The following is a 72,089-nucleotide window of genomic DNA, read 5'->3' on the forward strand; positions in this document are numbered from 1 at the left end:
TAGCTCATTTTGATTTATTTATGCTGTTGAAAGATACAAGCATCTTTATATGTACTTTTAGTGTCTTTTCAATTTGTGACTGTGCGGGATTGACTATTTTCATTCCTCATAGTACGATCCAAATTTCCCCTTGTACCATAGTTCGATGCTTGGCATGTGCTGATTCAACACTCGAAAATATCCCTTATTTTTATTACTGTCATTTTGCTGATATGTAAGTTTGATTGGAGCAAAAAGGAGGACAAGAAACCAAATTAGTACTAATCTTATGAGCTATACTTTTAGTACTGTTAATTTTGAGTTAATGAAGCAGAAGTTTTGATGCCATATTGGCCATTGGACAGAATTGTGCTCCACTGAATAGTGATATACTTCGTGTACGAATGACCAATCAATGGTTGAAATGTTGCAGGCCACGTTAGAGCCGCAGAAGGATGGTTCTTTAACAAGAGCAAGGTCGATTCTTCAATGTACAGTGGGGAGTAAACCTCCTGTTTCCATATGTTCATTGTCAAAGGAGTTTACCTTCACTCAGTTGGATCTTGAGCTTGAGGAGTCTGAGCAAGTCATCTTCGCAGTCAAAGGTCCTCAAATAATTCATCTTTCTGGTTATTATGTTCCTTCACAAGCTGTTTCTAAGAGGGAAGCCAGTACTAGCACCGATGATCTCATAATGTATCCTTAGGCAAACCTATACTGTTTTTCCTTATTTTCTTTTAAAGAAATTAACAGTATGCAATTTGATGGATTTCAATTATCATTGTTGTTGTGCTAGCTTATTGAAACTGCTGCAACACAAGTAGATTCTACTATTTCAGTCTAGGATGGATGTGAGCACCCAAAATCTTGCTTTAGTTATGCTCAAAGTGAAGGTTCTTTTTTGTTAACCTTATTCCGTCCTATTGGATATTTTTGCATCAAGTCTCCTTTCTATGCTTAATGTTTTTCCCTTGATAGGCTCTTCAACAATCTTCCTGGAACAATGATTTGTTTCTAATGAGCATTTTCTCCGTGCTTTTAAATGTTAATGGGCATGGACAGGTGATTTAAAAGAGACTAAATGGTGAAAAGGAACATAAGTTTCTGAAGCAAATTATTAATGTCTGAATTTACTGAAAAAATTAGTTGCGATGAAGCTTATATCTGTCATCAACTTGAGTATTCAACCAAGTTTCTGGACTTCCTTAGGCTTCTCGGGACAAGTCTTCTACTGTGGGCTTCTTGCAACAAAATACCTTTAGTGATTATTTTATGTCTCTAGAAAAACTTGAACTGTTTTGGATTGTGTGCAGTTGATCTTCCTTTACTTTTTGCAATCAGAGATTGCAATGGTGAAGCAGATAAAGTTATGGCAGAAAATTGTGAAGAGAGAAAGCTGACTGCAGTGGAGAGAGATATTGCTAACACTTGTAGCATGCTTGACTGTCGTCGATATGACACCCCAGGTAGTGACTATTACCTCAGAGATGCGTTGATGAATGACAAAGATCATTTAGTCAATGCAGACATGCATGAGGATGGTATGTATCATGCTAGAGTTATTTGCATCTCATTTTATTTTTGAGGAATGAAAATCATTTTCTCATTATCCATTTATGGTCTAATGAGTTCGCTAACATCTGCGGCTTCTACACTTTTGACATGATAGTTTACTAAAATAAAAGTTTTACTCTATATTCAAGAAAAATTTAGTATCTGTGTCTAATATGCAAATTCCTGGATATTGTAAATGACCACATTGGAATTTATGCTATATAGCCTGTACCTGACTCAAGCTCTTTCATGTTTTTGACAAGATGGGTGATCACATCTTCAGATTTCTGAATTTGTTGCAGTCTATAGCTCCTTTTCACATGACCTAGAAAACACGACTAAATAGTTTCAAGTCTTTACTTCTGCAAATTCCATGCCTTACTCATAGACGTCACATAGAGTTTGCAAGTATTGTAGGTAAGTAGAAAGTCCCATTATTTATTTCAACTTCATTTTACTTGCCACATAAGGCTTAAATTTGGAAACAGAATTGAAAACTTTTTGTGTGTTGGTGTGTACCTTGATTCAATCACTTAGCAATTGCAACTTCATTATGATACCATTCAAAATTGGGCAGAATTTCTGTCATATTAACCAATATTAGGAAACACTGGGGTCCTGATTTCATTTTATGGCATAAAGAATTACCGATCAAAAGAGATGCCTGATTTTTCTTCTTAAATTTATGTCACAAGAATGCTGTACCTTACATTGCAAAAGACTGTTTCAAGCACATGAAGACCTCTTCAGTGATGATTAGCTATTTCTGTCTGTTCATGCTCTAGAATACTGTAACCATGCACAAACCTATTTCCTCTCTGCCCACCAAAGGGCAAATTACTATCCGCAGAATCGAGACTGTTCTGAATGTGAAACTTTTGTGGTCTATGTCTTGTACTTTGGATGTGAACAACTACTGCTGCATCATCAATTAATAGAATTCATTTGCATGCTATTTTTCCTTCGAGTGACTAAATTTATCTGCCAGCATATCTCCATTTTGAAGGCACTGCAGTGTGTGGTGTAGCATCGACATATTAACTCCATTTTGTGAAAAGGCCCTTCATTGATGATATTCTTATTAAGTAAATAGCATGGATGCGATGAAAATTGCCCATGTTTAAATTACAACATCAACCAAGGCTTCCAAAGTCAATAGCATATTATATATGCATGAATGGAAAAAGTGCAATAAAGCCTAATTCTGGAAGTGTTCATAATTTAATGTTAGTCGCAAAAATAGAGTAAAACGTCAAATGGGGCCACAAAGTGCATGACTAGCAGTGGCATTAAATTTTTGTTGAGATGTTTTAATTTATGGAGTTTGATGATTCTTATTGAGTAGCTGACGAGGAGATGGTAACTGAGAAAGTACAACTCCACGCTCCTGAGAGTATACTGGATGGCGAAGATGAGGATTATGTTCCATGTATGAGGAAGAGTGCAGCAACTGCAAAGAAAATGCTAAAGAAAGGTGGAGAGGATGCTGACAAGGTAATAGTTCAGGCAAGTAAATTGTTGAAAGCTGTTGACTGCATAAAAGAGGAAACAGCTGATGGTGTCAGTAGACCAAGTCAACAAGAAAGGTGATGTAGTTCACAAATAAAGGCTTGTGTTTCCTGCATGACTCTCTACCAAGTTCTCCTTTTCTCCATAAAAATATAGACAACATGCGGTTGCATGAATGTAAGAGAAATTTCCCTTCATTTGTTAAACTTTTACTAAGATGTATTGCTTGTAATGCTTTTGTCAATTTTCTTATCTCAACAAGGAGTAACCAAAAGAAAAAAAACGAGTTACTTTACATGCATCCTCTTTACTTCCTTGACTGATTGATTGACTTGGGGTTTAAATCTTTTTGGTCCAACTATGAATGTTGGGAGCCACTTTTCTAGAGCAAATTTTCACATAGTATCATTTTAGTTCATTGCATTGTGTTTTCTAGTGCTTCATAGGTAGGTAAAGAATGCAAAACTAGCTCGGAAAAGACCAGTTGACCATAAAACTGAAGTTGCAACTTTAGTGCTTGGATTGACGAGGCACTATTATGTACCAAACTTAGTCTTGCTCGGAGGATGATTTTGTGTGTCCTGTCCGCGACTGTTTGCCCTATATGTAGTATGGGTGCATGATTATGTCTAAATGCACTTCAGGGAGGAAAGCCTGATGAATAACTTGCACCTTGCTTCCAATGAGGTTGGCTTGGAGAAATGCATAGAGCCAGAAAAGATATCAGTTGAACCTTTCTGCAAAGAAGATGCTTCTCACAGTAATACTCTTTCATGTTGGATTGCCAATTTTACTTGTATTTTCAACACTCAGCTGGCAAAGATTGGAGAAGCCCGTAAGCAGGCCCTTGATGGGTAATTAATCTTCCCTGCCATCCCCTGTATCTAATTCGTGCTCGATTATTACCATTGACTAAGTCATATTACTTGCACCACATTGTTAGTAATCAATATTCTTATATTTTTGTTCAGGATGCTGTTTTTCGCATGCCTTTCTCCCCTGATTTTAGTTTTCTAAATCTTTCATTCCACAGAGATGCCTGTCTTAGTCAATTCTTAAATATACTGATACCTGATTTGCTATCCGTGTTTTGGCTGCACACTTGTAATACAGTAATTTGGTCATCTCTACCAGGAATTGCACGGATGAACATGGGAAAATATGACATACAAATATTTTTTGATCATTGACATGAGATATGGTGAAAAAATTCATAATATAGATTCTTTTATCTTTGGTAAATTTGCAGTGACATTGGTGGTTCTCCTCCCTTGCCATCTATGTTCGTGCTGCCTTCTTGTGAACTAGACTTACAAAAGAGTTTGAGGAAAGAGAAGAAAAGAATAGATGGATGTGGAAATGAAAAGAAAACCACTGGAGGTGACACTGAATACCAGAAGAATGCTATAAAAGAGAATGAAGTGCAGCAAGCTCACAAAGAAAGTGATGATTTGTACCAAGGTTGTGCTGGGAGTCAACATCAATGGAAATCATTCACATCAATGTATGAATAGTTTGTTTAGTCATTTGCTAGATTTAGTCAACGGAATCTATCACATGCTTGAATTTTTCTCTTGCCTTTTTTGGCCCCTAACTTAGCTGATTGATATTGTTGAATTTGGCAGTGAAAGCAGTGGTTCTTTTCACTCGCCATCTAAGGCTGGGCTGCCTTGTCAAATTGACAGGCTAAACAATGGGAAGAAAAAAAAGAAAAGAAAAGAAGGATGTGAGGAGCTGAAAACTATTGAAGCTATTGTTTACCACTGCAGGAATGCTCTGAAAGAGAATAAAGTAAACCAATCTCACACAGAAAGTGACAACACGTGCCAAGGTCGTGCAGGGAACCGACATGATCAGAATTTAGCAAAGAATATGTATGGTAAACTTGTCTCAGGAATGTGCTATATTAGCAGTGGAGCTATTATAGGCATTATCTTGTCTCTCTTCTTTATAACTGATACATTTTAATATTTGTTGAACCTAGTGGTGGAATGGGTGAATCAAGTCCTTCGCTGCCTCGAGATGAAGTCCATGATGCAGTTGATCAGAAACCTAAAGAGAGACTGACAAATGGGAATGTCCAAGTTTGGCCTAAGACAAATGATGACGGGAAACGAAGAATTGATAAGTAAGAACGTTTATTGATGTTCTTTCTTTTCCTGTAACTTCTGTTTTGAGATTTTTCTACAAATGCATGAATAGGTAACTGCTTTCTAATCACAATTTTTTTTTCTGCTAATATTTATTCCAGCAGGTTGACCTTCTTTAGTGGGGAAAGTAAGTGTCCGAATGGCTCAATTCCTCCTCCTGCTGAAGATAGATCTAAAAATGGTCAGAAATCAAAAAAGAGAAAGAAACACCGGGCTTTGGACCAAAACTATGTTAACGGAGATGGAGATGCCTTTCAAAAGGAAATCTTTAGTAACATTGTGGCTGACATGGGGAGCATGGTAAATTTTTTGCCTGCAAAATTTGAAGAACTTGTGCTATCAAATGTTAAGTTAGCATCTTCTTTCATGTTTTTCCCATGTGGTTATATGCATGCATATGGTACTGTTATATTATTATCTTTTCATCTTTTTTGAAGTTTGATAGTTGAATTTGGTTGCTCTTGATGTTGGATTGTCTTTAATGTGACAGAGGAATCACGGAGATTTGATACACGAATCTTGTAAATGCAACACCAAAAATCTTTTGAAAGAAGCCAAGTTCAAGCAAAACATACAAGGCACTGAGAATATGGAAATTGTTCTCCCAACAAATATTGAGCATCAGATGCCAATGGATGACACCAAGTAACTTCTTTCATCTCTAACACTTCTCTCAAAAGCTTAAGTCTTGACATCTTCTTGACTGTTTTAACAGGAAGAAAATGTTCTAGATAGATGATACCAAGTAATTTTGTTCATCTCTTGTACTTCTCTCAATTATTTTAGGGTCCAATAGAAGGCTTTGACTGAACTGTATAAAATTGTGCTGCCTAAACTAATTCTTTGAACTAAATGGGCAGTAGTTAGGAGAAGTGCGCAAGTGGTGAGAAGAGGCATTTTGGAATTTCTTCCATAGTTTAAACAATGAAAATAGATGAGATTATGAGGGCACTAGCTACTTTAAGACTGTTTCAATTGGTAGAAAATCTTCCTGGCCTCCTTCCAGTTCTTCTGCCCATTATGTTGAATCTCAGTAGTGAAGCTTCCATTGCCTGTAATTTAACATCTTATGTTTCTGAAATCCAAGACAATGGCTGTAACGACCTGACTGCTGTGGAAACCTTGTTGCTAAAGAATTGAAGTATGAACATTTTCAGGAAACAAGTATTTACAACCCTGTTTAGGTATAAAATGCAGACAGAACAGCTCAACCGTTTTTTGAACTTTGACTGGTTAATACACATGCGAAAGACCAGTTAAATTCATAATCAAAATCACCTCATGGAATCAATACAGAAGAAAATTTTTTTTATGTCAGTAGAGAAGAAAAATTACAAGAACGCTGAATAAGAAAGTTAGGGTCCTCTACCCAGTCTGCCAATTATAGCATTTCTGGACATCTCTAATACACTGCTACTATCCAAGAAGAAAAGGCAAGTGGTGTTATTATGAAGTCCTAGTTTATCACTCGTGCTCAACCGGTGTAAACAGCCTGGTGCAAGGCATATTTCAAAATTTCAGCTTGAAATAACGTAGCTTCTTCTTCCTTTTTGAACCCATATTCATTTGTTGGATACATTAGGTTTGTCATGCCTTTTCGAGTAGCATAAAATCTTAGGTTATAAAAATATGAGATACTTTAGAATTATCTAGTTTCTTTTTTATGTCCATTTATGTCCCAACTGACAGTTGTCGATTGAAGCCTGATAGCAAATGTCTAGAAAAATTTTAAATCTGTATTGAACAAGCTGTACTGATGCAGCAAAGCCACATGTACTTGCAGGAATCATGAAAGCTGTCCTGACTTAGTAGAGGATGGATACCAATCTTATAAAGAATTCAAAAAGAAGAAACAGCTGAAGATCAAAGCCAAACAAAACGGCAATGATTTGGAACATAAAGAATTCAAAAAGAAGAAACAGCTGAAGATCAAAGCCAAACAAAACGGCAATGATTTGTGTTCCACTTCTAAAGCGAGGACCATCTCAAATGAAATAATTATAGAGGATCTGGCAGCAGGTGAATCTGGCGGGAAAGTAGCTGCTCCGGGAAGAAAGGTACAATGACAAGTTGTCAATCGGAAAATGGCATAATGGTTAATAGTTATATGCAATTCTGATATATTAACTGATACTTCTGCTATCACTGATTCATTTATGTCATTGTTTGGTTTAGATCAAAGTATTTTACACTGTCAGGTCGAGGGAGACTGGAAGTTTACTTGAGTCAAATCTTGGGGAAGAAAAGCCCTTCAAGTTCCGCTTGGGTACTAAACTTGCTATGAATCCCTCCATTTCTGTTTCAAATTGACTCATTTATTCATTTTGAAGTACTTTTTATTTCTTTCTATGTTTAGCAGTATTACGCACAACTAAGCCTGGAGGAATGAACAGATCTGCATTTTCCTAGTTTATGTAATCTACCTGCTTACTACTTTACATGCTTTTGGTGTTAAATCAGGTGACAAAAAGGTAATCCAGGGTTGGAATCTCGGCATTAACGGTAAGTGCTGTCAGAGTAAGAAAGATTTCTGTTGAATTGAACTTCTTTTTGTTCTCCATTTATCCGTTTTACATTTTTATGCTTGTAGCTTGATGTATGCTGTTGTAACTATAAGTTATGGCATTACTAGGTATGCGTACTGGAGACAGGAGGAGACTGATCATCCCACCATCAATGGTGTATGTCATCATATGCTGGAGGCCTCCATGTTTATATTGTCTTCCATTTTCATGTTTGCACATTTTAGGCACTTTAATGATCCTTTCTTAATTTCATTTAACTTCTACTGGATGCAGTTATGGTGAAAGAGCTCCAGATGTTATTCCCTCAGATTCATGGCTGGTGTATGATGTTGAATTGGTTTCTGTGCGTTGATTGCTTAAAGTCCAGCAAAATCTAATGAAGCAAGATTCAAGTGTTTTGATGTTAAGTACCAGCAAAATCTAGAGAAGCAGAACTCAAAAGTGTTTTAAAATATTTCGTAGTGCTTTGAACATAAAGTTCATATGACTATAGGTACAGTAGAGCTGGAACAACAGCTCTTTTTGGTGATTTAATGAAGGCTTGTTTTCTTTTTTGTTTGCCTAGTGTACTTGTGGAAGACTCTTAGCAAGGCCATTACAAGCAACTGCTAATGCATAAGTCCGAGTGAGTAGTCTGTTCTATTTATTGGCACAACTCATTTCTATATTGCTTTTTCCCTTCTAAAATGCTTTAATAAGATGCATGGCCAAATGTCAAAAAAAATTAAAAAGTTCTAATTTGATATTTGAGTTGGTTTGGCACTAAACTGATGTGCAACCATAGATGGAATTAGAGTTGACAACGTGTTTAGTTTTATTGTTTTAAAGAATCTATATCATGCTTTTAGAGATGGTAATTTGTCCCAAGTTTTAAGAGGCTACTCATGCTCAAAGGAATTTTGGACGGGATGGATATTCTAATTTTAACATTGGGTTTAAAATGGGACTAATTTCATTTATACCCATCAATTGATGGGAATTTTTGGAAAATACTTGGATACTCATTAGGGCTCGGAAAGCTTATAAAAAATTTACCTCATCAATTGTTGTATATCTTTTAATGACTCAAGTAAACCATATTTATTCTTCCAGTTGGGTCCTTCAGTTTTTTCCTTGTAATTATGCTTAAAACCTTTATCTAGTTTCCTGAACTCTTTTGTCCATTAGGAATCAATTTTTTTTAAATTTTTTCCCTTTTTTTGTAAAAATTTTGTCACTGATCTCAATTTAGAGTGCTTTTTAAAAAATGTTGGCGTATTTTAATAAAATCTTAATTTTTGGCCAAATCTTTTTAAGGATTTACAATAGAAGTTATTGGTGAGTTATGGGAATTATTATTGTGGGAGTTACCATTGCATTTTGAATGGAGTAAGAGTTACAAAAGAATTATTTGGTCAAATGTATTATTGTGGGAGTTACAAATGAATTATTTGGGAGTTACAAAAGAATTATTTGAATAAGTCTTTATAACCCATTCAAATGTGAATTAACTCTTTAGGTTACAAATCCTACCAATTAACTACCTTTTAATATGAAAAACCGTTACACATTGGTTTTTCTTTTACTTAAGATTTTGTAGCCTATAAATAGTGGAGTTCTTAAAAGGATTTGGCACACTTCTTCTCACAACAAAAAACCACTATAAAATACTATCCTCCTCACATTCATTTCTTTCTCCTTCATTCTGTTTTCTTTGGGCAAAAAAAGATATTGGGAAGCTTCTGCTTCTCTTGGTTGTGCAGATCAAAGAGAAGTAACAACTATAGAGTTGGGCTGTTGTATCCTGGAGGCGGCGCGCTAGACCTTCTGCATCGGTTTGAAAAGCACCGTAGGGGCGCGTATCGTCTTAAAGAGAGCGTTCTACGCGCCTTAGCCCTACCGAACTTCTTAGTAGCTGTCAATTCCAAGGTGGTTATTCTTGAAGATCAGAGATTGTTCGTGTACTCTCCTCTAATAATTTTAAGACAATCCTCAAATGGAGAGCAACACTAACTCTACTATCCCTACATCCGTCGGAAGTTCTATAGATCTCAACAAGCCTTTCAAGTTCAATGGCGAACACTTCAAAAGATGGGCTAAAAATGTACTTTTTTACCTAAAACTCATGAAGGTAGCTTGGGTACTTACGGCCAAAAATCCAACCAAAATCCATGTTGATGACATGGATGAGCAACAGAAGCAAGAGCACGAACAAAGTGTTCAAAAATGGAGAAGTGATGAAGAAGATTGTAAAAACTATCTTCTTAATTGCTTATCTGATGAGTATGATTACTATTCCACTTCTTATTCCACAGTTAAAAAGATTTGGAAGGCTTTGCAAAAGAAATATGATACTGAAGAAGCTGGAGCCAAGAAATACGCTTGTAGCCGCAACTTCAAGTATCAAATGGCAGAAAATAAATCTGTCCTTGTTCAAATACATGAACTACAAAATATAGTTCATGAAATTCAATCTGAAGGCATCAAGGTGGATGAACAAATGCAAGTGGCCGCTATAATTGACAAATTACCAAACTCTTGGAAGGATATTCAAAAGGGGCTACGCCACAAGCAGTCGGAGATCACTCTAGTCAATCTCATTGTGACAGCCCCATCGTTCCCTAAGGCGAACCAAAGGGTTCGACGGACCGCCTGCCCAGCTCTCGCCGGGACTACAGGGTCAAATCACTCCCAACTCTATAGCACACGTGATAGAAACCAAAGAAAACGAACGATTGGGAAACCTCCAAGTTAAATATAACTTGCCAACCCATAATATTGTCGAAATCCCTGCCGATTTTTTTTTTCCTTTTCACACTTGGATACTATACTCGTCCGAAACCTCAGTAATTTCATTAAACTCCACGTAGCCATAAAGAATGAACACATTCGAGCGGGGTAACACATGTACATGATTAAACACTTATATATATATAAATACATGATTGCAAATTTACAAATCAAAAGGGAGTTGTTGGATCGAAATACATTCAAGGTTTCTATCTATTGAGGAGCTATACAAAAGAATATATATCTAGCTCAACTCATGCTTCCAAACATCAACTCATGCTTCCAAATATCATTGTTTCCAAAAGATTTTCCTGTAAGGAAAACAAGGATAACAAAACGGGGTGAGCTATAAGCTCAATGAGGTACCAAAAATAATAACAGTCAAGGACCAAGGAACTTCATGCTCAATTAATCACATAGGTGTACCAAATAAGGAGATATGTAAACAACTTAGATAGAAAGGATACAGATGGCTCTCAGGAGCCAATTTCCCGTTGCAGTACTTGATCCGACTACGTTGACCTTCCGTCAATTTCCAACTAAAGAAAACCAGTCCAGTAGAACACCGCTTTTACGCCGAATCCCGTTCACCATTCATACCCCCTTACCGGGCCCGAACGCCAAATAGAAACAGGAATGGTAATACTCGAGTATACCGGAATCAAGAGTCTCAATACTCAAAGATTTCATAAAAACAGGCACCCACGGATTGTCAATTTTCTCTACCAAGCCCTTGCATGGCTCGATTTAATTAACTCCCCATGAGGTTGAGCTCAGGTTTAACAGGACGATCAAGTTTAACAGGACGATCGTAGACACACTTCCAAACGATCGCATAACAAGTGCAAGTAACAAGTTCAAGTACATAACAAGTACAAGTAATAGATTCCAGTTTGTTTAGTACAGGCAAGGGAACGAGTGTGATAAAGTATACCCTCGTCTCATACAAGATAAACAGTCAGGAAAGATATTCAAATAGCATGTTGCAAGTACAGAAAACCAGTTTAGCAATAACTCAGGGGAGTGGTGCACTCACCTGATCAAACAAGGATAATGTCAAAAGTATCCTTCCCAAGTGTGGCTTTACTCGTCGTTACCTCCTAGAACAATCAAGGCAAACACTTAAGACTCGACTCCAAGACCGAGTATGGAATTCGCAAGTGAGACTCAGTTACGAGCCATATGCCTAGTCAAAAGAACCATTAATGCAAAGCAAAGAGGTGACCTCGGAGTGAAAAGGTAACAAGTAGTCTTAAAAGCATGAACAACCTCAAAGCCCTTCCTACAATGACTGACCAATTCCAAATTTGAAGTAGATAATGAAAACAAGATCAATACTAGGAAAACATAATTTTTCCAGTTCCGCGCGACCTTATATGAAAAATCATATCTCAAGTTTTGTAAGTCCAAAATTAATAAAAGTTATACCGTTGGAAAATACATTCAAAGGGCTATAACTTTCCAGAAAACACTATTGTAAGATTCAGAACATAAGTCAGTCGAATTCAAGTCGCAAGTTGCTGCTTTATCCAGTGGAGGACAGAACAGGTACAAGATTACAGTCAAATTTGAAAAATCACCATAAATTGGACAGATAGAAACAGGATCTGAAATTTACACGGTTTATAGCCCTATGAATCTAGTTTAAAACGCAACAAACGGAACTCAATTCTGACATTTCAACATCAAGATATAGCAAATCTCCCGAGACTGCACCGATGCTCCTGCAAACATTTGGACAGCACTTCCCCTTGTCTTTCTTTACTTTTCCAACCAAGCCTCAACACCCAATCACAAACTATCAAATACCTTTAATTAGAGCCACAATACCTTTCAAAACAACCAAATGGTAGCTCAACAAAGGAACCCTAGAAAAGCCCCAATTATAAACCTTAAAACCAAAAGACAGTTTTGACGTCATTTAGCGGAATGGACACAACTGGAGTTACACTTATCGGATTGGGGTGAAATTTACACCTTTTCGAAGCTAAGAGAAAAGGCTACAATATTGAAGAAGGCCACTCAGTCCAGTTTGCAATGTATCTAGGTAAAATTTACCAAAATAACCCCAGATTTTCCAATTCGAAGTTTACTGTGGCAGTCCTGATTCATTCAATCATATCTCAGCATACACAACTCCAATTCAAGTGATTCCAAAGCCATTTGAAAGCTAAGATACAAGGCTATAAATGATAAGAAGACATTGGCAACCAAATCAGTAGTATTCCTGGTCAAAACAACCAATTACAGAAGCTGATTAGCATGTTCAGATAGAAACAGGGCATCAGGGGTATTTCGGTCTTTTCACAAGTTACGTTGCGCCGATTGAGCTGAAATTTTGCAGGAAACTATAAAACATCATTCTCTACAACTTTCATGTTTTAACTCAAGGCTAATTAGGCCTCTAACTAGGAGCAACAGTGCCGGCCAGAATGGGAAAAATTGTAAACCCTAATCTGGAAATTTTTCTATACAAGCTGAAATTCTTTGAAGGCAAGCAAAACTAGCATTCTCAAGCTCAAAATTGCTCATAACAGCTACCAAATCATGCCCAAACATTAATCATCATATGAGGACAGAAATTTTACTATAAAAACTGAAATTCACCATAACCCTACTTAAAACCATAAACTTATCCACAAAACTACACCTTTAACCTCTCCAATCCATTAATTGACAATTATCAAGAGTAAAAGGAAAGTTCTAGGGAATTTACCTTGAAACTTGAGGAAAGATGATAGCTTAGGTTTTCTTCTCCAAAAATCACTCCACCACAATCTTTAATCTAACCCAAAGAGCAACTTATATGGAGAGGTTTGCAAGATTTACGGTTGGAATCCAAGATTGAAGCAAGAAAGAATGGTGCAAGATGAAGTTTTTTTTTTCTTCTTTCTTCCCTCCAAGGTTCGGCCAAGACACAAGAAATTGAAGATGATTTGTGGTCAAATTTTGGTATTTAGTAAAGGTAATGAATAGTGGTCAAAATGTAAGATTTAATCATATGGTGACACTTGTCACCCTATTTAATGCATGAATATCCCTTTGTTTCCTCAACTCTCATCCATATGGTATCCTCTAATTATCTTTTAGCACCTAGTAAATTAAACCCTGTATACAAAACTTAACCCAATTGACCGAATTTTACCGAATTTTTCACACTAGCGGGTCCCACGTCCGATATACGCTCCAAAATTCTCATGAACTCATTTATACTAGAAAAATAACTTGAAAACTCTATTTGCTCATAAAAATTATCTGAAAAATTTTCCTAATAAAGAAAATGCATAAAAGGCGTGCAATTAAATAAAGTAAAGCCTAGAAAATAAGAAAATTTACGGGCTCTCACACTCTCTCCCCCTTAAAAGAATTACGTCCTCGAAATTCCTTCTCATTGCCTTCTTCGGGATACAAAAATTTACTACTTCCTTCTCGCAGTCAAATTGAGTATCATACTTAACTAACCAATCGCAATCAGTATCCCTTCACTAGCCAAGTTCATTGAATTCTTCCTTCCCAAATTGCAAACAGTGAGCAAACAGTGGAATATCATAATCTTACCTTCCACGTCCTCAAATGGGTCAGAGCCTTGATGTTGTTCTAAGGAGTACACCCGAGCTGACACTTTCGATCCATTCTTTTCCCCCTTCGACTGATCAGGGTTGGTTGTGGTTGGATGTTGCCCCCTACTCCCTTCTCGAGCTCGGCCTGGGCAATTTGCAATTTGATGATCTGCGCTCCCAGAACGCAGACATTTTCTTCCTTTCTTCCAGCAGACATCCTCCGTGTGATTTGGCTTCCCACAGTACCCGCAGGGACCACAGGAAGCGGAGACTGAGCCTTTTTGTGAGGCACCACTTGACATCCCAGGTAGTTGTACTCCTCCATTTTCCCTTCCAATCTTAGGAGGCGTACTTTTATCTCCTTGCTCCGAACGGCTTCCAGGAAATCCCCTTTTCTTGACTTGAAAATTCTTAACTTGTAACCTCGCACTTTCAACTCGTTGAGCTTTCTCCACCGCATCACTAAAAGTATTAAGTTGGGCCACGGCCAAGTCCTTCTGAATCTCAACGTTTAATCCTTGGAGAAACGCCTTATCCTCTTTTGCTCAGTCACGATTAGCTCGGGAGCGAACTTGGACAACCTGGTGAACTGGTTTTCATATTCGGCGACGGTTTGAGTTCTCTGACGAAGTCGAATAAACTCATCTTCCTTCTTTTCCTGGATCAGGGGTGGAAAATATTTCGTGTTGAACTCTCTCATGAAATTCACCCACGTCCTTGGGGTTTGTTCTTCTTTCCCATTTCAGTCTTATGATGTTCCACCAAGATCGGGCCGCTCCCTCCAGTTGGAAGACGGCAAATGTCACCTGTCGTTCCTCAGAGTAGTGTAGCGCGGCAAAGATATCAATCATCTTCTCTAACCACCTCTCGGCCACGTCGGGGTCTGGTCCTCCAAGAAATTGTGGTGGGGAGAACTTCTGAAATCGTTCGAGGGCTCTATCCTCACCCTCGGTATGATTACCAGGATTTCCTGGCTGATGAATAGGATTTTGACCTTGATGTTCTACTACGTGAGCTAAAAGGTCGGTCATTCGTTGAATGGCTGCGGCCACTTGTACGTTCGGATCAACCCTAAGTTCAGGGTTTGGTTCAGACGTAGTTCCCCTAATATCCCCTTCAGTCGTGGGTTGCCTAATTTCGCGACCACGACCACGTCCACTACGGGTGCCTTCCATATGGCTTAACCAGTCTAGGGTTGGATCACGAATATGGTATTAAAACCAAAGTATGCAGGTGCAAGTGATAAAAGTAGGCAATATACATATAACACATCTAACACAAACAGATCACACAGTAGCAGTCAATTAGATACAAGCGAAAGGAAACATCCTTCGTGATACTAACTAAGCCAATGGTACAAGAGTAACCGACCAAAAACTGTCCCTCCCTAGGGTTTCGGGCACAATCTACGAGAATAATATAATTTATATCTTAGGCATGGTTAATCATTCGTAATGAAACCCTAACACATCACATGACGTTCCATAGAATCGAATTTCTAGTCCGCCCAAGTCATTTCTAACCTAGGCTCTCGTCGATTTAGTAGTCGGGCACAAGAATCCCAAAATAAGATAATTCACAACTCGGGCTGGCCAGTCCCGAGAGTAATTCATCTACAATCGAGATTCTTACCAGACCTACAGATCTATTGTCTCCAAGTACCATAATAAAGGTTTAAAACCTATAACGTTTCATGATCCAAAGTTTATGCTCAAAAGAGCACTTAAACATTCGTACACATTCACGGAATAGGGACCATAACACCACTTGGTCCAAGCGCACTCCGCGCAGAGACCACGCGAAGCAGCTCTGATACCACCTGTGACAGCCCCACCTCCCCCTAAGGCGAACCAAAGGGTTCGGCGGACCGCCTGCCAAACTTTCGCCGGGACTACGGGGTCAAATCACTCCCAACTCTATAGCACGCGTGATAGAAACCAAAGAAAACGAACGATTGGGAAACCTCCAAGTTAAATATAACTTGCCAACCCATAATATTGTCGAAATCCCTGCCGATTTTTTTTTTTCCTTTTCACACTTGGATACTATACTCGTCCGAAACCTCAGTAATTTCATTAAACTCCACGTAGCCATAAAGAATGAACACATTCGAGCGGGGTAACACATGTACATGATTAAACACTTATATATATATAAATACATGATTGCAAATTTACAAATCAAAAGGGAGTTGTTGGATCGAAATACATTCAAGGTTTCTATCTATTGAGGAGCTATACAAAAGAATATATATCTAGCTCAACTCATGCTTCCAAACATCATTGTTCCCAAAAGATTTTCCTGTAAGGAAAATAAGGATAACAAAACGGGGTGAGTTATAAACTCAATGAGGTACCAAAAATAATAACAGTCAAGGACCAAGGAACTTCATGCTCAATTAATCACAAAGGTGTACCAAATAAGGTGATATGTAAACAACTTAGATAGAAAGGATACAGATGGCTCTCAGGAGCCAATTTTCCGTTGCAGTACTTGATCCGACTACGTTGACCCTCCGTCAACTTTCAACTAAAGAAAACCAGTCCAGTAGAGCACCGCTTTAACGCCAAATCCCGTTCACCATTCATACCCCCTTACCGGCCCGAACGCCAAATAGAAATAGGAATGGTAATACTCGAGTATACCGGAATCAAGAGTCTCAATACTCAAAGATTTCATAAAAACAGGCACCCACGGATTGTCAACTTTCTCGACCAAGCCCTTGCATGGCTCGATTTCATTAACTCCCCATGAGGTTGACCTCAAGTTTAACAGGACGATCAAGTTTAACAGGACGATCGTGGACACACTTCCAAACGATAGCATAACAAGTGCAAGTAACAAGTTCAAGTACATAACAAGTACAAGTAATAGATTCCAGTTTGTTCAGTACAGGCAAGAGAACGAGTGTGATAAAGTACACCCTCGTCTCATACAAGATAAACAGTCAGGAAAGATATTCAAATAGCATGTTGCAAGTACAGAAAATCAGTTTAGCAATAACTCAGGGGAGTGGTGCACTCACCTGATCAAACAAGGATAATTTCAAAAGTTTCCTTCCCAAGTGTGGCTTTACTCGTCGTTACCTCCTAGAACAATCAAGGCAAACACTTAAGACTCGACTCCAAGACCGAGTATGGAATTCGCAAGTGAGACTCGGTTACGAGCCATATGCCTAGTCAAAAGAACCATTAATGCAAAGCAAAGAGGTGACCTCGGAGTGAAAAGGTAACAATTAGTCTTAAAAGCATGAACAACCTCAAAGCCCTTCCTACAATGACTGACCAATTCCAAATTTGAAGTAGATAATGAAAGCAAGATCAATACTAGGAAAACAGAATTTTTCCAGTTCCGCGCGACCTTATATGAAAAATCATATCTCAAGTTTTGTAAGTCCAAAATTAATAAAAGTTATACCGTTGGAAAATACATTCAAAGGGCTATAACTTTCCAGAAAACACTATTGTAAGATTCAGAACATAAGTCAGTCGAATTCAAGTCGCAAGTTGCTGCTTTATCCAGTGGAGGACAGAACAGGTACAAGATTACAGTCAAATTTGAAAAATCACCATAAATTGGACAGATAGAAACAGGATCTGAAATTTACACGGTTTATAGCCCTATGAATCTAGTTTAAAACGCAACAAACGGAACTCAATTCTGACATTTCAACATCAAGATATAGCAAATCTCCCGAGACTGCACCGATGCTCCTGCAAACATTTGGACAGCACTTCCCCTTGTCTTTCTTTACTTTTCCAACCAAGCCTCAACACCCAATCACAAACTATCAAATACCTTTAATTAGAGCCACAATACCTTTCAAAACAACCAAATGGTAGCTCAACAAAGGAACCCTAGAAAAGCCCCAATTATAAACCTTAAAACCAAAAGACAGTTTTGACGTCATTTAGCGGAATGGACACAACTGGAGTTACACTTATCGGATTGGGGTGAAATTTACACCTTTTCGAAGCTAAGAGAAAAGGCTACAATATTGAAGAAGGCCACTCAGTCCAGTTTGCAATGTATCTAGGTAAAATTTACCAAAATAACCCCAGATTTTCCAATTCGAAGTTTACTGTGGCAGTCCTGATTCATTCAATCATATCTCAGCATACACAACTCCAATTCAAGTGATTCCAAAGCCATTTGAAAGCTAAGATACAAGGCTATAAATGATAAGAAGACATTGGCAACCAAATCAGTAGTATTCCTGGTCAAAACAACCAATTACAGAAGCTGATTAGCATGTTCAGATAGAAACAGGGCATCAGGGGTATTTCGGTCTTTTCACAAGTTACGTTGCGCCGATTGAGCTGAAATTTTGCAGGAAACTATAAAACATCATTCTCTACAACTTTCATGTTTTAACTCAAGGCTAATTAGGCCTCTAACTAGGAGCAACAGTGCCGGCCAGAATGGGAAAAATTGTAAACCCTAATCTGGAAATTTTTCTATACAAGCTGAAATTCTTTGAAGGCAAGCAAAACTAGCATTCTCAAGCTCAAAATTGCTCATAACAGCTACCAAATCATGCCCAAACATTAATCATCATATGAGGACAGAAATTTTACTATAAAAACTGAAATTCACCATAACCCTACTTAAAACCATAAACTTATCCACAAAACTACACCTTTAACCTCTCCAATCCATTAATTGACAATTATCAAGAGTAAAAGGAAAGTTCTAGGGAATTTACCTTGAAACTTGAGGAAAGATGATAGCTTAGGTTTTCTTCTCCAAAAATCACTCCACCACAATCTTTAATCTAACCCAAAGAGCAACTTATATGGAGAGGTTTGCAAGATTTACGGTTGGAATCCAAGATTGAAGCAAGAAAGAATGGTGCAAGATGAAGTTTTTTTTTTCTTCTTTCTTCCCTCCAAGGTTCGGCCAAGACACAAGAAATTGAAGATGATTTGTGGTCAAATTTTGGTATTTAGTAAAGGTAATGAATAGTGGTCAAAATGTAAGATTTAATCATATGGTGACACTTGTCACCCTATTTAATGCATGAATATCCCTTTGTTTCCTCAACTCTCATCCATATGGTATCCTCTAATTATCTTTTAGCACCTAGTAAATTAAACCCTGTATACAAAACTTAACCCAATTGACCGAATTTTACCGAATTTTTCACACTAGCGGGTCCCACGTCCGATATACGCTCCAAAATTCTCATGAACTCATTTATACTAGAAAAATAACTTGAAAACTCTATTTGCTCATAAAAATTATCTGAAAAATTTTCCTAATAAAGAAAATGCATAAAAGGCGTGCAATTAAATAAAGTAAAGCCTAGAAAATAAGAAAATTTACGGGCTCTCACACTCTCTCCCCCTTAAAAGAATTACGTCCTCGAAATTCCTTCTCATTGCCTTCTTCGGGATACAAAAATTTACTACTTCCTTCTCGCAGTCAAATTGAGTATCATACTTAACTAACCAATCGCAATCAGTATCCCTTCACTAGCCAAGTTCATTGAATTCTTCCTTCCCAAATTGCAAACAGTGAGCAAACGGTGGAATACCAGAATCTTACCTTCCACGTCCTCAAATGGGTCAGAGACTTGATGTTGTTCTAAGGAGTACACCCGAGCTGACACTTTCGATCCATTCTTTTCCCCCTTCGACTGGTCAGGGTTGGTCGTGGTTGGCTGTTGCCTCCTACTCCCTTCTCGAGCTCGGCCTGGGCAATTTGCAATTTGATGATCTGCGCTCCCACAACGCAGACATTTTCTTCCTTTCTTCCAGCAGACATCCTCCGTGTGATTTGGCTTCCCACAGTACCCGCAGGGACCACGGGAAGCCGAGACTGAGCCTTTTTGTGAGGCACCACTTGACATCCCAGGTAGTTGTACTCCTCCATTTCCCCTTCCAATCTTAGGAGGCGTACTTTTATCTCCTTGCTCCGAACGGCTTCCAGGAAATCCCCTTTTCTTGACTTGAAAATTCTTAACTTGTAATCTCGCACTTTCAACTCGTTGAGTTTTCTCCACCGCATCACTAAAAGTATTAAATTGGGCGCCGGCCAAGTCCTTCTGAATCTCAATGTTTAATCCTTGGAAGAAACGCCTTATCCTCTTTTGCTCAGTCACGATTAGCTCGGGAGCGAACTTGGACAACCTGGTGAACTGGTTTTCATATTCGGCGACGGTTTGAATTCCCTGGCGAAGTCGAATAAACTCATCTTCCTTCTTTTCCTGGATCAGGGGTGGAAAATATTTCGTGTTGAACTCTCTCATGAAATTCACCCACGTCCTTGGGGTTTGCTCTTTTTCCCATTTCAGTCTTATGATGTTCCACCAAGATCGGGCCGCTCCCTCCAGTTGGAAGACGGCAAATGTCACCTGTCGTTCCTCAGAGTAGTGTAGCGCGGCAAAGATATCAATCATCTTCTCTAACCACCTCTCGGCCACGTCGGGGTCTGGTCCTCCAAGAAATTGTGGTGGGGAGAACTTCTGAAATCGTTCGAGGGCTCTATCCTCACCCTCGGTATGATTACCAGGATTTCCTGGCTGATGAATAGGATTTTGACCTTGATGTTCTACTACGTGAGCTAAAAGGTCGGTCATTCGTTGAATGGCTGCGGCCACTTGTACGTTCGGATCAACCCTAAGTTCAGGGTTTGGTTCAGACGTAGTTCCCCTAATATCCCCTTCAGTCGTGGGTTGCCTAATTTCGCGACCACGACCACGTCCACTACGGGTGCCTTCCATATGGCTTAACCAGTCTAGGGTTGGATCACGAATATGGTATTAAAACCAAAGTATGCAGGTGCAAGTGATAAAAGTAGGCAATATACATATAACACATCTAACACAAACAGATCACACAGTAGCAGTCAATTAGATACAAGCGAAAGGAAACATCCTTCGTGATACTAACTAAGCCAATGGTACAAGAGTAACCGACCAAAAACTGTCCCTCCCTAGGGTTTCGGGCACAATCTACGAGAATAATACAATTTATATCTTAGGCATGGTTAATCATTCGTAATGAAACCCTAACACATCACATGACGTTCCATAGAATCGAATTTCTAGTCCGCCCAAGTCATTTCTAACCTAGGCTCTCGTCGATTTAGTAGTCGGGCACAAGAATCCCAAAATAAGATAATTCACAACTCGGGCTGGCCAGTCCCGAGAGTAATTCATCTACAATCGAGATTCTTACCAGACCTACAGATCTATTGTCTCCAAGTACCATGATAAAGGTTTAAAACCTATAACGTTTCATGATCCAAAGCTTATGCTCAAAAGAGCACTTAAACATTCGTACACATTCACGGAATAGGGACCGTAACACCACTTGGCCCAAGCGCACTCCGCGCAGAGACCACGCGAAGCAGCTCTGATACCACCTGTGACAGCCCCACCTCCCCCTAAGGCGAACCAAAGGGTTCGGCGGACCGTCTGCCCAACTTTCGCCGGGACTACGGGGTCAAATCACTCCCAACTCTATAGCTCGCGTGATAGAAACCAAAGAAAACGAACGATTGAGAAACCTCCAAGTTAAATATAACTTGCCAACCCATAATATTGTCGAAATTCCTGCCGATTTTTTTTTTCCTTTTCACACTTGGATACTATACTCGTCCGAAACCTTAGTAATTTCATTAAACTCCACGTAGCCATAAAGAATGAACACATTCGAGCGGGGTAACACATGTACATGATTAAACACTTATATATATATATAAAAATACATGATTGCAAATTTACAAATCAAAAGGGAGTTGTTGGATCGAAATACATTCAAGGTTTCTATCTATTGAGGAGCTATACAAAAGAATATATATCTAGCTCAACTCATGCTTCCAAACATCATTGTTCCCAAAAGATTTTCCTGTAAGGAAAACAAGGATAACAAAACGGGGTGAGCTATAAGCTCAATGAGGTACCAAAAATAATAACAGTCAAAGACCAAGGAACTTCATTCTCAATTAATCACATAGGTGTACCAAATAAGGAGATATATAAACAACTTAGATAGAAAGGATACAGATGGCTCTCAGGAGCCAATTTCCCGTTGCAGTACTTGATCCGACTACGTTGACCCTCCGTCAACTTCCAACTAAAGAAAACCAATCCAATAGAACACCGCTTTAATGCCGAATCCCATTCACCATTCATACCCCCTTACCGGGCCCGAACGCCAAATAGAAACAGGAATGGTAATACTCGAGTATACCGGAATCAAGAGTCTCAATACTCAATGATTCCATAAAAACAGGCACCCACGGATTGTTAATTTTCTCGACCAAGCCCTTGCACGGCTCGATTTAATTAACTCCCCACGAGGTTGAGCTCAGGTTTAACAGGACGATCAGGTTTAATAGGACGATCGTGGACACACTTCCAAACGATCGCATAACAAGTGCAAGTAACAAGTTCAAGTACATAACAAGTACAAGTAATAGATTCCAGTTTGTTCAGTACAGGCAAGAGAACGAGTGTGATAAAGTACACTCTCGTCTCATACAAGATAAACAGTCAGGAAAGATATTCAAATAGCATGTTGCAAGTACAGAAAACCAGTTTAGCAATAACTCAGGGGAGTGGTGCACTCACCTGATCAAACAAGGATAATTTCAAAAGTTTCCTTCCCAAGTGTGGCTTTACTCGTCGTTACCTCCTAGAACAATCAAGGCAAACACTTAAGACTCGACTCTAAGACCGAGTATGGAATTCGCAAGTGAGACTCGGTTACGAGCCATATGCCTAGTCAAAAGAACCATTAATGCAAAGCAAAGAGGTGACCTCAGAGTGAAAAGGTAACAATTAGTCTTAAAAGCATGAACAACCTCAAAGCCCTTCCTACAATGACTGACCAATTCCAAATTTGAAGTAGATAATGAAAGCAAGATCAATACTAGGAAAACAGAATTTTTCCAGTTCCGCGCGACCTTATATGAAAAATCATATCTCAAGTTTTGTAAGTCCAAAATTAATAAAAGTTATACCGTTGGAAAATACATTCAAAGGGCTATAACTTTCCAGAAAACACTATTGTAAGATTCAGAACGTAAGTCAGTCGAATTCAAGTCGCAAGTTGCTGCTTTATCCAGTGGAGGACAGAACAGGTACAAGATTTCAGTTAACTTTGAAAAATCACCATAAATTGGACAGATAGAAACAGGATCTAAAATTTACACGGTTTATAACCCTATGAATATAGTTTAAAACGCAATAAACGGAACTCAATTCCGACATTTCTACATCAAGATATAGCAAATCTCCCGAGACTGCACCGAAGCTCCTGCAAACATTTGGACAGCACTTCCCCTTGTCTTTCTTTACTTTTCCAACCAAGCCTCAACACCCAATCACAAACTATCAAATACCTTTAATTAGAGCCAAAATACCTTTCAAAACAACCAAATGGTAGCTCAACAAAGGAACCCTAGAAAAGTCCCAATTATAAACCTTAAAATCAAAAGACAGTTTTGACGTCATTTAACGGAATGGACACAACTGGAGCTAAACTTATCGGATTGGGGTACAATTTACACCGTTTCGAAGCCAAGAGAAAAGGGTACAATGTTGAAGAAGGCCACTCAGTCCAGTTTGCAATGTATCTTGGTAAAATTTACCAAAATAACCCCAGATTTTCCAATTCAAAGTTTACTGTGGCAGTCCTGATTCATTCAGTCATATCTCAGCATATACAACTCCAATTCAAGTGATTCCAAAGCCATTTGAAATCTAAGATACAAGGGTATAAATGTTAAGAAGACATTGGCAACCAAATCAATAGTATTCCTGGTCAAAACAACCAATTACAGAAGCTGATTAGCATGTTCGGATAGAAACAGGGCAGCAGGGGTATTTTGATCTTTTCACAAGCTACATTGCTCCGATTGAGGTGAAATTTTCTAGGCAACTATAAAACATAATTCTCTACAACTTTCATGTTTTAACCCAAGACTAATTCGGCCTATAACTAGGAGCAATAGTGCCGACCAGAATGGGGAAAATTGTAAACCCTAATCTGGAAATTTTCTATACAAGCTGAAATTCTTTGAAGGCAAGCAAAACTAGCATTCTCAAGCTCAAAATTGCTCATAACAACTACCAAATCATGCCCAAACATTAAGCATCATATGAGGACAGAAATTTTACTATAAAAACTGAAATTCACCATAACCCTACTTAAAACCATAAACTTATCCACAAAACTACACCTTTAACCTCTCCAATCCATTAATTGACAATTATCAAGAGTAAAAGGAAAGTTCTAGGGAATTTACCTTGAAACTTGAGGAAAGATGATAGCTTAGGTTTTCTTCTCCAAAAATCACTCCACCACAATCTTTAATCTAACCCAAAGAGCAACTTATATGGAGAGGTTTGCAAGATTTATGGTTGGAATCCAAGATTGAAGCAAGAAAGAATGGTGCAAGATGAAGTTTTTTTTTTTCTTCTTTCTTCCCTCCAAGGTTCGGCCAAGACACAAGAAATTGAAGATGATTTGTGGTCAAATTTTGGTATTTAGTAAAGGTAATGAATAGTGGTCAAAATGCAAGATTTAATCATATGGTGACACTTGTCACCCTATTTAATGCATGAATATCCCTTTGTTTCCTCAACTCTCATCTATATGGTATCCTCTAATTATCTCTTAGCACCTAGTAAATTAAACCCTGTATACAAAACTTAACCCAATTGGCCGAATTTTACCGAACTTTCCACACTAGTGGGTCCCACGTCCGGTATACGCTCCAAAATTCTCATGATCTCATTTATACTAGAAAAATAACTTGAAAACTCTATTAACTCATAAAAATTATCTGGAAAATTTTCCTAATGAAGAAAATGCATAAAAGGCGTGCAATTAAATAAAGTAATGTCTAGAAAATAAGAAAATTTACGGGCTCTCACACTCATGGCTCGACTTAGAATTGAAGAGGAGGCAAGGAAGCAAGATAAGCCTGAGGAGACAAATGGCAATGGTGACACTAATAAGGTATATTTTATTACTTCAACTGATAATGTCTCTAGAGGTCAGAATTTTAAGAATAATGCATACTTGAGACCTAGAGGAAAAAATATGAAAAATAAGAATAGACCACATTATCAATATAAAGGACCTAAAAAGAACCAAGAAACCCCTTCTACCAATAATAAAACTCTTAGGGGTCCATGTTTTGTATGTGGAAAACCTGGCCACCAAGCCAAGGATTGTTATTTTAGAAAACGTGAACCACTTAAAAAGCATGGTGATAAACCTCAAGCTCATGTAGCTGAAGAGCCTTTAGTGGCTATGATAACTGAGGTGAACATGCTAGAACATCATGAAGGGTGGTGGGCAGATTCAGGTGCTTCTAGGCACATTTGCCATGATAAAGATTGGTTCAAAAGCTACACTCATGCTGAAGAAGGTAAAATGGTCCTACTTGGTGACTCACATACCACTAAGGTGGTGGGTGTTGGTGATGTGGATCTAAAATTCACCTCTTGCCGTACTTTAACTTTGAAAGATGTTCTTCATACTCCTCAAATCAGAAAGAACTTGGTTTCAAGCTATCTTCTCAACAAAGCTGGGTTCAAGCAAATTATAGATTCTGATCAATATGTGATTACAAAAAATAATGCATTTGTTGGAAAAGGCTATGCATATGATGGTATGTTCAAATTGAATGTTGAAATGAATAAAATATCTCTTAGTTCTGTTTATATTGCTTCTAGTACCAATCTATGGCATGCTCGACTTTGTCATGTTAATTCTAAATACTTAAAGAATATGAGTTATATTGGATTGTTACCTAAGCTTCAAAATGATTTTGAAAAATGTGAGTATCGTAGCTTGACAAAAATCACAAAACAGCCACATGTAAAAGTAGAAAGGAGTAGTGATTTACTTGAATTAATACATACTGATATTTGTGAATTTGAAGGCACTCTTACACGTGGTGGTAAAAGATATTTTATAACCTTTATAGATGATTTTTCTCGATATACTTATGTATATCTTATGAAACATAAAAGTGAAACACATGAAAAACTTGTAACATATGTACAAGAAATTGAAAATCGTTTTGACAAGAAAATTAAAAAGTTTAGAAGCGATAGAGGAAAAGAATATGAAACTTTGGGACTAATTGATTACATTAAATCTTTAGGAATTGTTCATGAAACTACTCCGCCTTATTCACTTGCATCTAATGGTGTAGCAGAACGTAAAAATAGAACTTTAATAAATTTAACAAATGCAATAATGGTGAATGCAAGTGCACCAAAGACTTTTTGGGGAGAAGCAATTTTGACAGCTAATTACATAATGAATAGAGTGCCTAGAAAACAAACTCTTTTAACACCTTATGAGTTATGGAATAAAAGGAAACCAAATTTAAACTATTTTCGTGTGTGGGGTTGTTTGGCATTTGTTAGATTAGCTGATCCAAAAATTCCTAAACTAAGAGTTAGAGCTAGAAAGTGTGCATTTGTTGGATATGCCTTAACCAGTAAAGCTTATAGATTTTATGACATAGAAAGTAACATTATAATAGAATCACTTGACGCAATTTTTCATGAAGATAAATTTCCATTTAAATTAAGAAATAGTAGGGGTGAAAAGGAAAAAATAATAAATGAAACTAGCTCTACACATTTAAAAAATTTTGGAACTAATGAAAATTTGAGAAGAAGTAAAAGAGCTAGAGTAGAAAAGGACTTTGGACCAGATTATTTAGTTTACTTTGTAGATGGTGATCCAAAAACTATAGAAGAAGCCTTAAACTCACCTGATTCTATTTTTTGGAAAGAAGCTATAAATGACGAGATGGAATCTTTATTGTCAAATAAAACTTGGAAGTTAGTTGATTTGCCTATTGGTTGTAAAACTATTGGATGCAAATGGGTACTTAGGAGAAAATTAAAACCAGATGGCACAATAGATAAATATAAAGCAAGACTTGTAGCTAAAGGCTTTAAGCAAAAAGAAAATGTAGACTTTTTTGATACATATTCACCGGTAACAAGAGTTACATCAATAAGATTGCTTATAGCTATTGCTGCCATTCATAATCTTAAAATTCATCAAATGGATGTAAAAACAGCTTTTTTGAATGGAGATTTAGAAGAAGAAATATATATGGATCAACCACAAGGTTTTGTACAACCTGGTCATGAAAACAAAGTGTGTAAGTTAACAAAATCTTTATATGGTTTGAAACAAACTCCTAAGCAGTGGCATGAAAAATTTGATAGGAGCATAATATCAAATAATTTTAAAATAAATGAAAGTGATAAATGTATTTACTATAAATCTATTGAAGATACTCATGTTATCCTATGCTTGTATGTTGATAACCTTTTAATTTTTGGGACTAATTTGAATATTATTGAAAATACCAAGGGGTTACTAAAAAATAATTTTGATATGAAAGATTTGGGTGAAGCTAATGTAATACTTGGAATGAAAATTACGAGAACCCCTAGAGGAATTATGTTAGATCAAGCACATTATATTGAAAAAATACTTAAAAAAAATATAAGTATTATGATTGTAAACCAGTTTCCTCTCCTTTTGATTCTAGTGTGCATTTATATCCAACTGAGAATGATGCATTTGTGTTAATTCAGAATGAATATGCAAGTATAATTGGAAGTTTGAGATATGCCACTGATTGTACTCGACCAGATATTGCTTATGCTGTAAATATTTTGAGTAGATTTACAAGTAAACCTAGTTATGATCATTGGAATGCTATTACTCGTGTTATGAAATATCTTAAAGGCACTATAAATTATGGTGTACTTTATAAAAATTACCCTGCTGTTCTAGAAGGGTTTAGTGACGCAGATTGGAATTCTCAATCTGGTGACTCATTATCTACCACTGGCTATATTTTTATTTTGGGTGGTGCAGCTGTGTGTTGGAGATCTAAAAAACAACACATTATTGCTAAATCTACTATGGAAGCAGAGCTTATAGCTTTAGCTTCTGCCGGTGAAGAGGCCAGTTGGTTAAGAGATTTATTATCTGAAATTCCCGTTTGGGATAAACCAGTACCACCTATACTTTTACATTGTGATAGTACTGCTGCAATTGGTAGAGTACATAACAAATATTATAATGGAAAATCCAGAGCTGTTAGAAGAAAACACAGTACTGTGAGGTCATATTTATGTGATGGTGCTATAAATATAGACCATGTAAGATCAAAAGAAAATCTCGCTGATCCATTAACGAAAGCTCTAGCTAGAGAACAAATTTTTCAAACATCCAAGGGAATGGGACTTGAGCCTAAAAAATTTTAAATCGGAATCATCTATGAGGATACAACTACCTAGGGATTGGAGATCCCAAGAACTAGGTCAGGGAAAAACGAATCATAGAATGGTTTGGGTGAAAAGCATGCATATATTAAATCCCTTCCCATGGTGTAAAGCATGCTCGTGGTTCTATGACGAAGAAAATGTTAAGATTTGATATAAATCTTTTAATGAGTTCTATAACCCTTTATGGGTGGGATGCCTTAGTCATAGGGGCATTCTTGATAGACTCACCTATATGAGGGTGGAAGTAAAGGTCGCTTCCTATGAGAATTTGGCTAATTTTCTAAAGCATTCATGAATCTGGGATAAAGCACAAGGCCGTAATGTGCTGGCTTAAGAAGCATATTAATTAATATCTTGAATATCATGTGTGTGACATAATCTTACATATCTTAAAGTAGTCTTAGTTTCAAGGCTTTAGTCCACTTTGACTCTAATATGAGGATTATGGAAACACTAAGTGAAGGTTTCAAGGCAATGCCACTTTCACTATGCATGATATTCTCACTTTGCCCAAATTTCCTTTTATCTCTTTCAGATTTTATTAAAATAAGTGGGGGAATGTTGGTGTATTTTAATAAAATCTTAATTTTTGGCCAAATCTTTTTAAGGAGTTACAATAGAAGTTATTGGTGAGTTATGGGAATTATTATTGTGGGAGTTACCATTGCATTTTGAATGGAGTAAGAGTTACAAAAGAATTATTTGGTCAAATGTATTATTGTGGGAGTTACAAATGAATTATTTGGTAGTTACAAAAGAATTATTTGAATAAGTCTTTATAACCCATTCAAATGTGAATTAACTCTTTAGGTTACAAATCCTACCAATTAACTACCTTTTAATATGAAAATCCGTTACACATTGGTTTTTCTTTTACTTAAGATTTTGTAGCCTATAAATAGTGGATTTCTCAAAAGGATTTGGCACACTTCTTCTCACAACAAAAAACCACTCTAAAATACTATCCTCCTCACATTCATTTCTTTCTCCTTCATTCTGTTTTCTTTGGGCAAAGAAAGATATTGGGAAGCTTCTGCTTCTCTTGGTTGTGCAGATCAAAGAGAAGTAACAACTATAGAGTTGGGTTGTTGTATCCTGGAGGCAGCGCGCTAGACCTTCTGCATCGGTTTGAAAAGCACCGTAGGGGCGCGTATCGTCTTAAAGAGAGCGTTCTACGCGCCTCAGCTCTACCGAACTTCTTAGTAGCTGTCAATTCCAAGTTGGTTATTCTTGAAGATCAGAGATTGTTCGTGTACTCTCCTCCAACAAAAAATGTCAAAAGAAACTTTTTGTTTTGAGACAGGATTGCGCAGCCAAGTCAAAGAGGGCCTAAACAGGGTTGGTGAGGGTTCTTTTAGGCTTGTAAATGGTTTTGAACTCCTTTTCTGGTAGAATACTTACCAAAATAAATATTGGGAGTAATATGGAAGTCATATGTAATCTTATTAGAAAATATATTGTTCAGTTTTGGTAGTTTCATGATGGCTCATAGTTCCAAACGTTATTTCTTTGTACTCATAAATACAAGTTCTTTTAAATTTTTATAAGACTTTGTTTCCCTCAACTAAAATTTAGCAACATTGGAATTCAAAGATTAAAAAAAAGACATGCATAGAAAATAAATAAAAAAATTCTGAGGGAAAAAAGAATTCAAGAAAATATAAATTCACAATAAGACTAAAAGAAATTTAATAAATAAAAAATATTAAAGTTATATAAAAAAAATAAAAAAGAATTAAAGAAAAATAGAATATAGGAAATTGACTTGGGTATTAGGCGGGATCAATCTAAATCCATCCTAAAATGATCTCGCGCAAATTAGTCCCAAACCATATACAAATAAGATTGGATCTAAACCCATATTACTCGATTCCATCTCAAACCCAAGCCCATATTGCCTCCTCTACATGCTCTTCATCTCTAATTCTACGTAATTTGCACCTAAACAAAGGTTCTAGCTCTCTATTCTATTTCATTTCACTTAATTATTGGTTTCTCTAACTAAGGTCTAAGGATCACTTACCTTTTCACATCATGTTCGTGTAGCTTCGCTTTTCTTTCCATTGGCCACCAGTTGGAGTGCTATTTTTTTGGCTGTACTATAATTCCATACCAACAATAGTCAGTTCCCCAGATATTAATTCAATTAGTAAACGTTGATCTTAACATTGCCTACTTGGAGCAGATTATTTATGCACAATGTTGGAACGCTATTCCAAGGCAAAGTATGCATCGAATATTACTTACAAGCCTTCTTTTTTTTTTTGGTTATGCCCTTTTGATACTAAATTCTTTACTGAACTAGTTCTTAACCCATTCCTTGAACGGGAGTGATAAAATAAATTGTTGGAAGATTTTATAAATTTGAAATTTACTTTTTTTGTTATAATAAAATCAGAGTAAACATTTTGTTTTTGCAGATGCAAAAAAACTTTAGTTCGAAGATGTAAAAAAAAAAAAAAAAATTGGAGTACACATCTTGTGCAATAGAGTTGTAAAAATATTAACAGACATTGATGATTCATGTACACTCAAATTCATAGAATGGCTTATACACTCAAATTCATTAAAAAATTGCTATAACTAAGAAAGTGAAAATGGAAGCTAATTAATTGCTAAAAAAAGAATGCAAAATTAAGAAGTAATGAATTATAGGAAAAATAAAAATTGTCCAAATTTTAGAATTAGTAACTTCTAACATGTAATCAAGCTAAGTATTGTACTATAATAAGAAACAAACCATGATTGAAGAGAAATGTGTGTGTATAAAGAAAAACTATAGGTTGATTGATATAAAGATTTACTAAGATATAATTCATCTACAAGATAGAAATTAATAAATCGATGGGAAGTTACTACGAATAAGGTAGTGGAAAAAAGGAAAGAATTGTTGCCAAAAAAACAAAGAATAATTAAAAAATTAATAAAACACAAACATTAAAGAAGTCCACAAGATAATCTACTTGGTTAAAAGTTAGGATAGGCAATTCAGCAACTTTCCAAAACCGAACTGAACATATATTAATTGGATAGCATTCAGTGCTTCCTTCTTTGGAAAACATGCCACACAAGCAACCTTAATTATGGAAAAATATTTGGAGTCAAAATATCAGGCTTCAAATTTTCTATAGACAAATCAATCATTTACTCTAGTAGATAATTGAGAAAAATTTGCAATTTGGAATTTGGAATCTCCCTAAGCTTACCCCTTTTCATGTAGAGACCATAAAATGCTGAAAGGTATTGAAACTTGATGGAAGAATTAGTCATGTTATTGGGTGGCCAAGCGTATCTTTCTAAGAAATGACTGATCATGTCAACTTTTCAGGCTAAATTCCTTCATTCAACACCAATTCCCTTCAACCAGTCAATTGTTGACATGCTTCACAAATCAAGCAAAGCCAATGAGTGCAACCACAAGCCATCACCTTGATTCCGAAGTTTGAAACCACCAAGTATAAAACGAGATGGATGATCACCATAGAGTTTAACCACCAAACAAGGATGTCTCCATTTTCTCTGTCGTTCCTCTTGTTGCCTTTGGCCTTGTTCTTGGTTCTCGGGGCTCACCCGATCGCTGCTCAGGCACCTGCCCCTTCCCCATCTTCTAATGCCAATGCTCTAATTTCCACGGCCTGCGAGCAAGCCAACCACAAAGATTTCTGCATTCATGTTCTAAAATCTGATCGAAACAGCCCAACTGCAGACATCAAAGGCCTTGCCTACATTGTGCTACGGCTCGCTGAGAAGAACGCCACGGCCACATCCCTGTTTATCAAGCAAAAGCTCAATTCATTGGGTCAGATAAAATCAGATCTAATACAGCAATCCCTCATGGATTGTGCTGATCATTATATAACAGCCTCAGAGCTCGTGGAAGATGCAATAAGTTCTTTGGTGTCTGGTATTTATAACGATGCTTCGCAGCTTGCCAAAGCGGCTGTGGCTGATCTGGATAGCTGTGATGCAGGTATTAAGGAATACAAGGATAGTAGTCCCAATGCATTGGAGGTGGTTAACAAGAACCAACTAATTCGCCAGTTGATTAACACCGGCTTGACCATTGCGCATGTTGCTGCCACAGCCAAGGCACATTAAAAGACACATTCATGGGGGCATTCTAATTTGTTGTGTCTAACTATTTTATCCTTTAACGGGTGAATTAATTTACCCATTCGACTGTATCATAAGCATTTGCATACATCTGCAAGTTTGATTACCTTCTGTGGCTAATGACAATCAAAAGATTTTTGTCGCGTTTGAAGATTATAATTTTTTTTTTTTGGGATAAAACACATCGTAATTTCATTAATGAAATCTGCACTAATAACGAACATTACATCAGACAGTTTAATTGTTAACTGTAACATAAATGTTAGAATACTCAGTACCTGCAATTGTGCTTCTGGTGATCAGGTTAATGACATTTAGTTGGCACAACAATTGCTTCGTTTTCTGCTGACTGCTATGCCAAAGGCAATATTTAATTTACAATTTGAGGTGAAGCGCAAACCAAAACAAGAAGCTGGATCCTCGCTAACCAGTAACCATCTCTGCGTTTCCAAAATCCCATGGAGGCTGCATTAAGCCACCCACAGGGACAAGAAAAAAGAACAATTAATTGAAGCTGCTTGCAGCAAGATATTGCATTGCACTTGAGGTCTCATGCAGACGCAGGCAGTATGGTTTATAAGAAGATAAAAAAAAATTTCCTTCGTGCGATGCTAGTAGCTCATATGGGCCAATGATTTCAATAACAGATATGTGCATAAGAAAGAAATAATAGAAAATAGAATAGAACAAGAAAAACTTGAAAGAAGCTTCAACCCACAAATAACAGTGGATCCAAGGCTTTTTTTTTGTTAAGTACCAACACAACAGAATAGACACTGACAGAGAAAATGTGGACGCTAAATAAAGTAATAACATGCAAAAGTAGAACAGATTTTATTATTTTTTGCAAGTTGTGTCTCTCAATCAAGTTCATCAATCCAAATTGAAATTAAACAGATTTGGTCTTTGGATTGTAACATGCAATTACCAGGTAATAGTATAGTTAAGCAATCCAATGCTGATTTCTTGATTTGTTCGAGCGCGTTTGTTAGTCGGTAGCATGATAAGCATAAGAGTGCGTTCCATGCAATTCCGTTCCTTCTCGTGTGCTTTAGGAAGTTGACTACGCAAGAGGACAGCCTCATGTATGTGTATCTGATAAATAAATAAATTCTGAAGTACAAAATTAATGTCAACAATTAAAAGAATTGGTTTTTAACAATTGATTTCAAGCTGCTCCTAGGAAGCCTCGAGGCTTCATGTTACATGCTTATTTAATCTGGTAAAATAATTGAAACAATCAGTATAACAACGTCTAAAGAACGGAAGAAAAAAAATTGAACTTAAGATAGCAAGCCACTGGTGTATGGAACACCGGTCTGCCATACCCAACCATCTCCAAGCAGGAAGTTTGATACCGTAAAATTCGCAGCATCTGTAGCATTGATGATGTAGAAACCAGGCCAAGTCACTCTGCCACTTTTATTTGATCCAGGTCCTGTATTGCTAAACTCAGCATAGTATGAGGTGTTGAGCGCAAAATCTCCAATCCATTCATGCCAACCTAATGGATCTATGATACTATCTAGGAAAGAATACATATAAACGGTCCTTGAGTACTGCTTCCATGGCCTCCCCAAATATGTCTGGACACTACTGTTGCTTGAAGCCAGATCATCAGCGGCTCTAACAGTACAATTTTGGATAGAAATTCCAGTGTTCTGGTTTGGATCAGTCCTGCCTTGTGCGGTAATTACATTGAACTGAAAGTTCAGTGGCAGTCGCGGATACATATTGCAGTTTTGAAACACAGCTGCTGCATTACCAAATATGAAGTCCACAGTACCATAAATATCACATTCTCTATAGAATTGCCTGAGAGAATGTGCGTACAATGTATCTTGATATCCTTCGAAGCTGCAACTATAGAACGTAGACAAATCTGCACCATTTCTCACTGCTACCGCCTGGTGCTTGATTGCCCCTGCTGTGTTGCGGAAAGTTAGGTTGACCGCGACAAATCCTTGTCCGACCACAGCTGCAGGGTTGTCATTTACGGCAGAAATTATGATCAGCGGAAATAATATATAGTAGCAAATTAGCAATAACTTTCAAGAAATTTAATTAAAACAGTTACAGAAGTCCAAAGTTCGAATCCTCGACTGTGGGAGGGTGGAGTGGGGCAGGGGAAAAAAAAAGTAGTTTAAAAAGGGAAGTTTTGCTAGCTGTGTCTCCTTTTTCGCTTATCTGTCTTCAATTTGGAATAATAAAAGTTAGCAGTAATATACTCTTAGGTAGTAGTGCATATCGTGTTGCATACCAAAAGTTGAAGAATTGAAAGTAGTCCACCCGTCAACGAAGCTATGGTTTCCGGTGATGATAGTCCGGTTAATGCCATCTCCAATCATCATCACATATTTCTGGTTTTTGGAAATGGTGACATACTCCGCATATACACCGGCGGTGATATAAATCAAAAAGTAGCCGGTGCTTCCGTCAGTATTGTTTGGTGCTACAGCCACAGCATCATTGATGGTGGTAAAATTCCCGCTACCGTCCTGGCTCACAATCACGATATCATTGATCATAACTTGATCTTCACCATCATCTGTTGTCTGCCGAAGATTTCTCCTGCTCACTGACTCGAAAACTGCCCGGTGTTGCTCCGACATTTTCAATGGCAAGGTGCCATTACCAACGGGGAGCTGCTTTCTGGTGGGATGTGAAGGAATCTTTCTCTTCTTAGGAACCCATGCTGTAAAGAGAGCGAGGGAAACACTGAAGAGCCTTGTGTCATTGGCAAGCGGGGCAATTAGGCCATTCCTGACGCTCCATGTGGAAGCAGTTGCCTGGAGGCCGTCCAAACAAGTCTGGGTGTTGGTTAAAATGGCACTCAGCAAAGTCTGCACATCTTCAGCTTCCAATGTAGGGAGGATTTTAGACGTTCCATTCACAACTTTGAAGGAATCTAAAAGAAAATCCATGTTACATTCAGCCAAGAACTGGCAATCCTGGAGCGCACGGACCGCAGTGATGGTTAAATCTTTCGAATGGCGAAGATACTTTTCGATCAAGGACAGGAACTTGCGAGCAGCAGACAAGGACTTCCGGACAGAATAGCGGCCGTAATCATATACATTGGCGGAGGAATTGTTGTTGGGAAGAACAGATTTGCAGAAAGAAGGGTCTGGAGTGTGTCTACAGGCATTGGAGCTGGAGATAGGTGCCACGGGACTACTCACAGGACTACCCACGGCCACGGGAGGTGGCACATCGGGAGGTGGCACATCTGCAAATGATTGATGAGACAAGAAGAATAGAATGAGAATGCAAGATGCGGCCACCTGACACAGATAAAGCTTGTGATATTGAATCATGGTTTCAAGACAGAAAATTTAATCAAGGTGAAGAAATGAAGGGATTTTAGAATTTGAAATGAAGGAACTGGATTGGATTGATTTGGTTTCTTGACCTGGAATTCTTTATATAAGAAGCTGGCTAGCTAGCTAGGAAGAAGAGAAGGAAAGGAAAACATGTGGGCCAGATAGTTCTGCAGCATTGAGCCAAAAAGAGGTGGAAAGTCAACATGCATGGCTTCTTCGAAAACGCGTTTCTTGATCTCTATGTACTATATTATATAGTACTCAATCAGTTGTATTACTATAGGCTCACGTGAATGGGCTGGTGGTTGGCGCCTCTTCCTCGAAACCGTTAGGTCCTGGGGTCGAACCTCCGCAACAAAATCAGTTCGCCGTGCATTTAACGTGTTAGGTCCGGTTGGGGCGCTGGGCCGAGCCGAAGTGGGGATTAGTCGGGCCGCCTTTACGGACTTGACCCGGACACCCCACTCCGTCGACAAAAAAAAAAAATCAGTTGTATTACTATAGAGTGGTAGCATCTTTAAACAGGAGTTTATAGCTACTAATTAATACGTAATAATTAATAGATTCAGTATAAATGTTCATTACCCCAAATACATACAAATGCAATAGGTTTTTGCTACATTGTCATTGCTACCGTCTCGTCTTTTATCAATGATGGTCAACGACGGGGCACATGGCAACTGGCGAGGTTTACATGTTTGTTAGTCAAATTACATGTTTGTTAGTCAAATTAATTCATCGTAATCTTACTGTCATATCATGTGGCTTAACGGGTCAGAAAGAAATTCTAAGTCATTGTGGGATTGTTTATGGGTTAATTACATTTACCTCCCCTGAGGTTTGACCATATTATCAATCAATCCCTGTAATTTGTCCAAATAACGGTCTCACCCTTTGAATGATCAAACATTTAACAAAAACCCCCTTAATGTCGAAAATGCCCTTATTGAGGCCATGTTGCATTAAAAAAAACATATTTTTATTTTATTAACCCTGAAGCAATCCAAAAAAATAGAAAAAAGTTTTTGCTTATTATTTTATAAAAACCATATCTTTGCTTCCATAAATAGTTTTGAATCAATAATTATTTTAAATCTTAAAAATGAATATTAAAAATTAGATAAATTGAAAGAAAAATAATAAAAGAAGAAATTATTTTAATTCCTGGAGTATGGTTCAAATTGAGGAAAACATGCTTTGTGCTCTCCGCAACATGCCTTGAACCACAAATTCGAACCATACTTGAGGATTTAAAATAATTGCTTCTTTTTTATTTTTCTTTCAATTTATCTAATTTTTAATATTCATTTTTAAGATTTAAAATAATTATTGATTCAAAACTATTTATGGAAGCAAAGATATGATTTTTATAAAATAATAAGCAAAAACTTTTTTCTATTTTTTTGGATTGCTTCAGGGTTAATAAAATAAAAATAAGTTCTTTTTTTAATGCAACATGGCCTCAATAAGGGCATTTTCAGTATTAAGGGGGTTTTTGTTAAATGTTTGATCATTCAAAGGGTGAGACCGTTATTTGGACAAATTACAGGGATTGATTGGTAATATGGTCAAACCTCAGGGGAGGTAAATGTAATTAACCTATTGTTTATTTTTCGTTGCCCCACGTTGTTCTTTTAGATCATTAGCCTGCTTGGACTGCTATTATTTAAAATTTTTGTAGAAAAATATACTATAACTATTTGATATATGTGAAATAAAAAAAAAAGATTGAAAAACTTATTTATGAAAAAAAGTAAGAATTTTTTTTAAAAAACGTAAGAATTTGACAATCCAAACAATTTGCATTTAGATTGCGAGTTTTCTACGAGATAGTTTTAAAACAATATTCTCTTGACATATTTTTTAATTTTTTTTACTTCATATATATCATTATAATTACACTTTTTTTTAAAATAAAACTTTCGATCCAAATGGCAAAAGGGTTCTTGTGATAAATTTTGTGTAGATATTGTATACATTAACGAGTTGGAATGCATAATAATTAATTAATTTGAATTTAAATTAAACTTCAATTTTGACAAGATACCTCTGGTAATAAGTTTATATTGCATATAAATATTGAGTCATGAGTCTCCCCTCGCTTTCTTCCTATCAGCGAGAGAATTAGCAGGCAAAGTCATTGCCCTTCTGGTAATAAGTTTATATTGCATATAAATATTGAGTCATGAGTCTCCCCTCGCTTTCTTCCTATCAGCGAGAGAATTAGCAGGCAAAGTCATTGCCCTTCCCGTGAATGCTGGTTTCTATACGTCTCGTGAATTTATTGGTACACTACTAGCAAAGGCTTAACAATCTTCCCTTGAAAGTTAAACTTCTTAGGAGGTTTATGGTTCGTGTTCTCGAATTAGAATCAGAATCCAAGGCATAAACTTTACTATAAGCATGGGTTTTGGTTATTTACCATTACAAGTTTGGTTTGGAAGTGAAACATTTGAAAGTGGAATTTGTGATTCACGAGTTAATCAATTTGAAAATCAAATTATAAGTGAGGAATAATAGAGTTCTGCATCTAATACTTTGGTACCCTTTAAATGATTCCCATAGTGGTGTATTCAAAATAATAACTATGGGTACTACCAACTTCGATACCAATTCCTATTCTTCATAATATTTTACCGGGATAATTTCAAAAACCTCCCCTCAGGTTTTTAACAATTTCACTCACCTCCCTTTAGGTTTGAATAATTACACTAACCTCCCTTCATATGGTAAAATGACTATAATATCCTTCACTTATAAATAATTCCTACAAAAAAAAAAACCCTACAACTCCAATTGGCCTTTCAGTCTAAAGCAATGGTTATCATACAAACTAAATTCTTATTCTCTCTTTCTGACTCTTTCTCCTACCTTCTTTCTCCTACATCTCATAACCCATTATTTTTTCACAATTGCCTACACAATCATTTAATACATCTTGAATCCTCATTATTATGGAAATAGATCCTCTCTCTCTCTCTCTCTCTCTCTCTCTCTTTTTGTTTTCCTTTTTCTGTAGGTATTATTGAATTGAAATTGTCAAATGACAAGTTGCCAGATTAGATTTGTTGTCAAACTAAATGAAGGTGAAAAGGATGGCGGTGATACAGAGTACAGACGAGAAAATAAAAGAGATAGCTAGAAAGGGAACATAAATTGAGAAAAGTTACGTTATTATGCCAATTGTGTAAAAAAGAATTTTGGAATAAAAAAACTGCAATCAAATTTGCCTAAAGACATGGAATCCGGTCTCTAGTGTTGCTTTTGGTTATTCCGTATTAATATTCTTGGTGTAGATTATTTTAGCATAAACAGAGTTGCAGCCATTTAGATTGAGTTTGAAAAGTGACATTGGTCAATTCAAATATTGAATTTAGACAGAAAAAAATGGGCTAAAGATTAGGTTGAATGCAAATTTTAATTGTCATAGTTGATTTGCATGGGAAGTTTTGGGGCAACAATAGTAAGCTATCAAAATTGTGAGAATATGGAGATTAAGTTGAAGTGGTTTATTGAATTCGTTAAAATGATGGTTATGTCGTTTACAATATTTGCAATGTGGAAGAAATTTATTAGTGAGCTTTTCACCCTTCTAAGTAATGAAGGGATATTTTAGGATTTTTTAGGACAAATTTAGCATATTGGATCTATATTGTTATTGAAATGCTAATCATAGGGGAGGTAAGTGTAATTTTTTAAACTAAAGGGGAGCTTCCTGAAATAGATAGAAATTTCAGGGGAGGTTTCTGAAATTATCCCTATTTTACAATTTCTTTAGTTCGTTAAGTACTTCAAATCATGAAGAGCTCCATTTATTGAATTTCAGGATAATTTCAGAAACCTCCCTTGAGGTTTTTAACAATTTCATTTAGCTTCCTCGAGTTTTTAAAAATTACACATACCTCCCTTGTCATTTAAAATGATAATATTAACCTTAAATATTTTAATGAAATTCCCTTGTTTGGTATGTTTATACTTAGAATGGCTTTTAAAATTATGTTTTCATTCTTTTTTCTTCTTATTCATTTTTTTTTATTTTTTTGCCAATAAAATTGTAGAACTACTACTATTCCCTCTAATTTATATTGTAACCAAATGTCGAACTGGTGATTTTTTTTTGATGAGTTAACTTATATGTAATACAATGTTTTTACTGATCTCTTTTTTTTCTATTTTTTGGTATTAAAATTAACAATAAATAAAAAAATAGCCCAAAATTACTACTAAATTATGATAATTTCACTATTTAAAAAATTCATAAACTTTAAATGAATTATCTCAACATTTTCTTTTTTATCTTATAAATCGAAATTCATAATAAAATATCATAAAAAATATCCTATCATGGTGATAAAATTATTATTAGAAAAAGTCTTATATACACTGAAAGTGTATATACTATCACAATTGAATGCGCAACACATATGCAAAATTCGGGTTTTAAATTCAAATTCGGATTATGTGTCATGCATTTAACGGTAAAAGTGTATACACTGTCAGTATATAGAAGATTGATTCTTATTGTTATATTTATTTATTAAATAGTAGGTATGGACATGAAAAATTTGGCATATTTTTCTTATAATTATATAGGAAAATAAATTAAAACTTGTTACACAAAGGCATTTTTGGGTATTCATTTAACAATTTGACCAAGTTAATATTATTTTAAGGTTTTGTTACTAAAACTATCAAATCAAGGGAGGTAAGTGTAATTTTTCAAAACTCAGGGGAACTCAGTAAAATTATCAGAAACCTCACAGGAGGTATATGAAATTATCCCTTGAATTTCAACTGTTTCGTACATATCTACCTAATTCATTTTGTGAATTTAATTTGGTGGCACGCTAGCAAATGCTATATGTATACCATTGTCTCCCAAAACGCAGTATAACTTTTTATTTTCTATCAAGAATTTGAGATTTAAGAAACAAAGACGAAAGAAATTGGGGATAATTTTACAAACCTCCCCTATGGTTTTTAATAATTTCACTCGGTTTCCTTCAGGTTGAAAAAATTACACTAACCTCCCTTGGTGTGATAATATCACTATAATGTCCTTCATTTAATAGATAATTCACAACATGATACAAGGGTTAAATAAAATCAAGAAAAAAAAATCATACCTCTTCTATTCTCTACCAAGAACCATTCCTTCTTTCTTCTTTTCTCTCACTCTTGTAAACAACAATTCTTTTTTCGTTTATCTTATTGTCTCTTTACCTTTCCTTTCCTCTTACTTTTTCTCTATATCCACATCTCTATTTATCTTAATGATGACCCACCATACCATAACCATCTCTGTTTACTTAATGAATATGACACTATTTTACTTGCAAAAGTAGATTTCATTGTCAACTAAAGAGCAATGAATATTCTTGTAGTGATAATAAAGAAATAAATAATGCAAATTGATAACTAAGAAGCATGGAAGAGGAGGGATTAGTGAAAAAATTGCTGGGTTGATTATTACCCTGAAAACTTGTATAGAATATTAATAAATGCATTTGATTTTCTTTACTTGATTAATATTGTTGGTTCTGGTTTTGTTATGGATGGTTTTACTCTGTTTTATAATGTTAATATATATTTTTGTGGAGGTCAATGTATTGTTCTACTGGTAGTGGTAAGTTAAATTATTATTTGTTTTGCGACAATGCTAGGTATTGAATTGAAGTTTAGAGTGTGAGTTTGGTTGTTGATTGTCAAGAGAGAATTGATTTTTAAAAAATATTTAGGTTCAGATGATATCACAAGACAGATGTTGGGATTTTTGGAACTGCTGAAATTCTTGAACTGTTCAAACTGTTTGCTTAGTAGGTTTGTCGCATGTTTGGAAATAATTTGATTTGACATTGGAGTTTGAAGTGTTTGCTTGATGGTGGTGTTGTTGCAAATTTGAAAAAAAAAAAGTGTTGAGGAAACTAGTTTTCTTTTAGTTTTTATAGAACAAGGGTAATATAGGATATTTGAGAAAAAATCTAGCCTGGTGGGTTTATCTTGTTACCTAAATAGTAAGAGTAAAGGAACCAGGTGTAATTTCTAAAACTTGAGAGGAGCTCTCTGCAATTGTGAGATACTTCAAGGGAGGTTGTGAAATTATCCCAAGAAATTGAGTCTAGAATTTTCGATTTCTGGAGTATCAATTCTATTCACTACGCCAAGTCCTTCCGTACACCTAAACATATAGCCTTGAGGATCTTTGACTACTTCAAAATATAGAGCTCCATTTCTCGGATTATGTTATTTCCTTTAATTTTGAGACCATAAATGCATGGTCGGATCTGAATGGATTCGAAGGCACTTGACAAATGACTTTGGCGTTTCGTATTTCTGGGTTTGAAATGCCAAGCCCGGTCAACACGGCACAGTAGGTAAGGTTTCAGAGTTAAGTTTATTAAGTACGGCAATTGTGAGCTCAATTAGACAACACATAAAGTAAGTAATGGGCAAGGCTGATTGGCTAGCATGTTGATTGGAGTTGTACATTGAGCAGAAATAGCACGTTCTGGTTACGTTGTTAATATCGGTTCTATGTGAAAATTAAATACTAGTAAGCTATTGAGTTAAGCTTGAAGTTGGGGGAGAGATTTAAATTGTGCTCTTTCGAAGCCTCGTGAGCAAGTAAAACCAGCGGATTGAACGGCCGGTTTGACAGGTTGGACCGCAAATCAACCATAAATTCAGTATGGTTAAATATTTAAATCAGGAAATCAAATGAACCGGTTAAACATAGTACCGGTCGGACCGGTCAATATCAAAATCAACCTTTAAAACAAAATTTCACTAAATATTTATTTTCTTTATATATATATATATATATATATTAATTTTATTGAAGTAATTTAAATATCAAAATAATTAAAAATTATGAAATAATTGAATTATAGTTGAACCGATCAAACTGATTGAATCATGAACTAGGAGCTCATCCGATCACTTGCCGGTTTGGGTTTCAAAACAGGAGAAAGATTTAAATTGCATTTTTTTTAATGATGGATCCAAAGCATAGTTATTAAGCTTGGTTGGCTTGAAGGTTTAATTAATTAATCTAGTGAATTGGTCACTTATTCGGTAGACTCAAACGTTTAATCGATCAATCTACTGAACCAATCACTTAATTGAGCTGAGTTGATAGTTCAACTAAATAAGGAAGATATCTATTTAAAAAAAAAAATCAAAGACCTACCAGTTTAATCCACAAAAATAAAAAGTTTACATCTAGTGGGATTTGAACGTAGCAATCAATGGACCACAAAGCATTGCTAAGTTTAGTGAACCACTTTATTTACTTCACAGTAATTTGACTAATATAAATGTATTATTATATTTTGTCTCAGTCAACTAAATCGCTCCGCGGTTAAACCACTAACCCACTCAACCAATCTCCTTGGTTCGATGTGGAGTATGCTTTAATAACCATGATTATGATGATGCGACAATTAACTCACCGAATGTGCTGATAAAACTGGATTTGCTAGTCATATAATGCTGATATATATGCATATGGGCCTAATTTCTGCAATTCCATCTATTGTTCCATCCAGTTTTTTTTTTCAAGGTAGAAGTCTATTATTACATCTACACTTGCTATGAGTGATTAGGAAATTATTTAGATAAACCCATTTTATAAATTATTTCGTGTGGCATATATTAATGTGTAAGAGTTACATTTCTACCAAAATAAAATTTAACAGTCACGTGATTATGAAAATATAGGATTATACCAGAAAATTAGTGGTGATTGTCAGTTGATGATGACTAAAAATCCGGGGATGGTAACAAAATGTTTGGAATTATATTTTGTATTCTCCTGTAAATCACTATTTTCTTTGTCTGTATAAATGCCTGTCATGAAATTCATCATAAGTGTCATTCTAATATATAATGTAATAAGAAATGTGCCACTAAAAAACGGAGTTTATATTAGTTATCAAGCATCCAATAATGATAATGTATACACTGTCAGTGTATATAAAATTAATTCAAAAAAAAAGTAATGTAACATTAAAATTTGTACAAAATATCCTAAAAGTATACATTGTCATTAAAAAACTGTATATACTATCAATATATATAATATTTACTCTTAGGATATGGATTGATTAAAATTCAAATTTGAATTATATATCACGCATCTAATAATTTCGGTATATAGAAATCAATGCATATCCTAATTAGACCATGGTGGGCTGGAATTCAGTTGCCTAACACTGCCAAAACTTTCGACCTTTTTACGACAGTCTGGATTCTTTTGAGATGAAAATAGTGTCGCGTTAAATCATCATAGTATTAAAAGTGAAGCTTAGAGGGGTGACAAAGTTGGACTTTGGAGCTTTCTTTTAAAGTATGAACAAGTACTTCACAGGCTGGCGATGATTAGTTGAGCCCTTGAGCCTTGAGCGGGTTTAATTTTTCGATCCTTCCTATACACGGTCTGACCACCGACGCTTGCTCCCTTAATTGTTTGCCTCGTAAGGCAATCCGATAGTGAATTTCGTAGGCATGCCCGCATTTACTTTCCCAGTCCTTTCTTTTTAAAATAAAAAAGTTTGAATGAGTTCCATTCATATTATCATCACGAATCAGGATATGATTTCGAAATCATAGATCATTTAAAAGAAATCATATCAATCACTTACTAAAGTTCTCATAAGTCAGGACATGTTTTCAAAATTATATGTTACTTACAGGAGTTGTTATAGAATACTCATCAACACAGCACTCATATTAACAATACGATTCGAAATGGGTTTGTTTGGATTGTAAGTTATTTGGAATATTTTTACTGTAGCACTTTTTGTGATGTGATGTATGTGAAATAAAAAGATAATTAGAAAGATAAAAAAATGTATTAAAAATTGTAATGATAATGTAAGCAAATAAAATTGAAAAAATAATACTCAACCCAAACAAACCTATAATTATTTGTAAGAAATTGATCTGTCTTTATCAATTGAACGTTCTTCTACTGCATTGGCTCCTTTCCAATCCAACCATACAACTTTCCCGCTAATCGAGGCCAAAGACTCAATATAATAATAATACTTTCCCAGTCCTTACAAGTATATTATAGTGTCATTGACCTCGAAGCCTGCTTCATTTGCTTTCTAGCACTAGTTGTGTTTGGATAGAGTATTATTTGAAATAATTACCGTAGTACTTTTTGTGATGTGATATATGTGAGATAAAAAGTAATTGAAAATATAAAAAGATGAATTGAAAAATGTGTTTATGATACAAGCGAAATATTATTTGAAATAATTTGGCAATCCAAACACATATTGCACGAAAATAGTGGTACTAATAATAGTAAAATTTCGCATGTTTCAAAGCCTTTTGCGGCTTTGCTGCTGCAAAAAATTTTCCTTACTTTCTCTTTCATTGTTGTGAATAGAATAAATGCTTCCTTTGTACAGGTTCGTATGAAAGTTCCTCAGTTGACCTCAGCTGGACTAAGATGGAGGATACCAAGTAAAGGTAACGCAGTGCCTAGGGGAGTCTCTTGACCTCTTCTGCTGGATGACTAGAGGGATTCTCTTGACCTTGAATTCCAATCTCAAAAGCCCCCTCATGAGGTTTCTATCCATGTTACTTAGCATATTTCAAGGAAAAAAAAAATTGGAAAAAAAAACCATGGATGCAATGTGCAAACAATGTGCACCAACTTGGCGACAATTACATTATCCTATTACGCGGAATGAATCTGTGAAATCTTGAGAAAAGTACATGAAAAAACAAAGGTTGATGCAAGTGATTATCGGCACTCTATCTTAGGCTGTCATTTAAATAATTTGGACTGGGTTTTAGTGAGTCCGTGGCTTTAAGATTTTGTGGGCGAACCTTAGCCCCCTTTAATTCATATTGCTCTGGGCTTAAAAGGGATTTGACCCAAATTCAAAAAATTTCACACTTTTTTTATACTAAGTCCCCTTAGCGTTATTCTTATTACGCTTTACCCCTTCTGTTAAGTCACAAAAGCTTTTTCCGTCAAAAATTGTCAAAAGTTTCAATTTTGTCCTTATTTTTGACTTGTTCCATTCTTCTTCACACTGCCCAAGCGTCTCCATTACGCATATTTTTAGTGATGCAAATTTTTTCCTAGGAAATCAAGAACTAAATTCCCAAAATATTTCACTTTTATTTTATAAAATTACCAAATTAAGTAAACTCAAAACTTTGTTACTATCCAAAAAAACTTGACAGCAATTTTCTTTTAAACTTTACATGGTAATCTTTTTTGGTAATCAATCTTATTAGTTTTTTATATTTGAAATAATTTTATGTTATATTTACAATAGATTTGAAATGCATGTAGATTTTTCAAGTGGTTGGAACCCATTTTTAACAATATTTTCCTAGAAAAAATGACCGATTCTTCATATCAAGTGTTATTTCTACTAATTACTATTTTAAGGTCATTTATATCCTTTTAAATCGTTAGTGTTGAGTGCTAGTCAAGGGGAGGGAAAAGTGTAATAAAAGTAATGTTAAGCAAGAAACTGCAAATGGCACTAGATCTTACCGGAGCTCAGTGCACGTAACCCTATTCTTTAAAAGCTAATATTTTACTAAAAATATAATATTTCAATTAAAAAACTAAAGGTTTAGATAATTAATATAAGAGTAATTGTACTTACTATCAAACATCACTTATGAAGGCTAATTTTCACATAATGAGTAAGATATGACATAAGTACTAATATAATGATCAAGCATGTGATTTGCTAAAACTAAATTCAAAGGAAAGTGAATCGGGCTCATATCATGTTTACTCTTGTGTCAGCCAAGCGAAGCCCAATTTAATTTCTAACGTATATTTGAGGCTAATGCCCATCCAAATCCATTTGTCTGACATGTTTCACCCATCCAAGTTCGTTTCCACTAATCACTAGCCTTTGGGCCGATGGCCACCACTAAGCCATTAAAGTCTTGGTGGGTTGCCTCCCACCAATTACCACATTAAGTGATCTCTTAAAAAATTCAAACGGGTGTATAGTACATCCGTCTGGTCCGGCGGTGGTTCAGTCCCCATCGCTCTCCTAGACTCAGTTGGGCCTCCCCTTAGATTAGGATAGTGTAGGATATTATAGATAAGACGACAAATGACAAAAAAAAAAAAGTTCGGTTCCAACTTTCCTTAAAGTAAGATAGAGTAGCAATAACACCACCGTTACCATAGGGGTAAAAAAATGTTCTACAACTTCTTAAGAAGGCAAGAGATCAATTTACTTGTAAGATGTATCAGGTGATCAGGGAAACTACCAGCAGGGATTAATCTTCGATGGCAGCAATAGTACTGCTAGTCACATTAGATCCAATGGTCGCATTGTATTGCAGTGTTCTAGTGCTTGCGATCAAGTAATTATGATTTTGTGATGAACAATTTCCATTTGCAAAAATGCGTCTGGTTGTATAACGCAAGAATCCAAATCAATGAAGTAGAACATATGCAGAGAACAATGTTATAATGTACAGTTCAAAGTGTTCCATATAGCTCAAGTGAGATTCATTAGGTGGAAAAACTTCTTAAGCATCATCATCTCCATGTCTTATTGCAGACTGGAAGAATTTGGATTAATCCTTGTAACACTGCTTGCTTTACTGCAAGAGCTTAACACATTCAATTAGGTGCACTTCGTGGATTAATTAACGAAATTGCCTGCAAGAATGTAGTTAAATTAAGTTTCTGTGGTGTTAACATGTTGGTTATGCAAAGTTTTCACGGTTGCTAAGGACACAATTAAGCCTGTGGACAATCCATCTTGTGTGATTAACACATAATGGTCTCAGGTTCATTTCCCCAAAAAGAAAAAAAGTTTGCAGATTTCCATATTGAATCAATGAAGTAGAACATATGCAGAGAACAATGTTATAATGTACAGTTCAAAGTGTTCCATATAGCTCAAGTGAGATTCATTAGGTGGAAAAACTTCTTAAGCATCATCATCTCCATGTCTTATTGCAGACTGGAAGAATTTGGATTAATCCTTGTAACACTGCTTGCTTTACTGCAAGAGCTTAACACATTCAATTAGGTGCACTTCGTGGATTAATTAACGAAATTGCCTGCAAGAATGTAGTTAAATTAAGTTTCTGTGGTGTTAACATGTTGGTTATGCAAAGTTTTCACGGTTGCTAAGGACACAATTAAGCCTGTGGACAATCCATCTTGTGTGATTAACACATAATGGTCTCAGGTTCATTTCCCCAAAAAGAAAAAAAGTTTGCAGATTTCCATATTGAATCAATGAAGTAGAACATATGCAGAGAACAATGTTATAATGTACAGTTCAAAGTGTTCCATATAGCTCAAGTGAGATTCATTAGGTGGAAAAACTTCTTAAGCATCATCATCTCCATGTCTTATTGCAGACTGGAAGAATTTGGATTAATCCTTGTAACACTGCTTGCTTTACTGCAAGAGCTTAACACATTCAATTAGGTGCACTTCGTGGATTAATTAACGAAATTGCCTGCAAGAATGTAGTTAAATTAAGTTTCTGTGGTGTTAACATGTTGGTTATGCAAAGTTTTCACGGTTGCTAAGGACACAATTAAGCCTGTGGACAATCCATCTTGTGTGATTAACACATAATGGTCTCAGGTTCATTTCCCCAAAAAGAAAAAAAGTTTGCAGATTTCCATATTGAATTTTCACTTATTTCACATTCTGAAGCCATTAGAGTTCAAGTCTGCAGCAAATTGCTTGTAGAAAGCAATTCATTTGTTGTTCACTATGACAGATAAGTAATGCTTCAACCAATGGTCCTCCACTTACCTTGTGCAAGGTGTTAGACAGAAAAGCAGGATTTTAGTTTAGACATGTAAATCATAAACAATAATTTGAGGCATACCTTATGATCATCGCAACTCCATAAGTGAGTAATTGTAAGTACGCATTATTAATATGGCTTCTAGGTACGACATCCTCGGGGAAGAATCATATAGCTTCTAATTACAAGGGTACCTGACCTGAAGCTCTCTAGCCTGCTATCTAACTTTCTCTCACCTACTCTGCTATTATGTTATTTTGTGATTGGTAAAATAACGTATATCAAAGTGGTGAGAGGGACCAGGAGGCCTAATGTATTTATAGAGTCACAATCCCTCCCATCATGGAATAATAATAGAGTTTAATATTCTTATAATATTTTATTTGTTAAACATAATGATAAAATACATATTAATAATCACTATAATTATCATATAAAGTATCACAATAAATATCATATAATCAGTGAATATGGAACTTCCTACTTCCTCCAATTGTTCAGTTGTATTAGGATTCTGTAATTAGTTATTCATATTCATTTATATAGTTATTTATTCTTCTAATTAACAAGAATTATCTTACTAATATTATATGTGGTCATGTTCGCCACATAAATATTCTAACATAAGGGACTACAAATGGTAACTTCAATTGATAATTGAGAGTAAAATGCTACTGATGCAATAAAAAAATTGCAATTAATCACCACGGACTAATCAGTTACAGATTGAGTAATCCAAGGACCTAATATCCTTTGCACTATTCTGAAGATTTGTTTGTCGGCAACTTTTCCATTTATATTAATAGTGACCACATAATGTCAGTATTACTCTGCCCATTAACCTTTTTAGAACTTAGGACATAACCAAAGCTTTGCTCAGTTATGAACTCTATTTGGACATGGTCTATGCCAGCCTCCAACAAAATATATTCAGCATGCTCTCAATTGTCAATTAGAGCAAGAAACAAAGACCCTTCAATTTTGCCATCAGAAACATGTCTGGAGCTTTACCTAATGGCGGCCAGCTCATAAACTTCTTCCCCCCAATCCCAAACATTTTATTTGCTCTTTCGGCTTTTTTGGCAGATTGCGCCATGCAAGGTATACCCATCTCTCTCTATTTAACTAGCTCATTTGTTCTACTCTGCAGTTTATTATTACATGCTTTCTAGTCACGCTTTTTTTCAGTGGCATAGAGAGGCAAATCTTGATTCTTCATCTCCTTTGTAGCAGGGCGGAGCCAGCTTGATATGAGGGTGGGCAATTGCTCCCCCCCTCACCCAACATCCAACTTTGCAAAAATTACAAAATAGGCTTGAAAAATTTATAGAAATATTATTGGTTTCTCTCACAATTGGTTCCCTCAATTTTAAAAAAATACCCTTATCTCTTGGCATTGCCCCTGTGAAATTTGATAAATAGTCATCTCTAAATAACCAATTTCTTTCTTTTATCTCTTTTAAGATCCAATTGTTTTAAAGATATTAATTGAGACATATTTGATTACTACTTGAAAGAGAAAAATTATAGGAAAAGTAGAACAAAAGTCCCATAAAAAATTAACTTTTATTTCATTTTAAGTGTACAACTTCGCTTATGCATCTGTAACAAGGTATACAACTTAGTAATGCTTACTAGATCCTTTTTCCTTTTTTTTTTCTTTTAGGAAGAAGCTCTAGAAAGATTGATAAAATATATCTTCTTTCTTGTTAAAACAGAAAAGTGGAAAAGGATACTATTGCTAATTCAAGTACTTATGTAGCTAGTGAACTTTTATGTCAAACTACGATTCAAGAAAAATTGTCAATGACTTTGGAGCGTTTCCTTAAATCAACAATCAGACCTTCAACTTCAACACCCATGTGTAAATATATTTCACTAGGATACCTTGTGAACCCCTCAAAGATTAGAATTACACTACTTTCTGATGCCTGACACTACGCATCAGGTTGCCCGGATTTGGCAGATATTTACTGTTTGGTCTTACGTTTGCGAAGCAACTTAAACTTTTAAAACTTCAACAAAATTCCATCGAAAAAAAAAATACAATGAATGTGTTATTCAAATAGATGTAAATTTTCAGTAGACATAATGAGTAGAGGTGGCAAAATGGGCGGGATGGACGGGATTTGCTTGGGTTCGAAATGGAACCGAATCATATGGGTTTGGGTCTAGCCTTACCCATATGTGTTTTGGGACTAATTTGGGTGAGATCACTTTGGGATGGGTTTAGATTGATCCCACCCAATACCCAAATCTATTTTCTATATTTTTTTCTTTTGATTCTTTTTTATTTTTTATATAACTTTAATATTTTTATGTATTAAATTTCTTTTTGATCTTATTGTGAATTTATATTTTCCTGAATTCATTTACACTCTAGAACGATCAACAGTTACTTTTAAAAGACATAACATTTTGATACGGATGAACATATCTTCTCCCTGGATTAAACCAAAAATTGGATTAACAAATAAAGGAAAAGATAGATATACAGCCATATTCCAACCTTACCCCATAATGTTGTCTAACACAAGGACTAGGAACAAGATTTTTTAACACCAAATTCATTCTTACTGACATTCTTAAAATTTCCAAAATTTGATACAAAATAAATCCACATTAAATGCTGAATAAAGCTAGCACAGAAACGAAAAAGCTGATTAAAAATTGATAACAAGGTTGCATATAGAAATCTATGTAGATAGTTTAGCAATTAGCATAAAATCAACTTAAAGGGTGCCAACAGTTGTTAGTAAAGCATTGATTCTTGTAGACACCAAAATTTTACCAATTCATTTTATTTTTATTGTTATCTTTATTTTTTTAAAGTTGTTTAAATGAAATCATTTTTACTTAACTGGTTTTCTTTTGTAGGAAAGTGAAGAAAGGAAAAGAAAGAAAATGGAAGTGAAAAAAAAATCAGATTTTTGCAAAAAAAAAAAAAAAAAAAAAATCAAAGATTATTTTTTGGATAAATGAAATTTTTTGGGAAGATATTTGGATCCAATGGGTATCCAAGTATTTCTCAACATTTCCCATCAAATAATGGATACAATTGGGATGCATCCCATTTTAAATCCAATATCAAATTATAATACCCATCCCGCCCAAAGTCCTTTTGGACATGGATAGCCCATTGGGACTTGGTACAAATTGCCATCTCTAATAATGAGGCTATAATGAGCACACTATTTGGGGTAGTTGCAGCTGGAGTAGATGTAGGTTATACATAACTGTGACGAACAGATTGAAATTTAGGCAAATGATGTGTAGAATTCTGATCAGCTGCCATCTCCCTATCTTGCATAATACATCCTGTAAAAGTTTCAGTAACCCTTGTCAAATCTATAGGACCAGCCTCAATACTCCTTTCATAAGTCTGATTTGGGAGATGGTGCAAGGGAGGCATAAATGTGGAAATCCCAGAAGTTGAGGAGGGATAGTTTTGTACGATTAAATTGACATTTACATATACAATATGCAAAGCTCAGGAAATTAGGCTTCAAAAACCTGTTTATAATTTATCAGGCGAATCTAAACAGCTGATAATAGATTATTTTTTCGTTCAATAAACAACTCTGAATCAAAGACCAATTCGAATGTATATGAATGCTATACATATTAGAATAGATAAGAACGCAGATGTAACACAATCAAATAAGAGAACACATGCAAATAAAAGTACCATGTTCAACTTCAGTCCTCCAATTTAATACCATCAAAGGTTTCCTATGCTTTGTCAATCTTCTACATATTTTATGAAAATTCTAATGCTGCAGTTATTCCAAGTTGTCAACAGCAACCAAGTAAAGGTAACCTTTAAGCACCACAGATGACTTGATATGTTATTGAGAATAGCTTCACAATTTGAACCATTCACCATTCTTGCATAACATTGTTTATTTGCTGCAGAATCAATTTGCACTGAAATCTTGCTTAATATCATTGAAATGCTTCACAAATGTTTAATATCTCAATTCCAAGGGAACAGGCAAAATAAATACGAAAACAGGAAAAGGGATTCAAATGCAATATGAATATAAGTTTGCTTTGCATAAACAAGTAGGGATTGGATGCTCTCATGCATATACCTGAATTCTAGAGTAACTAAGCCATAAAGTTAGAGTTAGCAACCCATTCCATTAAGATGAGTGGAAGGAATAAGCCATTAGTAGTAAATAAGAAGAAAAGCATGATAAAAACATTGAACGTTCAACTTGTTACCAGCAATGTTTTCAAAACCGGACCGTTAATTGAACCGGTGAAGTGAAAGGGTCAAGGTTCAACCGGTCGGACCGGTTCAACCCCGGTTCAATGAATTTTTAAAAAAATAATTTATATAAATATATATATGCACAAAATAAGACATGTAATGGATAATTTAATACTTTATATGATGAAAAGTTTACTATTTTCGAATAATCTGGATTTTTAAAAATAAATTTTTTAAATTATAAGTTAAAACAAATAAATTTCATCTCAATTTCAATTATATCTATCAAAAAAATCTTAAATCCAATCCAAAAATATCACAATATTTGAAATTATACAAAATTCACGTCTATAAGAATTTAGACATTATGAACTTAAATTTTAATTTACATTTTGGAATTTAAATTTACAATTTAAAAAAGAAAGTTTGGAGTTCGAACAAAATCAAGAGAATTGAAAATAGAAATGCAAATTTGATAAGAAACAAAAAATGAGATAAAAGTGAGTGGTTGTGGTATTAAATAAATTGGGTTAAAGAAAAATAATTCTTTTTTAACTTTTTTAAATTTAATGGACAAAAACAAAATTAAAATTTGGAAGAAAACATCAATAAATTAAAAATAAAGAGGTTTGATTAAAGAATGAGTGGCAAAAGAAAAGATGATAGAGAGAGAGAGAGAAAGAGTTGAAGATTAAAAAGAAAGAGCCATGAAAGGATGATATTTTGTAAGAAAAATGGAACAAAAGAAATATGAGTATTTGTTTTATATAAATAAGTTATCAAAAAAAAACTAATAAGATGTGATGGTGCAATGGTTACTATATTGGTCTTCTATTACAAAGGTCTTGAGTTCGAATCTTAATAACTACATTTTGCAAAACAAAAAAAAAAAAGTGAAAAACTCAAAAACCGGAAATAACCGGTTCAAATCCGGTTCGGCGGTTTTCACGGTCCGACCGGTTTTTGACCGGTTTCTTGACAAAGTCAAATCTAGCATTGAACCGGACCGGAGCCATGGCCAGTTCGCGGTTCAACCGGCCGGTCCGGTTCGGTTTTCAAAACACTAGCTACCAGTTCAGATAAAGAGATGTCTCGACATGCGTGATAACAAGGAATATCACAGCACAAGAAAATAACACATCAAAAAATAAACAAATCAATGGAGGAACATAAAACTAAAATCTTGGCATCAAGTCAAATTAGAGCACAATAGCCAATTTGTGAATGACACTCATAGAGGAATGTCTGAAGTGCAAAAATCAGGCATCTCTATCTTCAAATGGCATGGACATCAACATCAGTAAATCAAGTCACAAAAATAACAAAAAAACTCACAAGTGATACTTATAATAATGTGGACATTGCCATTGCAGCAGGGCAATAAACTTTTCATATCATTGTCAAAGAAGAGAACTACAAATTTTTTCTATTCAGAACTTGACCTATTTCAATTATTCTCATTATCATCTAACACAAGAAAACAAATGAAAAGAAAAAACCTCATCATGGCTTAACACATCAAACCTACAAAGAAAAAACCTCATCATGGCTTAACACATCAAACCCGCAATTATGGGGAATCTCTCTGTTTTGGTAAGAATTGCAGAAATATAATACTTGCCAGAATTCTCAGTTTTAAAGATTTGCTCATTTTTTTTAACCATGATGTTGAGCTTAAACAACTACCAATATGAAAAAAAATCAAATTTGCATAAGGAGATAAACTTGTAATTAGCTTCATTATTTGGATAAAAAATGGCATCGAAAAGCTGCAACTACATTGGACTATTTCACCACCTATTCTTCCTTAAAATGTCATCTAAAATTTCTGAAGAGAAGGAATCAAAAACTAAGACACCTTGACTGCAACAAAATTTGTAGAAATTTGATCCAAGGCTTGAGCATTTTGCTTAAGAGGCTTGTGAGGTTGCACCTGCAAAGCAGAAATGTTGATCAAGAGAAAGAGAAATTATACACTGATCAAACAGAGCATATTACCCATCTAGCCTTGCCTATCCTAGTTAGGAGGCAGGGAAGGGGGTACCTTTATATTCTTCACCATTTACATTTAAAACTGTCCACCAACCTTTACAGGAGATGCCATCATAACTAACCATGGGTATGGGATGAGGGGCAGGAGCGGTCATCGTATGGACCGCTCCTGAGCTGTTCACGGCCAAGATTTGGCCCAAAAAAATTATACGGTTTAGATCACTTCTTGTACCTCGTTTTTAACAATGTGTATGGGGTCCACAAAAATTTGTTCTAAAATTACACATCGTGCAAACAAAGTTACGCCGTGTGCAAATAAAGTTACGCGGTGTGCAAAATGCACGAAACCGCTAAAAATGATTGCACTTGCAACCGTTCCTGCCTGTGGTCCATGGGTATGTATCTCTGGCTAAGCATAGGGTGGGCCATTGATATGGCTTTCAACATGAGGCGTTAGAAGAGAATCTCTAAACTTTTTATTTTCTTTGGGAACAAAAAAATACCAATAAATAAAATGGCATAGTTTCGATCTTGCTGGTATATGAGAGACATATCCCATTCCCTTAAGTTCCTGAAGGTCTATTACCATTCAAAGTTAACACTAACCAATAGGAAATAGCCATCAGATTATGACCTTATAACCCCATCACAAGTCACAACCACATCCCAGATGGGCTTAACAAAGTCTCAAAAGTCCAAAATCCTATGATTAATGCTGGTCCAAATAGATCTCCATCGACCTAACAGCAACACAGTGCTAGGGACAGACGTGGTATTATCAATGATCAGCGTGTGACTGTTATGGAGACAAGACTGAAGAAGGCAGAATAGAAGTAACAGGACAGATAGACGGACAACAAACTAAGGCCATCTGCATATAGCTAATTTTCTTTATTGGATTAAGACGAGTAAACATAGTCTTTGAGGAGAATCTCTGCATGAAAAAGAAATCTGACTTTCTTTAATGACAAATTTTCTTTTTAGCAAAAAAACCCAGAAATTTCTAGTTCTAATGATTGACTTTCCATACTGGCCAAAATCCAAATAGCTTACTACTAAGCACAAAAAGCCCTATACCTACCTCAAGGGTATTATTCTGCACCAAGGTCACAACAAATTTCATGCATCACTATGACTCGATAAGGCAATATAGTGGTTTTCAATGACTAATATATTCTAAAAATAGGGTTGAATGACAAAAAAATTGGAGCACAAATTAAGGAAAATTTGAATGTCACACTCATGAAATGTAAAGAAAGGCAAAGATACTTCTTTGTTTTTATTTTTCCTTGCTGAATTATAGTCATCCTTCCTTCGTTTGCCATTTACCTTCTTTTGCAAAAGAGAGAGCATGACCTTTTAGTCGTGCAACACTATGGCTAGGCATTAACATAGTGAAGAAGCATAGCATTAATTTCATCAGGCCAGACTCATAAATCATTGCAATTTCCTGCAGTATCCAGGTAATTAATTCACAAACTAAATTAGAACAATCGCAAAAATGTATATTACCACAAAGTTTCAGATTAAATATTCAATGGGAAACAAATTTACTGTTAGGGTATCAGGCCAATTATTTGAAAAAGAAAAGAACCAACAATTTAATAGAAAATAATATCTAGCACGAATGATGAGCAACGCACAAGAATTAACGTGGTTCGGCTTAATCACCAAGTCTACGTCCACGAAGAGAGAAACTTATTCTTATTATGAGAGGAAAAACACCACAAGATTACAACTTGATTCTCAAGCCCCAACTCTTGTATAACCCTCTCACCTACTAAGAACTCTCTCACTCCTTTCTTGTGTGTTTTTGTAGTATGTCAACCTACCTATTTATAGAGAATTTTACTTGGCCAAAAACCAAATAACAATTGGAATCCAATACTAATTCCTAGATTTATACAGAATAGGAAATAACATCTAAATTCTAAACCAAATAGGAGTTTCCTTGACTACTACTTCAAGTAACTAAATCCAATTAGGAAACTAGTTACTTCCCACACCAAATAGGGATCTTGATTAAAAGAAATTAAACCAATTTCCTAACAAATCTCCACCTTGGCGAATATTTCTTTTAGCAAATACAGCAAACCATCCAAAAACTCCATTTACCTTTTCCCACCAAGTACCTTGGTGCCTAGCTACACACCCGAACCAATACGGTCTTGTTTTCAATTGATTCAATCGGTAAATGAACGTGTGTAGCTAACCGAGTCCAACATCTAGTTGACTCGCGAGAGGGGTCTCAATTCACCCTCTCCCATAGCAGGATTTTTCCTCTTACCACCATTTGTAATTTGAGAGCATTCTTGGATCCCCTTCCGCTCCCAATCCATTGATGTATTCAAATGGTACATATTACCATACTTCTTCTCCATCAATAAGACCGTCTCGCCATGTGTGATTTTCAAGACTCCACCTGCAGCGAAAAAATGGCAACCCTCGGAGTTTAACTGGCTCAAAGAAATTAGATACCTTCGTAACTTTGGAACATAAGCCACACCACCCAAAGAACGAATCTCTCCATTCAACATTTTGATTTTCACCACTCCAACACCTTTGACTTGACAAGTAGATCCATCACCCAAGGACATAAAACCTGCCTTCTTTCTTTGGAGAGTATCAAAATAATCTAACCTGGAGCAAACATGTGAAACACATCCAGAATCTAAAATCCAACCATCACGAGAAGAAGTATTATTACCTTTGGAGATTGTGAGAATATTTCCACTCGATGCATATCCAGCAATATTATCATAGTCATTCTCATCATTTTTCTTTCGATGAGGGCAATATCTTTTGATATGGCCAAACTCGTGACAACCAAAACACTGGATTCCACCCTTTCTCTTGGCCTTTAAACCACCTGCCTTAGATTCACCGCTAAATTGTTTTCCTCTGTTATTCTCACCTTGAGCAATTAAAGCAGCTTCTTGTGTCACATCTTGGTTTGCCTTCCTTTGTTTTTCATGATCCAACAAAGAAGACTGCACATTCTCAAACTCTAAAGTGACCTTCCCATATAACAGGGTCGTCACGGCACTTTCGTAAGAATCAGAGATTGAGGTAAGAAGTAAAATGATCTTATCTTCTTCCTCAATATCCACGCCAACCTTTTGGAGTTGATCCAAAATTCCGTTGAACGTATTCATGTGATCCATGAGACTGCCACCCTCCTCCATCTTTAGTGTATAAAGTTGCCGCTTTAGATGCAACTTATTGGATAAGCTTTTAGCCAGATAACGCTTTTCCAATTTTTTCCAGAGGTCTGCTGCAGAATCTTCCTCATTTGTCACGTTATTTATGATGTTGTCCGCCACATAGAGCCGAATCGTGCTCGCACACCTTGCGTCCGACTCCTCAAATTCATCATCATTCATGCTCTCTGGTTTCTTGTTCTTTCCATTCAACACTTTTGCCAAACCTTGTTGAACTAGAACATCCTTCACTCTTCTTTGCCAAAGAGTCACTACAAGAAAAAAGGTCATTAGTGACAACATTTCTTTGTGACGACAAAAAGTCGTCACAAAATGAGGTTGTTTAGTCACGACTTTGAAGGTTGTCACAATTGATTCAAAGCAACTGAGTTTTCAGTGACAACTTTTAATTGTCGTCACAAAACTACTTCGCGCCATGGGACTTGGAAGGCGCGAGTTTTGCGATAGTGACGACTTGATAAAAGTTGTCAGTAATTCTACCACTTTCTTTGACAACTTTTCGTTGTTGTCACTGTTTATGTTTATTGACGACCAATTTTTGTCAATAAAACTATAGTGTAGTTAGTGACAACATAAGTATCATCACTAACTTGAACATCTCTAATGCATTTATTTAATTGTGAGCCTCAATATTAATTTATTTTTTTTAAATTTGATGATTTATTAACTATGACTTTATTTAATTGTGAGCCTCAATATTAATTTAATTTTTTTTTAAAATTTGATGATTTATTAAACTAGTCATAGTTACTTAAATATTAATTTAAGTTATTTACGGACGACTTTTTGTTGTCGTCACTGATCACTAAAAAAAAAGTTATTAGTGACAACATTTTGTAGTGATGACAATAGGTCGTCACAAAAGGAGCTTCTTTAGTCGCGACACCTAAAGTTGTCACAATTGTATCAAAGCAACTAAATGTTTAGTGACGACCCATTATTTTCGTCACAAACTACACTGCAAGAAATATGGTCATTAGTGACAACATTTTTTTGTGACGAAAAAAGTCGTCACAAAACGTGGTTGTTTAGTGACGACAAGGAAAGTTGTCATAATTCCTCAAAGCAACTAAGTCTTCAGTGACGACCTTGAAAAAGTTGTCACTAAAATGATCTCTATAGTGACAACTTCTAATATCGTCACTGTCACTCTACCGATTCGGATTTAGTGATAAGAATTAATTGTCACTGTTTAAAGTAATTATTTTTAAGTCACTTTCATTAATTCTACTGTGTCACCCTAACTTTTGCGATTTAGCCCCAAATGTTGTAAAAAATTCCATTAATTCCATTATGATACCTTAACTTTTACAATTTAGCTCCATATGTAGTACACCAATTTCTTTAATTCTATTATTACTCCCTAACTTTTGTAATTTAGCCCCATATGTAATTCACCAATTTCATTAATTATATTATGGCACTCTAACTTTTGCAATTTAACCCCAATATGTAATACACCAATTTTATTATTTCTATTATGGCACCCTAGCTTTTACAATTTAGCCCCTATTTTTTTATTAGGAAATTGCGAATGGTATCTTGATAAACTATGCATAAATATTTTATAATTTTCTCAAAGTTAAGTAATAATTTGTTATAAACTCTAAAGATATATCTTTCATTACAATAGTTATAAGGCAGGTAGGTCTTTTTATCAATGGAATAAGAAATTTATGCTAGATTTATCTTTTGTACTACATGCCAAGTAGTATTAGCAAAGGAATAACAAAGTACTACAAAGTAATTAACAAAATAGCCTTCAGGGAGTGTAGTTTATGGGCAAATGAGCATTATCTATTCAAAGTACTAACTTTTTATGGGTATTTTACTTTCAAACATATAATTTATGATAAATTTATAAATGTTTGTAAGTAAAATTCAAAAAGTGTTACACTGATTTCTTACAAAACGAAAACTGACAGGTTATCTTTTCAACATAAATTAAATTTTTTTAAAAAAAGAAATGACCCATAAAGTACCAACTCTTCGTGGGTTTCCTCCATTACATGAACAAATATTCTGCTCTTTATGGGCATTTCACTCTGAATCATTTAATTTATGTTAAATACATAAATGTTTGTAAGTAAAATTCAAAAAGTGTTGCACTAATATTTTTATGAAAGGGAAACTGGTAGGTTTTGTATTTAACATAAATTAAATATGTGAAAGCAAAAAAAAAAGAAATTACCCATAAATCTATGTCTTGCAAATCTATACTAGTAAAATAGTTTCAAACAAAATTAAACATTAAAATAAACTGTAATTTATACACATTAAAATATCTGTAATTTATACACATTTTGCAACTACTACTTTGTGTTTTCTCTGTAATGAATTTTTTAACTATTGAGAACTTAAGTTTTGTCTTGCAAATCTATACTAGTACAATAGTTTTAAACAAAATTAAACATTAAAATAAATGTTTGAAAAAGAACAAAAGCACATTTATTACTTGCAGTAATGTACCAAAATTTTCTCAACCATTATCAATATTTTCACAAAACTATTAAAAACTAGCAATTGACAATATTAAAAACTAGCAATTTAATTAGTGACGACTTTTCTTGTCATTATAATCTTGAATAAATTAGTGATAACATTATGTCATCACTAAATTTTCTTTGATTTTGACTTAACAATAATGTCTTATTAATAGCATTTGATTATTTTTAATGAAAGTCTGTTATAACCATATGTAGACACCAAATTTTTGGTGTAATTTTATTTTTCATGTTAGTTTTATTTATTACTTTTATTTTCTTTAGTCTTTTATTATTTTTATTTAAGTCATTTTAGCATAAAACTTGAAAAAAGAAGAAAAAGATGAAAATGAAAGAAAAAGAAATGACAAAAAGGAATTTTTGGAAAAAGAAAATGAGAGGAAAAGGCTTGCGGCAAGCCGCGGATAAAAAAAAGGAAAGACGGGAAAATTTGAAAAAAAAGAGGTAAGGAAGCAAAAATAGAAAAATCTGAGAGAAGGGCAAGAGGGGAGACGGATGGAAGAGAAAAGGGGGCTACGGCAAGCTGGAAATTTGGGGGTTACGAGAAAAGAAACAAGGGGGGGCTCGGCTGAGAAAAAACCAGGGAGGATTACGGCTGGAAAATCTGATGAGGAAGGAACCGAACAAAGGAAAACTGAGAAGGAACCCGCGGCTGAAGATCTGAAATTAGGAGGAGGAGCTTCTCGGCAAAGGCTGAACCAAAAACAGAAAAAAAGAGAGGACAAGAGTGGCAGCGGCTAGAGAAAAATCTGGGAGGAGGGGGAGACAACGAAAAACAGAGCAAGGAAGGGAACAAGGAAAAACAGAGAGGAGCTCTCGGTTGCGGCTGAAAGAAAAAAAACAGAGAGAAAGGCAGGGGCTCGTCAATAAAGGGGGGTCGGCTAAAAAACAAGAAAAGGGAGGAAATGGGGAGCTGGGGCCGAACAGAGGAAAATCTGAGAAGGGAAATAGCGAAGGGAAGAAACAGAAAAAAAGAGCAAGGCAGCCAAGGACTGGAGGGGCCTTCGCGTCGCCATTGAGTTCACCGTTCAGAACCGCCAGGCCAAAGTGGCGGTGGTTCCCTCCGTTGCCGCTCTGGTCATCAAGGCCCTGAAGGAGCCCAAGACGACAGCGACGACGAAGAACCTAATAGAAAATCCAAAGCAGAGGCGCAAAGCTGCAATAACAATCGAGCAAGGAAGATACGTCCGTAGAGTTGCCGGAACCACCAGTCCGCATCCGCCGCTGTTTGCTCCCTCCGTCGACCACCACCAGCGCTGCCATCATCCAGATTCGATTCAACCTCAGAAATTGAAAGCACTGTAAGTTTCCTCCTTAAGTTTCAGCCCTTTTCAATCTTGTGAAGCATGTCTGCCGTGACTTCACTCGTGGCTATGTTTCTGAATTTGAAGTATCTGCTTCTTATGATTTTGGTTGGGTTAAATTGTCTTGGGTTGCTGATAAAGTTCTGGGCTAGTTATAGTTTCAATTTGAGCAAAAATCTAGTAAAATGTTAATGCCCGTTTGTTGCTCGATAGAATGCCTAGCCGAAAGTCCTGCTTGGGAAAAATGATTTTGCCGCACTTTGTTAGAACAGCCCACCGTTTGGAGTTTTCATACGACTCATTACTTGATGTTTGTTTATGGGGGACAAAGCCAAGAGATGTTGGAGTCTTTTGTTTCTATTTTGCTGTCTTGCAATGTTTAGTGTGTGTTTGTACGTATGGGATGAAAAGAAAAATTCCAGTCAGTCCAACGTCGGCTGAAGTGATGATTTCTAGTCTTGTTGAAGTCTCGTTGAAGTGATAATTTCCAGTCCAGCCTTTCTTGTCATTTTAGTTGCTAGAATCTGTTTAGGATCTGTTTTCTCTCCGTATGGTATGATAACTTTTTGGATGGCTTGAAAGGTTGCTGTTTATTTGGGGTTTTGTTACCTGCGTCTGACCTGAAATGTTCCGTTGCAAAGTTGCAGATGTTTGAATAAGAAAGCTCCTTCGAATTAGATTTGCATGCTCCTTTGTGAATAAGTTTTCCAGTTCTGCATGTTACTCTTTTCGGAATTTTTGTGCTTAAGTCCAAGGATTTCTATGTCGAAAATTATGAGAAATATTTGATGATCCTGTCGCTTGGATTTAGTTTGCCTTGCACTTAGTTTGGCACACAAGAATCTGGACAGACCCTTTTCTTTCCTTTACTTGTTGAAGTTCAGGCTTTGTTTGAACTGTTTGGTCCGTTTGTGGCTTGATAGGTATACCACCTATGCATTCACCCCAAGCTGTCTTCTTGTTGTCTAGTCGTATGGTTGGGTCTTTTGGGTAGAGGCTGTTGCATTTGGGCAGCCTTTCTTCTTTTTTTATTCGCTGGTGTTTTGATCAATCGAGATTGTGATTTGCTAGTCATTTTTAGAACACCATGTTATAGTTTCATTGTCCTGTGTTATGCTGAAATTTCTTGACTTGTTAGAAGTGTTCATGTTGGCTTGATATTTGACTGCAATGAACTATCCAAACTTCCTGCAAGTTTCACTTCTTCTGGGCTGCATTTTTTTCGGCTGCTGAATTTTTGCGTGTTGCTTGGCACGTTTGTTTTGTCCGTCATTTGGGCTGAGATGTCGTGAGAATGTTTGGGAATTTAATAGTAGAGGCCAACAGTTTGCTTGATTTGTAGTTACCGAAAGGAAAAATCTGCTGCAATAAGTCTGAAGTTTTTTTTAGTTTTGTCGCAGCAGAGGAACAAATAACCTCTTTTCGTATGTTCTCATGCTTTGGTTTTGGGTTGGAGTAGTTCAGGATCTTTTATGTCATTTAGTTGAGCTGTTTTTTCCTTTTTACCTCTCCTTAATTCCATGCTCCTATGGTGGGTAATTGAACGAATAAACTAGAATTCGTTTGAGTTGGAATGCATGAATGTAGCTAAGCTGGAAGAGCAGAGACGGTCTTAATTTGGTTTATTTTCTTTTTCTTTCGGCTCATGTTTGTCTTCCTGCGCATATATAGAAGCTGAGACATCACAGAAATAGACCCATGAATGATTGCTAACTTGCTCGCTTTTCATAGTTTTTCCCTCCTCTCTTTGTTTGCATGTCACGGCTATGTCTCATTTGAGCTGTGTGGGCTGCTAAATGGTTTGAGTTGCAGGAAGTTCTCTTTAGTTGCTACATTTGTTTCGGCAAAAGGCTTCGCCTGAATTCCGTTTGCATGAAGATTTTCAGCATTTCTGATTTTTGTCATTCATTTGCAATGCATGATTAAGAATTTGAGTTCGGGTTTTGGTTTGAGAAATCTGTGAACCTGCCAATGCAAAAAATAGCAGAATCTTAGCATGAGAAACAATGTAAAGGACTTGGCTGCATTTTTTTGTTTTCTTTTCGGTCAGTTCAAGTGATTTATGGGAACACCCTTTTGCACAATAAAAGTATTTGGATGACCGGAGAGATTTTTGTCTACTTTTTCAGTGTCTCCGGTTCAATGCATAACATAATTAGGAAAATACCCATGTTTTTGGTTGATAGGAATGTGGAATCGTTTGTTGCTGTCCTTTGACATCTTATTAAAATAAAGAAGTGGAACAATTCTGCCCATATAATCCTTGGGTCTTAATGAATGTTATTAAACTTCCATCCTCTAGTAGACTCTATTTCCGAACTACCCATATAATGTCTCTTTTTCTACTCTTTGTATAGCCACTATCTAGATGAGACTTAAAACAAATGATTCACTTTATTTTTTGGTGACTCCTTAACTAATTTTCCTTGTTTTAATTTTTCTATCATCTACTAATAACTTTACTATTTTATTGCAGATATATTGCTCATTTTAGAGGTTTGGAAGATTAGCAGTACGGCTTACGTGTCGACTCAAAAACTATGGTTATAGTGCTATCTTAAGTTTAGAAAATGTTTCGGTAGCACGGAAAATGTTTTGGGACTTGGAATTGTTTTTTAGTGTAGCCTTGACTTATATGGCAAATTTTGCTCTATTGAAACTTATCAAACTATTTGTAGTGTGATGTTGCACTTATTTATGACATTTGAATATTTAATATGTTATTATGGCATTTCCTATTGTAACGGGTGTCTACGTTTGTTATTTATTAAACATTGCTGATGTTTTCATTTTTTAGATATTATTGTAGTAGGAAAATCATCAAACTACACATTGCAAGGTGTTGTAAATGAGTAGCATTTCTCAAGCAGGCTGTCTTTATTGACAATTGTTGTTGTCACTGAATCAAAACTATTCATTGATAAGAAGTTGTTGTCACAGTTGATAAGGGGTTTATTGACAACAAAGTTGTCACTAATTAATAGATACACTGACTATGTTGCTTCATGCTTCATTGACAAGAAAGCATGTCGTCACTAAATTTGTAGCTTTTATTGACAACATATCTTGTCATAAAAAAGTTTTTATTCACTGACGACTTTAAAATCGTCACTGTATTTGTAGCTTTTATTGACAACATATCTTGTCATAAAAAAGTTTTTATTCACTGACGACTTTAAAGTCGTCACTGTATACTTTTACCGACGGAGATTCAGTGACGACTCTGTGACAACCGAAATGTTGTCAATAAAAGTCATCAGTGACGACTTTTTGCTTTTTTGTGACGAAAAGTAGTTGTCATTGAAGACCAAAATTCTTGTAGTGAGTGAAACTTGTAGTTCCATTAAACGGTTGAATTGGAAACTGTATAGTTCCAAACCCCATGGTATACCACCACCCACTCAATTTCAAATAATTAACCAAAACCCCAATGGAGCTCTGATACCATTTGTTAGGGTATCAGGCCAATTATTTGAAAAAGAAAAGGACCAACAATTTAATAGAAAATAATATCTAGCACGAATGATGAGCAACGCACAAGAATTAACGTGGTTCGGCTTAATCACCAAGCCTACGTCCACGAAGAGAGAAACTTATTCTTATTATGAGAGGAAAAAAACCACAAGATTACAACTTGATTCTCAAGCCCCAACTCTTGTATAACCCTCTCACCCATTAAGAACTCTCTCACTCCTTTCTTGTGTGTCTTTGTAGTATGCAAACCTACCTTTTTATAGAGAATTTTACTTGGCCAAAAACCAAATAATAATTGGAATCCAATACTAATTCCTAGATTTATACAGAATAGGAAATAACATCTAAATCCTAAACCAAATAGGAGTTTCCTTGACTACTATTTCAAGTAACTAAATCCAATTAGGAAACTAGTTACTTCCCACACCAAATTGGGATCTTGACTAAAAGAAATTAAGCCAATTTCCTAACACTTACAAACTCCGGAAGCATACAATGGCCAAATAATGAGTAATAAATCCAAATACATCCGAAATGCAACCCTACCTTACATGCATGGTGATAAACAAGCTCATATAATGAAATGCAGAGATCGCTAAGGGAATTGGAACTCTTTGAACAAAAGAAAGTAACAATTGAGAGATTGTGTTGATTTCTTTACCTCAAAAGTTTCAATTCGGTGGGGGAAAGGGAGAGGCACATGTATGGTTGGAGACCCAATTGCTACAAAGAAGCCATCCGAGTTACCGCACCATGTTCTGGCTAGCCTCCATTGTTGTTAATTGACAAAAGAGTAATTCTCAATTGTTCTCAAGGAAGGCAGAGGAAAGGATTGAATTAGCAAAATCATAGTGGCCTTGGATGAGAGAGAGATATAAGATGGGTCTACAGACAATAAAATAACAGGATTGGTACTTTTCAACATTGCCAACAGTAGAAGAATCGAAGCTTGGGCCTTGGGGTTTTGCCAGGGGATTTTTCGATAGAAAACAGAGAGGAAGAGGAAGAGTGGGAGGCAGAATTTCTTGTCAATTTTGCCACAAAATTGCCATATGTTCTCTAAGTGGTGTCTCAGCACATTACTTGCTATTAGCGCAAAAAACCACACGAAAATTGGATTCCGAGTAGAGGAGAAGGAGGGTAAGCATGCGTAATAGGGAAAAACCTAAAAAATGTTAGTGGATTCGGAGTAGAGGAGGAGGAGGAGGACGTAGTTCGAGAGATAGGCATGGAGCTTGAGCACTTTTGAGAGGAGGACGTAGTTCCGTTATAATTAAATTTGAAAACACTTAGCAACTTTACTGCATGTTCTCCATGTGGTATCTTGAATCTTGATGCACCATGATACATTGAAATGACCAAAAACCCATTGAATTCCCTTAAATTACAAAATAACCGGTCCAGACTCCTAATAAAAGCCACAAAAATTCCCCTCGTAAGTAATTACAAAATAACCGGTCCAGATTCCTAATAAAAAGCCACAAAAATTCCCCTCGTAAGTAATAACCGATTCCATTCCTAATCAAACACCCCTCAAATTGATCAATATTATTGCAATAATCGCACCACAATCAATCCCAATTGCTACATTAACTTGAGCTTGGTACTTTTATATCTTGTAGATTTATTGTCCACCAAAATTTTGACTGAGATCTAATTGAGTTTTTGTGAATTTGAGCGCATATTAAGTGCTTTTAGAGTGTTCATCCAGACTAAAATTCTGATGAGTATAATGGGGTTTTAATTTTGAATCCTAAGCAGTAAACATCCAAATATGTTGGAAGATGATTAGAAGGTAGATGATGTTTGATTTTTGAGCAGACATAATAATTAGAAGATCAGAGAACCAACAAAAATTCTTATATATGTGTGCCTGAACCATTAGTACACCAGATGATGATTTGCATTAAGGGACCACCACGTTGGTGTTATACAAATGTGATGTGATTTAAAGTTGAAGTGTTGATTGTGTTAGAATTTCAAGAGTAGAATGGTCGGTATGATTTGTAAATTAAATTTAGAAATAAATTTTAAACTGATACCTCGAGACATTGAAGACATCTTAGAGAAGAATTGCATAGCTCTTAATCACCAAACCTTTTTTTTTTTTTTTTGGCTAACCTCGTACACGAGGGGGGGCGCCACTCCAAATTTTATTCAAGTAACACACCACATTCCGTAAAAGGGATAAACGCTTGCCAGAAGGCTAAGCCAAACGTACATAAGGGACGTGCATCCTATCTAGGCGGGCTAGCCCCCGTATATGGCCCGGAAGTGTGGACACATTAAACCTTTGACAGACACCTGTGGAACTAGCCAGATTTGCAAGCGCGTCGGCAACCCCGTTTGCCTCTCGATAAATGTGAGTGAAAGTGACCTGGCGGCCCAGCGCTAAGGCTTGGATGCGGGAGATAGTCCTCCATAGCTTCCAAGGGATTCTTCCATTGCCATTCACCATAGCCAGCAAAACCTGAGAGTCCATTTCAACCTGTAGAAAATGGAAATCAGTGGAGAGCAGCATACCTTCCAGTAATGCCGAAGCTTCCGCTTCCATATTTGTCCTTGAACCCAAAAAGGAGGAGAAGCCGCTTAGGACACAACCCCCCGAGTCACGGAGCACCCCCCCCAGCACCAGAGGAGCCTGGATTCCCTAAAGATGAGCCGTCGACATTCAGTTTGACATACCCATCCGGTGGTTTTTCCCAAAAGACCCAGCGCGGGGCCAACCGCTCACGTGATGTAAGTCTAAGTAACAAACCCGAGTGAACCAACTCCCCATCGTCCCGAGTCACTTGAGTGAGAGGCCAGACTTGCGTCACTTGACGGAGCAAAGTTTGAATATTCCTGCAAACCTGCGATGTTGTTAAAATAACCCCCTCGTAGACCGCCATGTTTCGAGCCTTCCAAAGTTTCCAACAGATTAGCGACGGCAACACCCTGCACAGCTTTCCCCTTGCAGAACCCGGAGGATGACAAAGCCACCATTGCTGCATCCGGCAGAGGACGCCCGTCAAAGGTGCATTGGGGACCCAGCTGGCCTTGGCGAAGAAACTCCAGACCCCAGATGCCAGGAAGCAGCCGGATAGGACATGATCTTGAGACTCTCCATTCAGGCAGAACGGGCACTTAGAGGGGAGGTGAAGGCCAAACCTCTGTAAGACATCAGGAAAAGGGAGGAACTTATTGAGTAGCTTCCACATAAAAACGGCGATCTTGGAAGGCACTCGACCACTCCATACACATTTCCTAGATCCAAGGGAAACCCGCTTTGATCGCAAGGCCTCCCATGCTGAAGAGATAGTGAAATCGCCAGAGGATGTTAGCGTCCAAACTGTAAACCCTACGCTATCTAGCCTTCCCTCACCTGACTCTCTATTATGTTATTTTAGTGATGGGTGAAAATAATGTATGTCAGAATGGTGAGAGGGATCGGGAGCCTTAGAGTATTTATAGAGTTACAATCCCTCCCATCATGGGATAACTATAGACTCCTAATATTCTTCAGATATATCGTACTTTATTTGTTAAATATAATGATAAGATATGGTTCAATATTCACTGTAACTATCAGATAAAGTACTACATATAATATGTTTATATACAATGAATATGGGACTCCTTATTTCCTCTAATTTGTCTATCCTTAGGATTATGTAACTATCAACATAAATTTATTTACATAGTTTTTTATCCCATAAACTAGTGAGATAATTAATGAATATTAAAGCAATATCATGTGATCATGTAGGACATACTAATATTCCAACATTCTCCCATTTGGACAAATTACCACATAAATTATGATAGTCTGGAACCAATAAACAAAATAAGTGGCCACAACAAAAATGTTTACCCTACATTGTTATCAAAATGGATTATGGCAGTTATATGTCAATTAAAAAATATATTCCCTTCCATTTATCATAATTTTAATAACTAGATATAGATAAACTAATTGAGGAAGAAATGAACAACCAAAAATAAGAATGTTCATTAATGGTCCATATATTATATCTCGACTAATTTCTTTCAAAAATACAAATGTTTACAAAGTAAGAAATAATATATAAGCAATTATGTGTCCAGAATAATAATAATATTTATAAAATAGCAAGATCCATGGAACTAACATGTTCCTGAAATTTCTTCTAGCTGCTTCGACTGCTTCTTATTATGACAGCTATGTTTTTGTGGCAGAAATAAATGAAAAGTGAGATGAACTGTAGTGCAGCCCATATGCATAAACTGATCTCTTATACGGTACCAGCATAGGTCCTTTCTCGATATGGGTAATCTTTAGTATACTAAAAGTTTTTATGTCCAGTCTAGGAATTGGAAAGAATAATGAATCAAAGTTAGGAGTAGCAATAGGTGAAGGCAAGCGCAGAAGGGAAGAAAGGTTGTTCAGTAGTGGAAGAGGATTAATTGTGTCCATGAAGGCCGTCCAGGTGTCTGCGTCATTTTCTTAGCCTCTTCTTTCTCCTTCTCTTTCTCCAGGAAATCTAAACCTATGGGAGGCATTGGCCAATGCTTCAACATTAATATTGTGTTCCATTCAGGAACTCTCTTAATGCCGTCCAACCGGAGCCTCCACTGCCACCACTTATGTTTTCTTCAGACCCAAACATTCCTCTCATCCTTGATGCATGAAGAAATGGAGCAACTGCCTTGTAATGGATGCCGGGATCTAAGATCATCAATTCCCAAGTCTAATTGAATTCATTCCTTTGCACCAGTGAAACTTCGACTGGGATGTTTTATCGAGATTTTAAGGCATACCTAATTTTTTTGCTCTCAAGCACCTGGGATGAAATGATATTTTTGCTCCGAACACAAAGATCGGGAACTCCCCAAAATAGGGAACAACTCCACTAGATAAAGGAGAGAAAAGTACAATATGTTAGCAAGTGGTCCTATAGAGAAAGACTCTTACTTGTTTTATGGAAAGGAAATCTACAATAGTTGAACCTTCTATAAGTGTGACGACCCCACTTCCCCCTAAGGCGAACCAAAGGGTTCGGCGGACCGCCTGCCCAACTCTCGCCAGGACTCACTCAAACTCTTCAAAAGAAATAAGAAATAACCGCAAGGATAAGAAAAGAACAATTCCCAAACTTGAAACGCATACTTACATTCATTTCAATCTCAAAATAATATACAATCCCAAAGAAAACAAAAGTTCTCAGTTCTTAATACATCCAATCCTATTCAAGCACTAACGTGAGAAAATCAACAAAATAAAATTCAAAAGAACTACTCCAGACTAGTCTGCACAGATCTCATGCCCTCACTCGTAACCCCTGTAAGGAAAACAAAGCTAACGGAATGAGCTAAAAGCTCAATGAGGTTCCAGACACATAATCAACTTAAATAAGGACATTAATCATGTAATAACAAGTAATCCAGGAAACATTTACAATATGAAGCAATGATAACACATTCATTAAAAGAATACATGCTCACATAGAGCCTTTCGTTCTTTCATTCACCTTTCATTTCCTTATTCCTCCAATCATTTTAAAATACATTTTGTAAGTGAAAACCCCTCCATTGACATTGTCACTCGTTCATTCATTTCATTCTTCCCCCTTCTGGACATTGGCCAGACTCCACCCGACAACGTGGTAATACTCAAGTATACCAAACTTTCACCCAGGGTCACCAAATCGCCCGACCGAATCCGTTTCTGGCTCGAGTCGACTGGCAACGAAGGGTAAGGGCCCAGTTCAACCAAAAGGCTTACATTCATGCACAACTAGCATATAATCAAATAATCATTGAAAATTTTACATTTATTTAGGTCGAGTGTGATAAAGTACACACTCACCTAGCAAAACTCATTTTCAGCAATCATTGAAAGCATTTAACATTTAATCAAACATCCACAACAAGTCATATAGTCAATGGAAACATAACGTACAAAGAATATTCACCTATTTAAGCAAAATAACGTCCAGAGTATCCTTTCGGATAACACTATCAATCACCAAGGAACCCTAATATAATCAAAAGAAAATATTACAGTTAAACCATCCAAAGTTTAGGTGAACCAAAGAAAATCCGAATAACTACTAGTACAAAATATAAGTATAGTTTTGGAAGTGAAAAGAGTACATTTAAACCAAAGGCCATGAGTAAAATATTTGTAAAACTTATACTCGCTCGTAAAACTTTGATATCTCCATTTGAGTCGAAATGACAAAGAAAAAGTATTTCTACTAGTTGTAAATTGCATTTTTCAAAGGGTACAAGTTTTGGCCGAATTTTAACTTATATATCTCGATAAAATAAGACGCAATTATCTTAGATGGTTCAAATGGTATTCGTCCTCAAATCCTTACCTAGTTCTCGAGTGCAAATTTGGGCAGCACACCCTTTATATTTACCTATTTTCCAGCCATTTATGACTCCATTCGTTTCCTCAATCAGTTCCAAAGTCACACACAAAGAGTCTCATTACAATAGCCGTTCAATAGGCTCAACGTCATACAATTACAAAACCATGCTACAGAAATGATCGGAAATAAGGTTTAAGGCAAAAAGTAAAAAAAAATAGGTTCGACGTCTCTTAGTATATCGGTCACAGTCGAAGCTACGCTTATCGGATTGGGATGCAATTTATACCATTTTGAAGCTAAGACAAAGGGCTACAATTTTGATGAAAACCACTCAATCCAGTTCATAGTGTATCCAAGTCAAATTCATCATTTACAGAACCAAAATTTCACCGTCAGGCTGGTTAACAGCACTGCGTTCAACTGACAATAACTCAGGCTACAAAAGTCCGATTGAGGCATTTTCAGAGGCGTTGGAAAACTAAAACATAGCAA

General features: G+C 36.0%; 3 protein-coding genes across 4 annotated transcripts in view; 2 read left to right on the forward strand and 1 right to left on the reverse strand.

The window, feature by feature from the left end:
* Positions 1 to 8,351, forward strand: part of LOC113778436 (peptidyl-prolyl cis-trans isomerase FKBP53-like) — an 8,725-nt gene extending 374 nt beyond the window's left edge. The window contains exons 3-16 of one of the 2 annotated variants that reach the window (XM_027323847.1): positions 413 to 675; positions 1,321 to 1,445; positions 2,879 to 3,119; positions 3,687 to 3,896; positions 4,292 to 4,546; positions 4,668 to 4,916; positions 5,027 to 5,170; positions 5,294 to 5,492; positions 5,683 to 5,837; positions 6,976 to 7,249; positions 7,368 to 7,458; positions 7,653 to 7,694; positions 7,825 to 7,873; positions 7,991 to 8,351. In XM_027323847.1, the coding sequence (XP_027179648.1) occupies positions 413 to 675; positions 1,321 to 1,445; positions 2,879 to 3,119; positions 3,687 to 3,896; positions 4,292 to 4,546; positions 4,668 to 4,916; positions 5,027 to 5,170; positions 5,294 to 5,492; positions 5,683 to 5,837; positions 6,976 to 7,249; positions 7,368 to 7,458; positions 7,653 to 7,694; positions 7,825 to 7,873; positions 7,991 to 8,069 (2,376 nt within the window). In that variant the 3' untranslated portion in view covers positions 8,070 to 8,351. The remainder of the gene's footprint in view (positions 1 to 412; positions 676 to 1,320; positions 1,446 to 2,878; positions 3,120 to 3,686; positions 3,897 to 4,291; positions 4,547 to 4,667; positions 4,917 to 5,026; positions 5,171 to 5,293; positions 5,493 to 5,682; positions 5,838 to 6,975; positions 7,250 to 7,367; positions 7,459 to 7,652; positions 7,695 to 7,824; positions 7,874 to 7,990) is intronic. The other variant, XM_027323848.1, reaches the window with a different exon arrangement.
* A 23,489-nt stretch (positions 8,352 to 31,840) lies between these two features.
* LOC113777321 (cell wall / vacuolar inhibitor of fructosidase 2-like) lies at positions 31,841 to 32,434 on the forward strand. Its single transcript, XM_027322353.1, has one exon. It carries the CDS (start codon positions 31,841 to 31,843, stop codon positions 32,432 to 32,434), a length of 594 nt encoding a protein of 197 aa, XP_027178154.1.
* A 1,275-nt stretch (positions 32,435 to 33,709) lies between these two features.
* Positions 33,710 to 54,868, reverse strand: LOC113777322 (probable pectinesterase/pectinesterase inhibitor 41). The gene is made up of 4 exons (XM_027322354.1): positions 54,851 to 54,868; positions 54,623 to 54,697; positions 34,710 to 35,733; positions 33,710 to 34,427 (listed from the first exon to the last, which is right to left on the reverse strand). The coding sequence occupies exons 1-4, from the start codon at positions 54,866 to 54,868 to the stop codon at positions 33,733 to 33,735; spliced, it is 1,812 nt and encodes a 603-aa protein (XP_027178155.1). The 3' UTR covers positions 33,710 to 33,732.
* Between the last annotated feature and the right edge of the window lie 17,221 nt (positions 54,869 to 72,089).

This window comes from Coffea eugenioides, chromosome 7 (genome assembly GCF_003713205.1).
Source record: "Coffea eugenioides isolate CCC68of chromosome 7, Ceug_1.0, whole genome shotgun sequence".
Classification (NCBI taxonomy): domain Eukaryota; kingdom Viridiplantae; phylum Streptophyta; class Magnoliopsida; order Gentianales; family Rubiaceae; genus Coffea; species Coffea eugenioides.

Excerpts from the sequence above, each read along its gene's own strand:
- LOC113777322 (XM_027322354.1), bottom strand. Across the intron at positions 35,734-54,622 it reads CAAATTTTGTTGCAGTCAAG|GTGGCCGCATCTTGCATTCT; the intron begins GTGTCTTAGTTT and ends TATCTGTGTCAG. Across the intron at positions 34,428-34,709 it reads TTTCAATTCTTCAACTTTTG|CTGTGGTCGGACAAGGATTT; the intron begins GTATGCAACACG and ends ACAACCCTGCAG.
- LOC113777321 (XM_027322353.1), top strand. The coding sequence starts at position 31,841 with ATGTCTCCATTTTCTCTGTCGTTCCTCTTGTTGCCTTTGGCCTTGTTC.